This window comes from Triticum urartu, chromosome 2A (genome assembly GCF_056163025.1).
Source record: "Triticum urartu cultivar PI428250 chromosome 2A, HENAU_Tu73, whole genome shotgun sequence".
NCBI classification, from domain to species: Eukaryota; Viridiplantae; Streptophyta; class Magnoliopsida; order Poales; family Poaceae; genus Triticum; species Triticum urartu.
Genome location: NC_141874.1, coordinates 97,335,056 through 97,407,144, shown reverse-complemented (window position 1 = coordinate 97,407,144; position 72,089 = coordinate 97,335,056). Strand labels below are relative to the sequence as shown.

Here is a 72,089-nt window from a genome sequence, read left to right as displayed (position 1 = left end):
TTGTCATCATAAGTTGAAGTGGATCTCCACAAGTACAACCTGCCATGTGCATTTGCATTCAAAAGGCAAATTACTTATATGCACATCTTCAGGGGGAGCCCTTGCAACTTATGAAGACAAATTCCTTTACTATTTCACAAATTATGTTCCCCGTTGAAAACTTCAACTAGTTTTTCATCAATCACCAAAAAGGGGGAGATTGTAAGTGCATCTAGTGCCACCCCTAGTTGGTTTTGGAGTATTGACGACAAACCTAGTTGAGGGACTAATGTGTTGTGAGAATTGCAGGAAAACACAGGTAGAAGTCCCTCATTGATTCGGTTTTACTACCAGAGATGACCCCTAAAAATGTACGAAGACATTGAAGACAATGGTGGTTTATGAAGATATTCATATTGAAGACAATGACATGAGAAGACTCCCTATGAAGCTTTTGAAACTCGAAGACCTAGATCCTTCGTAGTTTTATTTCATTCATGTTGCGTCATAGGAACCACCGTACTGTTAAGTGGGGTCGAAGAGAACCAGTCAGAATGACTGAAGTGATGCCTAATTCAAATCCTATGTCTTCGAGCGAAGCCTATGAGAGAAAATCTTGTCCAGAGTCAGACAAGTCAGCTTTACTTGTAGCCCAAGTAAAGTTGCCGTGTGAGTTCGAAATCCGACCGTTGGTACACGTGTCAATTCCTTAGTGACCTAGGGTCATTTCAGACAGATCAGGTCGGGTTGCCAAGTGGCTATAAATAGTCCACCCCCCCACAACCTTAAATGGTTGGCTGCTCAAATTTCAGTGCACGGCTTTTGTCGTTTGAGAGCAACCCACCTCGAAGCCTTTGAAAGAAAAATTCCCAGTGAGGAGAAAAGCCCTAACCACCCAGAGCCAGAGTAAATTGGGCATCACTTAAGTCTTCGTGTCTGTGTGATTTGAAGACTTATTACACTTGAGGACTGTGCATCCTCCAGACGGTTAGGCGTCGCGTTCTGAGCATCCAAGAGAAATTGTGGATTGCCGGTGAACGAAATCTGTGAAGGTTTGGGAGTCTACCTTGAAGACTTACCTGAGTGATTGGGCAAGGTCTGTGTGACCTTAGCTCAAGGAGAAAATGGTGAGGACTGGGTGTCTTGGACTAAGTGTCCCTGACTGGGTGTCCGGGACTGTGTGTCCTTTGGTTTAAATACCTAGCCGCTCCATCCAGACGTACAGTTGTCACAGCAACTGGAACTGGTCCAACAAATCATTGTCTTCAACGTGTCACTGGTTTCATCTTCACTTCCTTTCACTTACAGTTATTCATTGTGAAGCCATTGCATGCTTGCTTTATCTTTTGTCTTCACAACATGGATGTATGATCTGTTTGACTTCATAACTTCTTCCTACCTGATCCTTATTACACTGAAGCTGTTTGTCACTGCACTTTCACTCTATTGAATACATGACCATGGCTGGACTAGTGTAATCTAACTTCCGCTGCATAGTAATAGGCATAATCTTCACTATTTGTCTTCATAACTCTCACGTTTTGAAGACTTTCATAAAAATCGCCTATTCACCCCCCCTCTAGTCGATATAACGCACTTTCAGATATCATGCTCTGCTTGTCCTTGGGAAGGGTATACCCCCGAAATATGTGTTTAAACACATTTTCCTTTCCATTGTTCTGTTTAATCTGATAATTACATCTTCCTTTCCATTGTCTTGTTTAACCTTTGTTGTGATCTATATGATCTAAGTAGAAATAATTCTCTGCTTATGTAGACACCTCGGTGTATAACTCTATCAGTAAGAGACCCTATTACTACCGTTAAAAACATTCTGGTAACCACCGATGGATGAGAACTTTGCCTATTGGTCCGCCTCATTTTTACGAGCAGGAATATGGTTCTCTTCGTCCCTCGCCCTTGGTACCGACGTTGTTGCCAACATAAGCGACATGCTATCCTCTGACATGCCTTGCTACCATGACCGTATGAGATGTCACCACTCTTCCTACTCTTAACCCGCATGGTGGGCCCATAACCCACAGTTCCACAGGATCGAAATCTGACTCTCCTGTACACCCTTGTTTCTAAAAGTTATTCCTCATGCTTGGCTTCATATGTAATTCACAATCCACCTTCCAAGAGATCATCAAATCTGGTATCAGACGCAATACTCAATCTCGTTGCTCTAGACCTCTTTCGCCGCACGTTGCTTCAGACATCGAACGATCGCCTAACCGCTTGAAACTTCTCATGGTACCTTCTTACTTTGCTCTCGATATCTTCTTAAGTTTCAATTCGAGAGATACTTATGCTTCTTCCCATGAGTTAACCATCCGATGCTCAATCCTGTTACAACCCGTCCTTATAGAGTTTTTCCCCAATTATCCTTTCGTAAGTTCGGCAAAGATCCTGAAGGAAGAACGACAACATCAACATGATACATCGATGCAGAGAAATGAAGACATCAATGAAAGGTATCAACTTCTTCGAGAAGAGCAAATAGGAATGAGAAGATCCATTAGATTTTTGTAATTTTTTTCCTTACTCCACCTCTTAAATCTCGGGACGAGATTTCTTATAGTGGAGGAGATTTGTAACATCCCAAGAATCATGCTACAATAATCTCCCCTGTAATCTTGCCAAGTCATCATGTTCCTCAAGCTTAAGTGCCACATGCTCAAAATCAAACTCAAATTCAAATTTAAATTGAGAGTCAATTTTCTATTTCTTCATACTGTCCAACAAAATTGTTCTTTGGGTTGCAAATAATCTCTAAGTATTTCTCATGTCGAAACCAATATTATTTGAAGTATTATTTTACCCTAACCTATCTAAATAAGTGCCCAAAACAACCACTTTAATCCATTTGTATTATTCAAAAATCAAATGACTTCAAATATTACTCCTACCATTTTATAGCAGTGCCAAATATTGCATGGTATTTGTTGAGCTAAATACCATATTTTACAAAAGTCATTTTGTACCAAAACAATTAGCAACTGAGAGAGTTTTTTTAAAGGAGAAAGCAAACCTGAAATACATGCACTAGGCCCATGTGGCTAGGAGGCCCCGTCAGCCCAACCGCACTATCTCCTTCCTCTGTTCACAGAGGGCACGGTGGACGCCGTGCAGCCGCTCGTGGCCGCGGATGGCCACGTGCCGGCCATCCTCCGCACCCCGGCGACCTACAAGACTTACCCACGACCCCGTGGACAACCCTAGCTCCTCCCTCCCTTCTCCCTCGCGCCGCTTTCATCCCAACAGCTCATGCCAGAGACATGGTCGCCGCCGCCTCGTCGTTTTTGTGGCCGTTGGCCGCATCTCGCCAAGACGGCGTGTCCATAAGCTCTATAGGCGTCCTCTCCGTCCTCGGTGCCACAAGATCGAGGCTGAAACCCCCTGCATCGCCGCCCATGCCCGTCCCCCTCGCCGGAATCTACAGCTGCCTCATCGTCGATTTGCACAACTGCGCCACCCTGGCAGTCCCGAGCACGTCTCCGTCCCTCCTCTCGGTGAGCCACGCCAAATCCCCTACCCATCCTTTTATTCGTTGTCATTTGCCGTCGTCCCCGAGATCGGTTGTCCTCTTCCATGGCCGCGTTCGAGCCCCTGTGTATGAGTACGTGCTTGCTCCTACACGTGGTCGCGCCCCGGCTGCGACCCGCGCGCAACCGCGTCGCTACTCCCCTGGGCCGACCTGCGCTCGCCGCCGTGCCCCGCTCTTGTACTACTGCTGCCGCTTGAAGCCTGTTGCCCGCTGCCCTGCTGATGCTGTTATCACTCCTCTGTTGATGCTGCTGCCTGCTACCACTGGTACTTGCTACGCTCCTTCTGCCATGCTACTGCTACCGCGCCGCTGCCGCCCGCACCCGCCGCCGTACCCGCCCGCATGCACCCCAGCCGCGCCGCGCACGCGCGTCCACACCCACTCCAACATGAGCCGGCGCCCTCCCCTGGTAGCGCCTGCGCTCGCCTGGGCAGTGGCCGACTGGCCGTAGCCATGGCCCGTGGCTCCCGTGCTGTGCGTGTGTGCACACATGGGGTTGGCCCTGTCTATTATACTGTACTAAGTTAGATTAGTCTAATTGCCTAGCTAGTTCAACTAGTAGAGTATGACGTGAGGGCCACTTTGCTTAAATAACCGAATTAAATGAATCTAATTCAGGTTCTGTCTATGAAAGCAGGACCCACTCCCTAACTAAATTAGTTAATTCTTTTAAGTTGCCCATGTGACTATGACAGCTGGGTCCCACTGACCTTGTTGACCAGTCAGTTTGACTGTGTTGACTTTGACCCAGGCCCCACTTGTCTTTAACTCTTGCTACTCTGGCTAGCACAGTCTAGGTATAAAAAGAATCAGCACTTTTATTTTCGAATTTAAGATAATTCCGGTAATTGCAGAAATCTTTTAAAACTTTGGATAATCATAGAAAATAAACCGTAGCTCCGATGAAAAAGTTTTCTACATGAAAGTTGACCAGAAAAATGAGACGAACCCGGATACGCTATCCAAATACCTGTCAGATGTCTCCATCATTGCAAACATGGAACCTTTCCCTCCGGTTCATCTGTCTGACAGATGTCCGAAACCGGTAAAACGTTCCAGTTATTTTCTCACTTCGTCTGCAACGTGTAGCATCTCGTTAGGTCACCCCCAATGCAACATTTTTCTTTTTCATGCTTTGTTGCTTTGTTATTTATTATGTTCCCCCTCCTTTACTTCTTTTCGGTTGATCCCGAGACCACTGTCGATGCCCCTGTGATCGACTACGTCTCCGACGACCCTTCTTCCTTTACAGCAGAGCTTCCAGGCAAGCAAACCCCCTTGAGCATTCCGATATCGCCTATTTCATTCCCTCTCATGCTTGCATTAGAACTGCTACGCTTTCTGTATGATCCTACTCTCATGCATAGCCTGTTGTTGTTACCTGCTTTCATACCTTACCTGCTTATCCTAAACTGCTTAGTATAGGTTGGTTAGAGATCCATCAGTGACCCCACCTTGTCCCAGTTGCCTCGCTTTATGTTCAATGACTCGATCAACGTGATCGATGTCCAGGCCCCGACACCGCACATCACCCCCCCTAGTTGTACGACTCTGCAGAGTTACCATCAAGTGTCGAGGGTGGAACCTCTTACATCACTCCTGATGAGATCTCTGTAGTGTAGCTATACGATTCTGGTCATTGAGGGTGATTTCCTCCTTAACCACTTCCGTTACGGCTCTGTCGTGCAACCCCTCAAGTGTGAACCTCGAGGGTGGATCCTCTTACATTCACCTTGATGATAACATCGAGTGGATTTCATCGGGGGTGATTCCTCAGGTTTTCCCCTTGGTGTTAGACACACAGTTACTATGGTTACTACGACTTTCCACTGAGCCATGTTACTAAAGACGGGTCGGCCCTGAGGGGTACCCGCGCAAGCTGAATAGCGAGTGATGTGGAGTCGGGTTGATCTTGAAGGTGCCTGCGAGGCGTGGCCGGGCATTCTTAGCCCTTGCCGCAAGTACTCGAGACGGGGCGACAGGGTCACATCGATCGTGAGTCTCTACTCGTTACCGCGCGTTCCTAATCCACTACGATTTGGATATTTGATCCGAGGGGCCTCTGGCCTGATAGCACTAACTGTCACGTGGGCATAGTATGGGCGTTCTGCGTCGTATGCATCAGCCGAAGCTTAATAGACGTCAGCGACTGAGCGGCGCACGCCGGGTTGGACTGCGTAAGCTCCTGCCTTGTTGAAGGAGGTAGCTAGGTCTGCTCACCGGCCGTGTACGCAACGTGCAGGAGTTCCCGGAGAGATGGCCCATGACCCCTGGGGGCATAGGTTTAGTCCGGCGTGCTGGCCTCTCTATTAATCCTAGGTCGGGTTGCGGCGTATTGTTTGGCCGAGGCCGGGCATGACCCAGGAAAGTGTGTCCGTCCGGAGTTAATCGAGCGTGGTGGGTAAGTTGGTGCACCCTTGCAGGGAAGAAAACATCTATCGATAGCCTGTCCTACGGTAACGGACACTTGGAGTTGTATCCCGATCGATACAACTAGAACTGGATCCTTGTGATGAGAACTAGATGGTGATGAGAATTGTATTGTGACAATAACTGGATAGTATGGCTCTGGAATTGCTTTCTCGCAGGGAGTCGAGAAAGGATCTCTGGCCGAGGTTGATAACACTACTGCTACTTTACTTTATGCTACTCTACTCCCTCCTGTTGCTGCAAGATGGTGGGTTCCAGAAGATGCTAGTCTTTGATAGGCTAGGCTTTCCCCTTCCCTTCTGGCATTCTGCAGTTTAGTCCACAGATACAACCCATTCCTTTGATACAGATGCATACTTAGTTTAGATCTGATGTAAGTCTTGCGAGTACTTTGGATGAGTACTCACGGTTGCTTTGCTACTTCTTTTCCCCCCATACCCGATTGTTGCGACCAGATGACGGATCCCAGGAGCCAGACGACGCCACCGATGACTACTACTACCCAGAGGATGCCTACTACTACGTGAAGACCGCCGACGACTAGGAGTAGTTAGGAGGCTCCCAGGCAGGAGGCCTTGCCTTTTCGATCGATGTTGATTTTGTGCTAGCTTTCTTAAGGCAGACTTGTCTAACTGATGTCTGTACTCAGATATTGTTGCTTCCGCTGACTCTTGTGTTTTCGAGCTTATGTAATCAAGCCCTCGAGGCCCCTGGCTTGTAATATACAGCTTGTATTATTTTATTTTGTGTCTAGAGTTGTGTTGTGATATCTTCCCGTGAGTCCTTGATCTTGATCGTACACATTTGCGTGTATGATTTGTGTAGATTGAATCGAGGGTGTCACAAGTCGTCACACATGTGACCAACACCCAAAGGGTTTACTAGAGTCAATAATCTAGTTCACATCGTTATGTGATTAACACCCAAAGAGTACTAAGGTGTGATCGTGTTTTGCTTGTGAGAGAAGTTTAGTCTACGGGTCTGCCACAATTAGATCCGTATGTATTTTGCAAATTTCTATGTCAACAATGCTCCGCACGGAGCTACTCTAGCTAATTGCTCCCACTTTCAAAAATTATCCAGATTAAACTTTAGAGTCATCTGGATCAGTGTTAAAATTTGCATCAACGTCACCCTTTACGACGAACCTTTTGTCACCTCCATAATCAAGAAACATATCCTTATTCCACCAAGGATAATTTTGACCGCTGTCTAGTGATCTACTCCTAGATCACTATTGTACTCCCTTGCTAAACTCAGTGTAGGGTATACAATAGATCTGGTACACAGCATGGCATACTTTATAGAAACTATGGCTGAGGCATAGGGAATGACTTCCATTCTCTTTCTATCTTCTGTCGTGGTCGGGCTTTGAGTCTTACTCAATTTCACACCTTGTAACACAGGTAAGAACTCTTTCTTTGAATGTTCCATTTTGAACTACTTCAAAATCTTGTCAAGGTATGTACTCATTGAAAAAACTTATCAAGCGTCTTGATCTATCTCTATAGATTTTCATGCTCAATATGTAAGTAGCTTCACCAAGGTCTTTATTGAAAAAACTCCTTTAAAATACTCCTTTATGCTTTCCAGAAAATTCTACATTATTTCCGATCAACAATATGTCATTCACATATATTTATCAGAAATATTGTAGTGCTCCCACTCACTTTCTTATATATACAAGCTTCACCACAAGTCTGTATAAAATTATATGCTTTGATCAACTCATCAAAGTATATATTCCAACTTCGAGATGCTTGCACCAGTCCATAGATGGATCGCTGGAGCTTGCTCACTTTGTTAGCATCTTTAGGATTGACAAAACCTTCCCGTTGCATCATATACAACTCTTCTTTAATAAATCCATTAAGGAATGTAGTTTGATATCCATTTGCCAGATTTCATAAAATGCGGCAACTGCTAACATGATTGGGACAGACTTTTAAGCATCGATACGAGTGAGAAATTCTCATCGTGGTCAACACCTTGAACTTGTCGAGAACATTTTTGCGACAATTCGAGCTTTGTAGATAGTAACACTACTATCAGCGTTTGTCTTCCTCTTGAAGATCCATTTATTCTTAATGACTCAACGATCATCGGGCAAGTCAATCAAAGTCCATACTTTGTTCTCATACAAGGATCCCATCTCAGATTTCGTAGCCTCAAGCCATTTCGCGGAATCTGGGCTCATCATCGCTTCCTCATAGTTTGTAGGTTCGTCATGGTCAATTAACAAGACCTCTAGAACAGGATTACCGTACCACTCTGGTGCGGATCTCACTCTGGTTGACCTACGAGGTTCGGTAGTAACTTGATCTGAAGTTACATGATCATCATCATTAGCTTCCTCACTAATTGGTGTAGGAGTCACAGAAACAGATTTCTGTGATGAACTACTTTCCAATAAGGGAGCAGGTACAGTTACCTCATCAAGTTCTACTTTCCTCCCACCCACTTCTTTCGAGAGAAACTCCTTCTCTAGAAAGGATCCATTCTCAGCAACAAATATCTTGTCTTCGGATCTGTGATAGAAGGTGTACCCAACAATTACTTTTGGGTATCCTATGAAGACACATTTCTCCGATTTGGGTTTGAACTTATCAGGATGAAACTTTTTCTTATAAGCATCATAACCCCAAACTTTAAGAAACGACAACTTTGGTTTCTTGCCAAACCACAGTTCATACGGTGTCGTCTCAACGGATTTAGATGGTTCCCTTTTTAACGTGAATGCAGCTGTCTCTAATGCATAACCCCAAAATACAGTGGTTAATCGGTAAGAAACATCATAGGTTGCACTATATCCAATAAGAGTACGGTTATGACGTTCAGACACACCATTATGCTGTGGTGTTCCAGGTGGCGTGAGTAGTGAAACTATTTCACATTGTTTTAACTGAAGGCCAAACTCGTAACTCAAATATTTTACTTCTGCGATCATATCGTAGAAACTTTTATTTTTGTTACGATGTTTCTCCGCTTCACTCTGAAATTCTTTGAACTTTTCAAATGTTTCAGACTTGTGTTTCATCAAGTAGATATACCCATATCTGCTCAAATCATCTGTGAATGTCAGAAAATAACGATACCCGCCGCGAGCCTCAACACTCATCGGACTGCATACATCAGTATGTATTATTTCCAATAAGTCAGTTGATCGCTCCATTGTTCCGGAGAACGGAGTCTTAGTCATCTTGTCCATAAGGCATGGTTCGCAAGCATCAATTGATTCATAATCAAGTGATTCCAAAAGCCCATCAGCATGGAGTTTCTTCATGCGCTTTACACCAATATAACCTAAACGGCAGTGCCACAAATAAGTTGCACTATCATTATTAACTTTGTATCTTTTGGCTTCAATATTATGAATATGTGTATCACTACGATCGAGATCCAATGAACCATTTTCATTGGGTGTATGACCATAGAAGGTTTTATTCATGTAAATAGAACAACAATTATTCTCTAACTTCAATGAATAACCGTTTTGTAATTAACATGATCAAATCATATTCATGCTCAATGCAAACACCAAATAACATTTATTTTGGTTTAACACTAATCCTGAATGTATAGGGAGTGTGCGATGATGATCATATCAATCTTGGAACCACTTCCAACACACATCTTCACTTCACCCTTAACTAGTCTCTGTTCATTCTGCAACTCCCATTTTGAGTTACTACTCTTAGCAACTGAACTAGTATCAAATACTGAGGGGTTTCTATGAACACTAGTAAAGTACACATCAATAACATGTATATCAAATATACCTATGTTCACTTTGCCATCCTTCTTATCCGCCAATTACTTGGGTAGTTCCGCTTCCAGTGACCAGTTCCTTTGCAGTAGAAGCACTCAGTTTCAGGCTTAGGTCCAGACTTGGGTTTTTTCACTTGAGCAGCAACTTGCTTGCCGTTCTTCTTAAAGTTCCCCTTTCTTCCCTTTGTCCCTTTATTTGAAACTAGTGGTTTTGTTTACCATCAACACTTGATGTTTTTCTTGATTTCTACCTTCGTCGATTTCAGCATCACGAAGAGCTTGGGAATTGTTTCTGCTATCCCTTGCATATTATATTTCATCACGAAGCTCTACTAACTTGGTGATGGTGACTAGAGAATTCTGTCAATCACTATTTTATCTGGAAGATTAACTCCCACTTGATTCAAGCGATTGTAGTACCCAGACAATCTGAGAACATGCTCATTGCTTGAGCTATTCTCCTCCATCTTTTAGCTATATAACTTGTTGGAGACTTCATATCTCTCAACTCGGGTATTTGCTTGAAATGTTAACTTCAACTCCTGAAACATCTCATATGGTCCATGACGTTCAAAACGTCTTTGAAGTCCCGATTCTAAGCCGTTTAAGCATGGTGCACTAAACTATCAAGTAGTCATCATATTGAGCTAGCCAAACGTTCATAACATCTGCATCTGCTCCTGCAATAGGTTTGTTACCTAGTGGTGCATCAAGGACATAATTTTTCTGTGCAGCAATGAGGATAAACCTCAGATCACGAATCCAATCCGCATCATTGCTACTAACATCTTTCAACTTAGTTTTCTCTAGGAACATATCAAAAATAAAATAGAGGAGCTAAACGCGAGCTATTGATCTACAACATAGATATGCTAATACTACCAGGACTAAGTTCATGATAAATTAAAGTTCAATTAATCATATTACTTAAGAACTCCCACTTAGATAGACATCCCTCTAATCATCTAAGTGATCACGTGATCCATATCAACAAAACCATAACCGATCATCACGTGAAATGGAGTAGCTTTCAATGGTGAACATCACTATGTTGATCATATCTACTATATGATTCACGCTCGACCTTTCGGTCTCACTGTTCCGAGGCCATATCTGCATATGCTTGGCTCGTCAAGTTTAACCTGAGTATTCTGCATGTGCAAAACTGGCTTGCACATGTTGTATATGGACGTAGAGCTTATCACACCCGAACATCACGTGGTGTCTGGGCACGACGAACTTTGGCAACAGTGCATACTCAGGGAGAACACTTTTATCTTGAAATTTAGTGAGAGATCATCTTATAATGCTACCGTCAATTAAAGCAAGATAAGATGCATAAAAGATAAACATCACATGCAATCAAGATAAGTGATATGATATTGCCATCATCATCTTGTGCTTGTGATCTCCATCTCAGAAGCACCGTCATGATCACCATCGTCACCAGCGTGACACCTTGATCTCCATCGTAGCATCATTGTCGTCTCTCCAATCTTATGCTTCTAGGACTATCACTACCGCTTAGTGACAAAGTAAAGCATTATAGGGCGATCGCATTGCATACAATAAAGCGACAACCCTATGGCTCCTGCCAGTTGCCGATAACTCGGTTACAAAACATGATCATCTCATACAATAAAATTTAGCATCATGTCTTGACCATATCACATCACAAAATGCCCTACAAAAACAAGTTAGACGTCTACTTTGTTGTTGCAAGTTTTACGTGGCTGCTACTGGGCTTAGCAAGAACCGTTCCTACCTACGCATCAAAACCACAACGATGGTTTGTCAAGTTGGTGATGTTTTAACCTTCGCAAGGACCGGGCGTAGCCACACTCGGTTCAACTAAAGTTGGAGAAACTGACACCCGCCAGCCACCTGTGTGCAAAGCACGTTGGTAAAACCAGTCTCGCGTAAGCGTACGCGTAATGTCGGTCCGGCCGATTCATCCAACAATACCGCCGAACCAAAGTATGACATGCTGGTAAACAGTATGACTTATATCGCCCACAACTCACTTGTGTTCTACTCGTGCATATGACATCTATGCATAAAACCTGGCTCCGGTGCCACTGTTGGGGAACGTAGTAATTTCAAAAAAATTCCTACGCACACACAGGATCATGGTGATGCATAGCAACGAGAGGGGAGAGTATGTCTACGTACCCTCGTAGACCGAAATCGGAAGCGTTATATCAACGCGGTTGATGTAGTCGTACGTCTTCACGATCCGACCGATCCAAGTACCGAAGGCACGGCACCTCCGAGTTCTGCACACGTTCGGCTTGGTGACGTCCTCGCCTTCTCGATCCAGCAAGAGGGGTGAAGTAGTAGATGAGTTCCGGCAGCACGACGGCGTGGTGACGGTGTTGGTGAAGAACAATCTTCGCAGGGCTTCGCCTAAGCACTACGAAAACTATGATGGAGGATAAACTACAGGGGACGGGGTAGCCAGCACACGGCTTGGTGTTTCTTGATGTCTCCTGGGTGCTAGCCCTGCCCCTCTATTTATATGTTGAGCCTTGGGGTCGAAACTTGGAGTAAAAGCCTCCACAAAGTCGGTTTCAACCGAAAGGCAAGAGTCCTTCTCGGACTCCAGGGCCAGACGCCAGGGTTCCCGGCGTCCGAACCCAGACGCCAGGGACCCTGGCGTCTGGCCCCTGCACTCCGCAAAACTTCCTTTTGCGCTTTCCAAAAACCTCGTGGGCTTTCCCCTTTGGCCCAGATAAAGTGTTCTCGTGCCCAAACATTTCGGGAAACATCCGGAACCCCTTCCGGCGAATTCCGGAACCCTTCCAGAGATCAAACACTACTATCCACATATCAATATTTACTTTTGGACCATTCCATAGTTCCTCGTCATATCCGTGATCTCATCTGAAACTACGAACAACATTCGGTCACCGACATACATAACTCATAGTACTATATCGTCAATGAACGTTAAGCGTGCGGACCCTACGGGTTCGAGAACTATGTAGACATGACCGAGACACCTCTCTGGTCAATAACCAATAGCGGGACCTGGATGCCCATATTGGCTCCTACATATTCTACGAAGATCTTTATCGGTCAGACCGCATAACAACATACGTTGTTCCCTTTGTCATCGGTATGTTACTTGCCCGAGATTCGATCGTCGGTATCTCAATACCTAGTTCAATCTCGTTACCGGCAAGTCTCTTTACTTGTTCCGTAATACATCATCCCGCAACTAACTCATTAGTTGCAATGCTTGCAAGGCTTATAGTGATGTGCATTACCGAGTGGGCCCAGCGATACCTCTCCGACAATCGGAGTGACAAATCCTAATCTCGAAATACGCCAACCCAACAAGTACCTTCGGAGACACCTGTAGAGCACCTTTATAATCATCCAGTTACGTTGTGACGTTTGGTAGCACACAAAGTGTTCTTCGGTAAACGGGAGTTGCATAATCTCATAGTCATAGGAACATGTATAAGTCATGAAGAAAGCAATAACAACATACTAAATGATTAAATGCTAAGCTAACGGAATGGGTCAAGTCAATCACATCATTCTCCTAATGATGTGATCCCGTTAATCAAATGACAACTCATGTCTATGGTTAGGAAACATAACCATCTTTGATCAACGAGCTAGTCAAGTAGAGGCATACTAGTGACACTATGTTTGTCTATGTATTGACACATGTATCATGTTTCCGGTTAATACAATTCTAGCATGAATAATAAACATTTATCATGATATAAGGAAATAAACAATAACTTTATTATTTCCTCTAGCAACTGAGAGAGTTTTTTTTTAAAGGAGAAAGCAAACCTAAACTACATGCACTAGGCCCATGTGGCTAGGAGGCCCCGTCAGCCCAACCGCACTATCTCCTTCCTCTGTTCACAGAGGGCACAGTGGACGCCGTGCAGCCGCTCGTGGCCGCGGATGGCCACGTGCCGGCCATCCGCCGCACCCCGGTGACCTACAAGAACTGCCCTCGACCCCGCGGACAACCCTAGCTCCTCCCTTCCTTCTCCCTCGCGCCGCTTTCATCCCAACAGCTCGCGCCAGAGACGTGGTCGCCGCCGCCTCGTCGCTTTTGTGGCCGTTGGCCGCATCTCGCCAAGACGGCGTGTCCATAAGCTCTGTAGGCGTCCTCTCCGTCCTCGACGCCACGAGATCGAGGCCGAAACACCCTGCATCGCCGCCCATGCCCGTCCCCCTCGCCGGAATCTACAGCTGCCTCATCGTCGATTTGCACAACTGCGCCACCCTGGCAGTCTCGAGCACGTCTCCGCCCCTCCTCTCGGTGAGCCACGCCAAATCCCCTACCCATCCTTTTATTCGTTGTTGTTTGCCATCGTACCCAAGATTGGTTGTCCTCTTCCATGGCCACGTTCGAGCCCCAGTGTACGCGTACGTGCCTGTTCCTACGCGTGGCCGCGCCCCGGTTGCGACCCGCGCGCAACCGCGTCGCTACTCCCTTGGGCCGACCTGCACTCGCCGCCGTGCCCCGCTCTTGTACTGCTGCTGCCGCTTGAAGCCTGTTGCCCGCTGCCCTGCTGATGCTCTTATCGCTCCTCTGTTGATGCTGCTGCCTGCTACCACTGGTACTTGCTACGCTCCTTCTGCCGTGCTACTGCTGTTGCGCCGCTGCTGCCCGCACCCGCCGCCGTACCCGCCTGCGTGCACCCCAGCCGCGCAGCGCACGCGCATCCACACCCACACCCACATGAGCCGGCGCCCCCTGGTAGCACCCGCGCTCGCCTGGGCAGTGGCCGACTGGCCGTAGCCATGGCCCGCGGCTCCCGTGCTGTGCGTGTGTGCACACATGGGGTTGGCCCTGTCTATTATACTGTACTAAGTTAGATTAGTCTAATTGCTTAGCTAGTTCAACTAGTAGAGTATGACGTGAGGGCCACTTCGCTTAAATAATCGAATTAAATGAATCTAATTCAGGTTCTGTCTATGACAGCAGGACCCACCCCCCTAACTAAATTAGTTAATTCTTTTAAGTTGCTCATGTGACTATGACAGCTGGGTACCACTGACCTTGTTGACCAGTCAGTTTGACTGTGTTGACTTTGACCCAGGCCCCACTTGTCTATGGCTCTTGCTACTCTGGCTAGCGCAGTCTAGGTATAAAAAGAATCAGCACTTTTATTTTCGAATTTAAGATAATTCCAGTAATTGCAGAAATCTTTTAAAACTTTAGATAATCATAGAAAATAAACCGTAGCTCCGATGAAAAAGTTTTCTACATGAAAGTTGACCAGAAAAATGAGACGAACCCGAATACGCTATCCAAATACCTGTCAGATGTCTCCATCACTGCAAACATGGAACCTTTCCCTCTGGTTCATCTGTCTAACAGATGTCCGAAACCGGGAAAACATTCCAGTTATTTTCTCACTTCGTCTGCAACATGTAGCATCGCGTTAGGTCACCCCCAACGCAATGTTTTGCTTTGTCATGCTTTGTTGCTTTGTTATTTATTATGTTCCCCCTCCTTTACTTCTTTTCGGTAGATCCCGAGACCGTTGCCGATGCCCCTGTGATCGACTACGTCTCCGACGACCCTTCTTCATTTACAGCAGAGCTTCCACGCAAGCAAACCCCCCTTGAGCATTCTGATATCGCCTATTTCTTTCCCTCTCATGCTTGCATTAGAACTGCTACTGCTTTCTGTATGATTCTACTCTGATGCATAGCCTGTTGTTGTTACCTGCTTACATACCTTACCTGCTTATCCTAAACTGCTTAGTATAGGTTGGTTAGAGATCCATCAGTAACCCCACCTTGTCCCAGTTGCCTCGCTTTATGTTCGATGACTCGATCAACGTGATCGATGTCCAGGCCCCGAGACCGCACATCACCCCACCAAGTTGTACGACTCTGCAGAGTTACCATCGAGTGCCGAGGGTGGAACCTCTTACATCACTCCTGATGAGATCTCTGTAGTGTAGCTATACGATTGTGGTCATCGAGGGTGATTTCCTCCTTAACCACTTCCGTTATGGCTCTGTCGTGCAACCCCTCAAGTGTGAACCTCGAGGGTCGATCCTCTTATGTTCACCTTGATGATAACATCAAGTGGATTTCATCGAGGGTGATTCCTCAGGTTTTCCCCTTGGTGTTAGACACACAGTTACTATGGTTACTACGACTTTGCACTGAGCCATGTTACTAAAGACGGGTCAGCCCTGAGGGGTACCCGCGCGAGCTTAATAGCGAGTGATGTGGAGTCGAGTTGACCTGGAAGGTGCCCGCGAGATACTTACGAGGCGTGGCCGGGCATTCTTAGCCCTTGCCGCAAGTACTCGAGACGGGGCGACGGGGTCACATCAATCATGAGTCTCTGCTCGTTACCGCGCGTTCCTAATCCACTACGATTTGGATATTAGATCCGAGGGGCCTCTGGCCTGATAGCACTAACCATCACGTGGGCATAGTATGGGCGTTCTGCGTCGTATGCATCAGCCGAAGCTTAATAGACGTCAGCGACTGAGCGGCGCGCGCCGGGTTGGACTGCGTAAGCTTCTGCCTTGTTAAAGGAGGTAGCTAGGTCTGCTCACCCGCCGCGTACGCAACGTGCAGGAGTTCCCGGGGAGATGGCCCATGACCCCTGGGGGCATAGGTTTAGTCCGGCGTGCTGGCCTCTCTATTAAGCCTAGGTCGGGCTGCGGCGTATTGTTTGGCCGAGGCCGGGCATGACCCAGGAAAGTGTGTCCAGCCGGAGTTAATCGAGCGTGGTGGGTAAGTTGGTGCACCCCTGCAGGGAAGAAAACATCTATCGGTAGCCTGTCCTACGGTAACGGACACTTGGAGTTGTATCCCGATCGATACAACTAGAACTGGATCCTTGTGATGAGAACTGGATGGTGGTGAGAATTGGATTGTGATGATAACTGGATAGTATGGCTCTGGAATTGCTTTCTCGCGGGGAGTCGAGAAAGGATCTCTGGCCGAGGTTGATAACACTACTGCTACTTTACTTTATGCTACTCTACTCCCTCCTGTTGCTGCAAGATGGTGGGTTCCAGAAGATGCTAGTCTTCGATAGGCTAGGCTTTCCCCTTCCCTTCTAGCATTCTGCAGTTTAGCCACAGATACTGAAGGAAATATGCCCTAGAGGCAATAATAAAGTTATTATTTATTTCCTTATAATCATGATAAATGTTTATTATTCATGCTAGAATTGTATTAACCGGAAACATAATACATGTGTGAATACATCGACAAACAAAGTGTCACTAGTATGCCTCTACTTGACTAGCTCGTTAATCAAAGATGGTTATGTTTCCTAACCATGAACAATGAGTTGTTATTTGATTAACGGGATCACATCATTAAGAGAATGATCTGATTGACATGACCCATTCCATTAGCTTAGCACCCGATCATTTAGTATGTTGCTATTGCTTTCTTCATGACTTATACATGTTCCTATAACTATGAGATTATGCAACTCCCGTTTACCGGAGGAACACTTTGGGTACTACCAAACGTCACAACGTAACTGGGTGATTATAAAGGAGTACTACAGGTGTCTCCAAAGGTACATGTTGGGTTGGCGTATCTCGAGATTAGGTTTTGTCACTCCGATTGTCGGAGAGGTATCTCTGGGCCCTCTCGGTAATGCACATCACTTAAGCCTTGCAAGCATTGCAACTAAATGAGTTAGTTGCGGGATGATGTATTACAGAACGAGTAAAGAGACTTGCCGGTAACGAGATTGAACTAGGTATGGGAATACCGACGATCGAATCTCGGGCAAGTAACATACCGATGACAAAGGGAACAACGTATGTTGTTATGCGGTCTGACCGATAAAGATCTTCGTAGAATATGTAGGAGCCAATATGGGCATCCAGGTCCCGCTATTGGTTATTGACAGGAGACGTGTCTCGGTCATGTCTACATTGTTCTCGAACCCGTAGGGTCCGCACGCTTAAGGTTACGATGACAGTTATATTATGAGTTTATGCATTTTGATGTACCGAAGGTTGTTCGGAGTCCCGGATGTGATCACGGACATGACGAGGAGTCTCGAAATGGTCGAGACATAAAGATTGATATATTGGAAGCCTATGTTTGGATATCGGAAGTGTTCCGGGTGAAATCGGGATTTTACCGGAGTACCGGGAGGTTACCGGAACCCCCCCCCCCCCGGGAGCTATATGGGCCTTAGTGGGCCTTAGTGGAAAAGAGAAGGGGCTGCCCAAGATGGGCTGCGCGCCTCCCTCCCTCCCCTAGTCCTATTAGGACAAGGAGAGGTGGCCGGCCCCCCCTCTCTCTTTTCCCCCTCCGCGAATCCTATTCCAACTAGGATTGGGGGGGGGAATCCTACTCCCAGAGGGAGTAGGACTCTCCTGGCGCGCCCTATGTGGCCGGCCAGCCTTCCCCCCTTTGGTCCTTTATATACTGAGGCAGAGGCACCCCAGAAACACACAAGTTGATCCACGTGATCTATTCCTTAGCCGTGTGCGGCGCCCCCAGCCACCATAGTCCTCGATAATACTGTAGCGGAGTTTAGGCGAAGCCCTGCTGCTATAGTGCATCAAGATCGTCACCACGCGGTCGTGCTGACGGAACTCTTCCCCGACACTTTGCTGGATCGGAGTCCGGGGATCGTCATCGACCTGAACGTGTGCTCGACCTCGGAGGTGCCGTAGTTTCGGTACTTGATCGGTTGGATCGTGAAGACGTACGACTACATCAACCAAACGCTTCCGTTGTTGATCTACTAGGTATGTAGATCACACTCTCCCCTTGTTGCTATGCATCACATGATCTTGCGTGTGCGTAGGAAATTTTTTGAAATTACTACGAAACCCAACAGTGGCATCCGAGCCTAGGTTATTTATGTTGATGTTATATGCACGAGTAGAACACAAGTGAGTTGTGGGCGATATAAGTCATACTGCCTACCAGCATGTCATACTTTGGTTCGGCGGCATTGTTGGACGAGACGACCCGGACCAACATTACGCGTACGCTGACGCGAGACCGGTTCCCCCGACGTGCTTTGCACATAGGTGGCTTGCGGGCGACTGTCTCTCCAACTTTAGTTGAACCGAGTATGGCTACGCCCGGTCCTTGCGAAGGTTAAAACGGAGTCAAATTTACAAACTATCGTTGTGGTTTTGATGCGTAGGTAAGATTGGTTCTTGCTTAAGCCCGTAGCAGCCACGTAAAACTTGCAACAACAAAGTAGAGGACGTCTAACTTGTTTTTGCAGGGCATGTTGTGATGTGATATGGTCAAGACATGATGCTGAATTTTACTGTATGAGATGATCATGTTTTGTAACCGAGTTATCGGCAACTGGCAGGAGCCTTATGGTTATCGTTTTATTGTATGCAATGCAATCGCGATGTAATGCTTTACTTTTATCACTAAGCGGTAGCGATAGTCGTAGAAGCACAAGCTTGGTGAGACGACAATGATGCTACGATGGAGATCAAGGTGTCACGCCGGTGACGATGGTGATCACGACGGTGCGTCGGAGATGGAGATCACAAGCACAAGATGATGATGGCCATATCATATCACTTATATTGATTGCATGTGATGTTTATCCTTTTATGCATCTTATCTTGCTTTGATTGACGGTAGCATTATAAGATGATCTCTCACTAAATTATCAAGAAGTGTTCTCCCTAAGTATGCACCGTTGCGAAAGTTCTTCGTGCTGAGACACCACGTGATGATCGGGTGTGATAGGTTCTACGTTCAAATACAACTGGTGCAAAACAGTTGCACACGCGGAATACTCAGGTTATACTTGACGAGCCAAGCATATACAGATATGGCCTCGGAACACGGAGACCGAAAGGTCGAGCGTGAATCATATAGTAGATATGATCAACATAACGATGTTCACCATTGAAAACTACTCCATCTCACGTGATGATCGGTTATGGTTTAGTTGATTTGGATCACGTAATCACTTAGAGGATTAGAGGGATGTCTATCTAAGTGGGAGTTCTTTAATTAATTTGATTAACTGAAATTAAATTTATCATGAAACTTAGTACCTGATTAGTATCTTGCTTGTTTATGTTTGATTGTAGATAGATGGCTCGTGCTGTTGTTCCGTTGAATTTTAATGCGTTCCTTGAGAAAGCAAAATTGAAAGATGATGGTAGCAATTACACGGACTGGGTTCGTAACTTGAGGATTATCCTCATTGCTGCACAGAAGAATTACGTCCTGGAAGCACCGCTGGGTGCCAGGCCTGCTGCAGGAGCAACGCCGGATGTTATGAACGTCTGGCAGAGCAAAGCTGATGACTACTCGATAGTTCAGTGTGCCATGCTTTACAGCTTAGAATCGGGACTTCAACGACGTTTTGAACGTCATGGAGCATATGAGATGTTCCAGGAGTTGAAGTTAATATTTCAAGCAAATGCCCGGATTGAGAGATATGAAGTCTCCAATAAGTTCTATAGCTGCAAGATGGAGGAGAACAGTTCTGTCAGTGAGCATATACTCAAAATGTCTGGGTATAATAATCACTTGATTCAATTGGGAGTTAATCTTCCAGATGATTGCGTCATTGACAGAATTCTTCAATCACTGCCACCAAGCTACAAGAGCTTCGTGATGAACTATAATATGCAAGGGATGAACAAGACTATTCCCGAGCTCTTCGCGATGCTGAAAGCTGCGGAGGTAGAAATCAAGAAGGAGCATCAAGTGTTTATGGTCAACAAGACCACTAGTTTCAAGAAAAAGGGCAAAGGGAACAAGGGGAACTTCAAAAAGGAACGGCAAGCAAGTTGCTACTCAAGAGAAGAAACCCAAACCTGGACCTAAGCCTGAAACTGAGTGCTTCTATTGCAAGCAGACTGGTCACTGGAAGCGGAACTGCCCCAAGTATTTGGCGGATAAGAAGGATGGCAAGGTGAACAAAGGTATATGTGATATACATGTTATTGATGTGTACCTTACTAATGCTCGCAGTAGCACCTGGGTATTTGATACTGGTTCTGTTGCTAATATTTGCAACTCGAAACAGGGACTACGGATCAAGCGAAGATTGGTTAAGGACGAGGTGACGATGCGCGTGGGAAACGGTTCCAAAGTCGATGTGATCGCAGTCGGCACGCTACCTCTACATCTACCTTCGGGATTAGTATTAGACCTAAATAATTGTTATTTGGCGCCAGCGTTAAGCATGAACATTATATCTGGATCTTGTTTGATGCGAGACGGTTATTCATTTAAATCAGAGAATAATGGTTGTTCTATTTATATGAGTAATATCTTTTATGGTCATGCACCCTTGAAGAGTGGTCTATTCTTGTTGAATCTCGATAGTAGTAACACACATATTCATAATGTTGAAGCCAAAAGATGCAGAGTTGATAATGAGAGTGCAACTTATTTGTGGCACTGCCGTTTAGGTCATATCGGTGTAAAGCGCATGAAGAAACTCCATTCTGATGGACTTTTGGAACCACTTGATTATGAATCACTTGGTACTTGCGAACCGTGCCTCATGGGCAAGATGACCAAAACGCCGTTCTCCGGTACTATGGAGAGAGCAACAGATTTGTTGGAAATCATACATACAGATGTATGTGGTCCGATGAATATTGAGGCTCGTGGCGGATATCGTTATTTTCTCACCTTCACAGATGATTTAAGCAGATATGGGTATATCTACTTAATGAAACATAAGTCTGAAACATTTGAAAAGTTCAAGGAATTTCAGAGTGAAGTTGAAAATCATCGTAACAAGAAAATAAAGTTTCTACGATCTGATCGTGGAGGAGAATATTTGAGTTACGAGTTTGGTGTACATTTGAAAAAATTTGGAATAGTTTCGCAACTCACGCCACCCGGAACACCTCAGCGTAATGGTGTGTCCGAACGTCGTAATCGTACTTTACTGGATATGGTGCGATCTATGATGTCTCTTACTGATTTACCGCTATCGTTTTGGGGATACGCTCTAGAGACGGCCACATTCACGTTAAATAGGGCACCATCAAAATCCGTTGAGACGACGCCTTATGAACTGTGGTTTGGCAAGAAACCAAAGTTGTCATTTCTAAAAGTTTGGGGCTGCGATGCTTATGTGAAAAAACTTCAACCTGATAAGCTCGAACCCAAATCGGAGAAATGTGTCTTCATAGGATATCCAAAGGAAACTATTGGATACACCTTCTATCACAGATCCGAAGGCAAGACTTTTGTTGCTAAATTCGGAAACTTTCTGGAGAAGGAGTTTCTCTCGAAAGAAGTGAGTGGGAGGAAAGTAGAACTTGACGAGGTAACTGTACCTGCTCCCTTATTGGAAAGTAGTACATCACAGAAAACTGTTTCTGTGACACCTACACCAGTTAGTGAGGAAGTCAATAATAATGATCATGAAACTTCAGAACAAGATACTACTGAACCTCGTAGATCAACCAGAGTAAGATCCGCGCCAGAGTGGTACGGTAATCCCGTTCTGGAAGTCATGATGCTAGATCATGATGAACCTACGAACTATGAAGAAGCAATGGTGAGCCCAGATTCCGCAAAGTGGCTTGAAGCCATGAAATCTGAGATGGGATCCATTTATGAGAACAAAGTATGGACTTTGGTTGACTTGCCCGATGATCGGCAAGCAATTGAGAATAAATGCATCTTCAAGAAGAAGACTGACGCTGACGGTAATATTACTGTCTACAAAGCTCGACTTGTCGCAAAAGGTTTTCGGCAAGTTCAAGGGATTGACTACGATGAGACCTTCTCACCCGTAGCGATGCTTAAGTCTGTCCGAATCATGTTAGCAATTGCCGCATTTTATGATTATGAAATTTGGCAGATGGATGACAAAACTGCATTCCTGAATGGATTTCTGGAAGAAGAGTTGTATATGATGCAACCAGAAGGTTTTGTCGATCCAAAGGGAGCTAACAAAGTGTGCAAGCTCCAGCGATCCATTTATGGACTGGTGCAAGCCTCTCGGAGTTGGAATAAACGTTTTGATAGTGTGATCAAAGCATTTGGTTTTATACAGACTTTTGGAGAAGCCTGTATTTACAAGAAAGTGAGTGGGAGCTCTGTAGCATTTCTGATATTATATGTGGATGACATATTATTAATTGGAAATGATATAGAATTTCTGGATAGCATAAAGGGATACTTGAATAAGAGTTTTTCAATGAAAGACCTCGGTGAAGCTGCTTACATATTAGGCATTAAGATCTGTAGAGATAGGTCAAAACGCTTAATTGGACTTTCACAAACAACATACCTTGACAAAATTTTGAAGAAGTTCAAAATGGATCAAGCAAAGAAAGGATTCTTGCCTGTGTTACAAGGTGTGAAATTGAGTAAGACTCAATGCCCGACCACTGCAGAAGATAGAGAGAATATGAAAGATGTTCCCTATGCATCAGCGATAGGATCTATCATGTATGCAATGCTGTGTACCAGACCTGATGTGTGCCTTGCTATAAGTCGAGCAGGGAGGTACCAAAGTAATCCAGGAGTGGATCACTGGACAGCGGTCAAGAACATCCTGAAATACCTGAAAAAGGACTAAGGATATGCTTCTCGTATATGGAGGTGACAAAGAGCTCGTCGTAAATGGTTACGTTGATGCAAGCTTTGACACTGATCCGGACGATTCTAAATCGCAAACCGGATACGTCTTTACATTAAACGGTGGAGCTGTCAGTTGGTGCAGTTCTAAACAAAGCGTTGTAGCGGGATCTACATGTGAAGCGGAGTACATAGCTGCTTCGGAAGAAGCAAATGAAGGAGTCTGGATGAAGGAGTTCATATCTGATCTAGGTGTCATACCTAGTGCATCGGGTCCAATGAAAATCTTTTGTGACAATACTGGTGCAATTGCCTTGGCAAAGGAATCCAGATTTCACAAGAGAACCAAGCACATCAAGAGACGCTTCAATTCCATCCGGGATCTAGTCCAGGTGGGAGACATAGAGATTTGCAAGATACATACGGATCTGAATGTTGCAGACCCATTGACTAAGTCTCTTCCACGAGCAAAACATGACCAGCACCAAGGCTCCATGGGTGTTAGAATCATTACGGTGTAATCTAGATTATTGACTCTAGTGCAAGTAGGAGACTGAAGGAAATATGCCCTAGAGGCAATAATAAAGTTATTATTTATTTCCTTATAATCATGATAAATGTTTATTATTCATGCTAGAATTGTATTAACCGGAAACATAATACATGTGTGAATACATCGACAAACAAAGTGTCACTAGTATGCCTCTACTTGACTAGCTCGTTAATCAAAGATGGTTATGTTTCCTAACCATGAACAATGAGTTGTTATTTGATTAACGGGATCACATCATTAAGAGAATGATCTGATTAACTTGACCCATTCCATTAGCTTAGCACCCGATCATTTAGTATGTTGCTATTGCTTTCTTCATGACTTATACATGTTCCTATAACTATGAGATTATGCAACTCCCGTTTACCGGAGGAACACTTTGGGTACTACCAAACGTCACAAGGTAACTGGGTGATTATAAAGGAGTACTACAGGTGTCTCCAAAGGTACATGTTGGGTTGGCGTATTTCGAGATTAGGTTTTGTCACTCCGATTGTCGGAGAGGTATCTCTGGGCCCTCTCGGTAATGCACATCACTTAAGCCTTGCAAGCATTGCAACTAAATGAGTTAGTTGCGGGATGATGTATTACAGAACGAGTAAAGAGACTTTCCGGTAACGAGATTGAACTAGGTATTGGAATACCGACGATCGAATCTCGGGCAAGTAACATACCGATGACAAAGGGAACAACGTATGTTGTTATGCGGTCTGACCGATAAAGATCTTCGTAGAATATGTAGGAGCCAATATGGGCATCCAGGTCCCGCTATTGGTTATTGACAGGAGACGTGTCTCGGTCATGTCTACATTGTTCTCGAACCCATAGGGTCCGCACGCTTAAGGTTACGATGACAGTTATATTATGAGTTTATGCATTTTGATGTACCGAAGGTTGTTCGGAGTCCCGGATGTGATCACGGACATGACGAGGAGTCTCGAAATGGTCGAGACATAAAGATTGATATATTGGAAGCCTATGTTTGGATATCGGAAGTGTTCCGGGTGAAATCGGGATTTTACCGGAGTACCGGGAGGTTACCGGAACCCCCCCGGGAGCTATATGGGCCTTAGTGGGCCTTAGTGGAAAAGAGAAGGGGCTGCCCAAGATGGGCTGCGCGCCTCCCTCCCTCCCCTAGTCCTATTAGGACAAGGAGAGGTGCCCCCCCCCTCTCTCTTTTCCCCCTCCGCGAATCCTATTCCAACTAGGATTGGGGGGGAATCCTACTCCTAGAGGGAGTAGGACTCTCCTGGCGCGCCCTATGTGGCCGGCCAGCCTTCCCCACTTTGGTCCTTTATATACTGAGGCAGAGGCACCCCAGAAACACACAAGTTGATCCACGTGATCTATTCCTTAGCCGTGTGCGGCGCCCCCAGCCACCATAGTCCTCGATAATACTGTAGCGGAGTTTAGGCAAAGCCCTGCTGTTGTAGTGCATCAAGATCTTCACCATGCCGTCGTGCTGACGGAACTCTTCCCCGACACTTTGCTGGATCGGAGTCCGGGGATCGTCATCGAGATGAACGTGTGCTCGAACTCGGAGGTGCCGTAGTTTCGGTACTTGATCGGTTGGATCGTGAAGACGTACGACTACATCAACCAAACGCTTCCGTTGTCGATCTACTAGGTATGTAGATCACACTCTCCCCTCGTTGCTATGCATCACATGATCTTGCGTGTGCGTAGAAATTTTTTTGAAATTACTACGAAACCCAACAGATACAACCCATTCCTTTGATACATATGCATACTTAGTTTAGATCTGATGTAAGTCTTGCGAGTACTTTGGATGAGTACTCACGGTTGCTTTGCTACTTCTTTTCCCCCATACCCGATTGTTGCGACCAGATGACGGATCCCAGGATCCATACGACGCCACCGATGACTACTACTACCCAGAGGATGCCTACTACTACGTGAAGACCGCCGACAACTAGGAGTAGTTAGGAGGCTCCCAGGCAGGGGGCCTTGCCTTTTCGATCGATGTTGCTTTTGTGCTAGCTTTCTTAAGGCAGACTTGTCTAACTGATGTCTGTACTCAGATATTGTTGCTTCCGCTGACTCTTGTGTTTTCGAGCTTATGTAATCGAGCCCTCGAGGCCCGTGGCTTGTAATATAAAGCTTGTATTATTTTATTTTGGGTCTAGAGTTGTGTTGTGATATCTTCCCGTGAGTCCTTGATCTTGATCGTACACATTTGCGTGTATGATTAGTGTAGATTGAATCGAGGGCGTCCACAAGTCGTCACACATGTGACCAACACCCAAAGGGTTTACTAGAGTCAATAATCTAGTTCACATCGCTATGTGATTAACACCCAAAGAGTACTAAGGTGTGATCATGTTTTGCTTGTGAGAGAAGTTTAGCCTACGGGTCTGCCACGTTCAGATCCATATGTATTTCGCAAATTTCTATGTCAACAATGCTCTGCACGGAGCTACTCTAGCTAATTGCTCCCACTTTCAAAAAGTATCCACATTAAGACTTTAGAGTCATCTGGATCAGTGTTAAAATTTGCGTCGACGTAACCCTTTACGATGAACCTTTTGTCACCTCCATAATCAAGAAACATATCCTTATTCCACTAAGGATAATTTTGACCGCTGTCTAGTGATCTACTCCTAGATCACTATTGTACTCCCTTGCTAAACTCAGTGTAGGGTATACAATAAATCTGGTACACAGCATGCCATACTTTATAGAAACTATGGCTGAGGCATAGGGAATGACTTCCATTCTCTTTCTATCTTCTGCCGTGGTCGGGCTTTGAGTCTTACTCAATTTCACACCTTGTAACACAGGTAAGAACTCTTTCTTTGACTGTTCCATTTTGAACTAGTTCAAAATCTTGTCAAGGTATGTACTCATTGAAAAAACTTATCAAGCGTCTTGATCTATCTCTATAGATCTTCATGCTCAATATGTAAGTAGCTTCACCGAGGTCTTTATTGAAAAAACTCCTTTAAAATACTCCTTTATGCTTTCCAGAAAATTCTACATTATTTCCGATCAACAATATGTCATTCACATATATTTATCAGAAATATTGTAGTGCTCCCACTCACTTTCTTATATATACAGTCTTCACCACAAGTCTGTATAAAATTATATGCCTTGATCAACTCATCAAAGTATATATTCAAACTCTGAGATGCTTGCACCAGTACATAGATGGATCGCTGGACCTTGCTCACTTTGTTAGCATCTTTAGGATTGACAAAACCTTCTGGTTGCATCATATACAACTCTTCTTTAATAAATCCATTAAGGAATGTAGTTTGATATCCATTTGCCAGATTTCGTAAAATGCGGCAACTGCTAACATGATTGGGACAGACTTTTAAGCATCGATACGAGTGAGAAATTCTCATCGTGGTCAACACCTTGAACTTGTCGAAAACATTTTTGCGACAATTCGAGCTTTGTAGATAGAAACACTACTATCAGTGTATGTCTTCCTCTTGAAGATCCATTTATTCTTAATGACTCACCGATCATCGGGCAAGTCAATCAAAGTCCATACTATGTTCTCATACATGAATCCCATCTCAGATTTCATGGCCTCAAGCCATTTCACGGAATCTGGGCTCATCATCGCTTCCTCATAGTTCGTAGGTTCGTCATGGTCAATTAACATGACCTCCAGAACAGGATTACCGTACCACTCTGGTGCGGATCTCACTCTGGTTGACCTACGAGGTTCGGTAGTAACTTGATCTGAAGTTACATGATCATCATCATTAGCTTCCTCACTAATTGGTGTAGGAGTCACAGAAATAGATTTCTGTGATGAACTACTTTCCAATAAGGGAGCAGGTACAGTTACCTCATCAAGTTCTACTTTCGTCCCGCTCACTTCTTTCAAGAGAAACTCCTTCTCTAGAAAGGGTCCATTCTCAGCAACAAATATCTTGTCTTCGGATCTGTGATAGAAGGTGTACCCAACAGTTACTTTTGGGTATCCTATGAAGACACATTTCTCCGATTTGGGTTTGAACTTATCAGGATGAAACTTTTTCTTATAAGCATCGTAACCCCAAACTTTAAGAAACGACAACTTTGGTTTCTTGCCAAACCACAATTCATACGGTGTCGTCTCAACGGATTTAGATGGTGCCCTTTTTAACGTGAATGCAACTGTCTCTAATGCATAACCCCAAAAATACAGTGGTTAATCGGTAAGAAACATCATAGATTGCACTATATCCAATAATATTACGGTTATGACGTTCAGACACACCATTATGTTGTGGTGTTCCAGGTGGCGTGAGTAGTGAAACTATTTCACATTGTTTTAACTAAAGGCCAAACTCGTAACTCAAATATTTTACTTCTGCGATCATATCGTAGAAACTTTTATTTTTGTTACGATGATTCTCCACTTCACTCTGAAATTCTTTGAACTTTTCAAATGTTTCAGACTTGTGTTTCATCAAGTAGATATACCCATATCTGCTCAAATCATCTGTGAAGGTCAGAAAATAACGATACCCACTGCGAGCCTCAACACTCATCGGACTGCATACATCAGTATGTATTATTTCCAATAAGTCAGTTGCTCGCTCCATTGTTCCGGAGAACGGAGTCTTAGTCATCTTGTCCATAAGGCATGGTTCGCAAGCATCAATTGATTCATAATCAAGTGATTCCAAAAGCCCATCAGCATGGAGTTTCTTCATGCGCTTTACACCAATATAACCTAAACGGCAGTGCCACAAATAAGTTGCACTATCATTATTAACTTTGCATCTTTTGGCTTCAATATTATGAATATGTGTATCACTACGATCGAGATCCAATGAACCATTTTCATTGGGTGTATGACCATAGAAGGTTTTATTCATGTAAATAGAACAACAATTATTCTCTAACTTAAATGAATAACCGTTTTGCAATAAACATGATCAAATCATATTCATGCTCAACGCAAACACCAAATAACATTTATTTTGGTTTAACACTAATCCCGAATGTATAGGGAGTGTGCGATGATGATCATATCAATCTTGGAACCACTTCCAACACACATCGTCACTTCACCCTTAACTAGTCTCTGTTCATTCTGCAACTCCCGTTTCGAGTTACTACTCTTAGCAACTGAACTAGTATCAAATACTGAGGGTTGCTATGAACACTAGTAAAGTACACATCAATAACATGTATATCAAATATACCTATGTTCACTTTGCCATCCTTCTTATACGCCAATTACTTGGGTAGTTCCGCTTCTAGTGACCAGTTCCTTTGCAGTAGAAGCACTCAGTTTCGGGCTTAGGTCCGGACTTGGGTTTTTTCACTTGAGCAGCAACTTGCTTGCCGTTCTTCTTGAAGTTCCCCTTTCTTCCCTTTGTCCCTTTATTTGAAACTAGTGGTTTTGTTTACCATCAACACTTGATGTTTTTCTTGATTTCTACCTTCGTCGATTTCAGCATCACGAAGAGCTTGGGAATTGTTTCCGTTATCCCTTGCATAGTATAGTTCATCACGAAGTTCTACTAACTTGGTGATGGTGACTAGAGAATTCTGTCAATCACTATTTTATCTGGAAGATTAACTCCCACTTGATTCAAGCGATTGTAGTGCCCAGACAATCTGAGCACATGCTCATTGCTTGAGCTATTCTCCTCCATCTTTTAGCTATAGAACTTGTTGGAGACTTCATATCTCTCAACTCGGGCATTTGCTTGAAATATTAACTTCAACTCCTGGAACATCTCATATGGTCCATGACGTTCAAAACGTCTTTGAAGTCCCGATTCTAAGCCGTTTAAGCATGGTGCACTAAACTATCAAGTAGTCATCATATTGAGCTAGCCAAACGTTCATAACATCTGCATCTGCTCCTGCAATAGGTTTCTTACCTAGCGATGCATCAAGGACATAATTTTTCTGTGCAACAATGAGGATAAACCTCAGATCACGGATCCAATCCGCATCATTGCTACTAACATCTTTAAACTTAGTTTTCTCTAGGAACATATCAAAAATAAAATAGAGGAGCTAAACGCGAGCTATTGATCTACAACATAGATACGCTAATACTACCAGGACTAAGTTCATGATAAATTAAAGTTCAATTAATCATATTACTTAAGAACTCCCACTTAGATAGACATCCCTCTAATCATGTAAGTGGTCACGTGATCCATATCAACAAAACCATAACCAATCATCACGTGAAATGGAGTAGCTTTCAATGGTGAACATCACTATGTTGATCATATCTACTATATGATTCACGCTCGATCTTTCGGTCTCAGTGTTCCGAGGCCATATCTGCATATGCTTGGCTCGTCAAGTTTAACCCGAGTATTCTGCGTGTGCAAAACTGGCTTGCACATGTTGTAGATGGACGTAGAGCTTATCACACCCGAACATCACGTGGTGTCTGGGCACGACGAACTTTGGCAACGGTGCATACTCAGGGAGAACACTTTTATCTTGAAATTTAGTGAGAGATCATCTTATAATGCTACCGTCAATTAAAGCAAGATAAGATGCATAAAAGATAAACATCACATGCAATCAATATAAGTGATATGATATGACCATCATCATCTTGTGCTTGTGATCTCCATCTCCGAAACACCGTCATGATCACCATCATCACCGGCGTGACACCTTGATCTCCATCGTAGCATCGTTGTCGTCTCTCCAATCTTATGCTTCTACGACTATCGCTACCGCTTAGTGACAAAGTAAAACATTATAGGGTGATCGCATTGCATACAATAAAGCGACAACCATATGGCTCCTGCCAGTTGCCGATAACTCGGTTACAAAACATGATCATCTCATACAATAAAATTTAGCATCATGTCTTGACCATATCACATCACAACATGCCCTGCAAAAACAAGTTAGACGTCTACTTTGTTGTTGCAAGTTTTACGTGGCTGCTACTGGGCTTAGCAAGAACCGTTCTTACCTACGCATCAAAACCACAACGATGGTTTGTCAAGTTGGTGTTGTTTTAACCTTCGCAAGGATTGGGTGTAGCCACACTCGGTTCAACTAAAGTTGGAGAAACTGACACCCGCCAGCCACCTGTGTGCAAAGCACGTTGGTAGAACCAGTCTCGCGTAAGCGTACGCGTAATGTCGGTCCGGGCCGCTTCATCCAACAATACCGCCGAACCAAAGTATGGCATGCTGGTAAGCAGTATGACTTATATCGCCCACAACTCACTTGTGTTCTACTCGTGCATATGACATCTACGCATAAAACCTAGCTCGGATGCCACTGTTGCGGAACGTAGTAATTTCAAAAAATATCCTACGCACACACAGGATCATGGTGATGCATAGCTACGAGAGGGGAGAGTATGTCTACGTACCCTCGTAGACCGAAAGCGGAGGCGTTATATCAACGCGGTTGATGTAGTCGTACGTCTTCACGATCCGACTGATCCAAGTACCGAAAGCACGGCACCTCCGAGTTCTGCACACGTTCGGCTCGGTGACGTCCTCGCCTTCTCGATCCAGCAAGAGGGGCGAAGTAGTAGATGAGTTCCGACAGCACGACAACGTGGTGACGGTGTTGGTGAAGAACAATCTTTGCAGGGCTTTGCCTAAGCACTACGAAAACTATGACGGAGGATAAACTAGAGGGGACGTGGTAGCCGGCACACGGCTTGGTGTTTCTTGATGTCTCTTGGGTGCTAGCCCTGCCCCTCTATTTATATGTTGAGCCTTGGGGTCGAAACTTGGAGTAAAAGCCTCCACAAAGTCGGTTTCACCCGAAAGGCAAGAGTCCTTCTCGGACTCCAGGGCCAAACGCCAGGGTTCCCGGCGTCTGGACCCAGACGCCAGGGACCCTGGCGTCTGGCCCCTGGACTCCGCCAAACTTCCTTTTGCGCTTTCCAAAAACCTTGTGGGCTTTCCCCTTTGGCCCAGATAAAGTGTTCTCGTGCCCAAACATTTCAGGAAACATCCGGAACCCCTCCCGGTGAATTCCGGAACCTTTCCGGAGATCAAACACTACTATCCACATATCAATCTTTACTTCCGGACCATTCCGGAGTTCCTCGTCATATCTGTGATCTCATCCGAAACTCCGAACAACATTCGGTCACCAACATACATAACTCATAGTACTATATCGTCAACGAACATTAAGCGTGCAGACCCTACGGGTTCGAGAACTATGTAGACATGACCGAGACACCTCTCTGGTCAATAACCAATAGCGGGACCTGGATGCCCATATTGGCTCCTACATATTCTACGAAGATCTTTATCGGTCAGACCGCATAACAACATACGTTGTTCCCTTTGTCATCGGTATGTTACTTGCCCGAATTCGATCGTCGGTATCTCAATACCTAGTTAAATCTCCTTACCAGCAAGTCTCTTTACTCGTTCCATAATATATCATCCCGCAACTAACTCGTTAGTTGTAATGCTTGCAAGGCTTATAGTGATGTGCATTACCAAGTGGGCCCAGAGATACCTCTCTGACAATCGGAGTGACAAATCCTAATCTCGAAATACGCCAACCCAACAAGTACCTTCGGAGACACCTGTAGAGCACCTTTATAATCACCCAGTTACGTTGTGACGTTTGGTAGCATACAAAGTGTTCCTCCGGTAAACGGGAGTTGCATAATCTCATAGTCATAGGAACATGTATAAGTCATGAAGAAAGCAATAGCAACATACTAAACGATCAAATGCTAATCTAACGGAATGGGTCAAGTCAATCACATCATTCTCCTAATGATGTGATCCCGTTAATCAAATGACAACTCATGTCTATGGTTAGGAAACATAACCATCTTTGATCAACGAGCTAGTCAAGTAGAGGTATACTAGTGACACTAAGTTTGTCTATGTATTCACACATGTATCATGTTTCTGGTTAATACAATTCTAGCATGAATAATAAACATTTATCATGATATAAGGAAATAAATAATAACTTTATTATTGTCTCTAGGGCATATTTCCTTCACTTCGTCCGCGGACGCCATGGTGATTCGTGGAATGAGGTGATTTGTGTAGAATTGAAGTAGTGTTGAATTCGATTTTAGTGATGTAGAATCCAATGTTTGTTCATTTGAATTTGATTGTAGTCATGTAGAATTAGGTTTTATACTTGGTACAATCCGATTTAGTAGTGTAGAATTAGATTTTATACTTAGAGAATCCGATCTAGTGGCGTAGAATACATGGATTGCTTTGTGTAGAAATTTTAGTAGTGTAGAATCTTATTACTTTTGTATATAATCCAATTTTAATAGAGTATTTAGTGTAGAAATTTTTGAGTGTAGAATAGTTTTTAGTTTAGAAAAGATCAGATTATATATAGTCTTTTAGTGTTGAATCATCAAAAGATATAGCCATTAAGTATGTTCAATAATAGGAAAAATGATGCCACTACCATATGACAACCATGCAAGTCAAGGTGCAGCAGGAGCATTGCAACTGGCACGTTGTTCAACATCTATTTCCAACCGAGTTTTGTTCCTGCAGCAGTAAAAAATTATATAAACCTTCCAACAGTTATTTCTTTTGTTTTTATTGCTATTACCATTAATGCATTGTATGTGTGTCTTTTGTTACAAAGATCGACAATGAGCTGAACAAAGATAATGTAATCTTTGAGGCTCCTGGGGGCACCTACACTGTGATATTTGAGAGGGATTTCTTATACTATAGGCGAGGAGGACCTCAAAGAATGACAAACTGGGCTTGAAACACACCAAATGCCGTCTCATTATCCTTTTGGCAATGCTTCTTGTGCTTGAGTAAAATAAGTTTGTTTCTTACCTTTCTGCTTATTGGTGGTCTTCACAAATGTTGACCATGGATGATAGATACCGTCAGCAAGACCCCATGGTCGAGTCATGTCCATTGACGGTGTAGTTGCAAGCTGGAGCATCTGCACTAGCAAGCTGAGCAAAAAGATGTGATATCTGTAATACATTGATTTTGAGTGAACCTGGCAAGCCAAAGAAGCATGCCAAACCCACAAGTCGTGTGAAGCCACGGCTTCGACCACAATAATGGAATCACGATGATGGCCGGTGTATTACCCGTGCCGAGCTGTAGGGCAGTTTTTCCACCTTCAATGCGTGAAATCCACACTCCGAAGCATGCTCATCCATCCTCTCTCTTCATTTATCACCATCAAATTCTTTGCATCCTCCTCATTGGAAGCTCGGAGATACTCGGGACCAAAAACCCAGGTCAAACTTTGGCAAACTCCACAAACATTTGAGCATGGTATCTTCTTCTATACGAATTGGTGTAGTCAGGCGGAAGCCATATGCTCTCACACTCATTGCCCTCGATATCTTTTGGTATGACCTAAACCCAAGCAAACCGGCGACATTCCTTCAGTGAGTGAAAAAATGACAAGTTTGCTCGCAAGCTTCCACATTACGAACAAAAAGAGATATGTGCATTCGATAACACTTACGGAAGAGGTGAGCCGAATAGGTTAGTACCTCCGCGAAGTAATCTTTCATGAGCAAGGAATGTCTAAGAGCCCGGTTTCACGGAATACAGAGATGGCCAACCGTCGATCCTTGACGCTTTCTCTTTTTGTCGGCCTCAAATTCTTGGACGAGTTGCAACAAGACAAGGTGCTCGACATTGTCGTCGAAAAGCAAATCCTCTATGTCGGAATCATTTGACTCCAAGGACGAGGACAAACTCCAATCAATATCCATCGTAAAATTAATAAATCCACAATTCAATCTTCATATCGCTCGAGTCCCGACGGTCGCAAGAAAAATTACCTTTGGCAGCAAGGGCGGCGCTGCTTCTTCCCCATCGACGGTCGGTAGCAAATCCGCAACCCCTACTCCCCACGGATGTGTGGCACCAAACCCGCGGCGTCGGCTGGTGCGGTGGCAGTGGCCACGAATCTGCGGTCATCACGCCTGGAGCACTCTCTGCCAGCCGCAACGGGGGCCTCGCGCAAAGCTCTGCGATGTGTCCATGGCGGCGGCGGCGGCCATGCACGCGGGTTATGGAATGGCCACCCGTGAGCTCCCAAGCGATGGAAAAGATGCGCCAGAAAACAAAGGAGCTACTCGATGTCGCGGTGTGGCCGGGGGCAGCAGGAATCGAAGGCGAGATGTGGCGGCGGAATGAAGGGCGCGTGCTGAAACTTTTACCCCGCCAAATTTTTCTAGCTATTTGGAAAATGGCTAAACAGGAGCTGAAAACTAAACATGCGGCGCTCGGGCCGAAATATACCACTCCCCCTGTTTTTTTCCAGGGCGGGCAATTTTCCAAAAGCTGCGCTGGATGATTTTTCGCTCCGATACCTAAAAATGGTGGTCATTATAGCGGCCCACGCGTTTTGCGGGATCTACTAGATATGCTAACCAAAGGGGACGTTCATCGTGTCGTTCTATTAGGGTTGAGTGCAGATTATAGAACCATCGCAAAAAAAAAGAGTGCAGATTATAGAAGAAATCTCATACCATTCTCATTCAGGTATGGTATGGGCCGTTCTTGAGCCCTCGAGAGGAAGAACTACTGGCTGAGGCGCACGTTATTGTCACGCTCGACGGGGAGTTGGGCGACTGTTTTAAGTTTTTTTTTTTTTTTTGCTAGTGGTGTCTGTTTTAAGTTGATGAGGACCGTATCTTAACAAATCAGCTAAAAAAAAGGCAAGCAAAACAAACCAATCCGCAAATCAGGGTTGACACTGCTACCCTATATAGAATCAGTTGGATGAGACTACGAGAGAGAAAAGAAACTGTAGCAAACATCCATCAGTCACCGTATATATCCGTCAGGCACAAAGTAGCTTGCCATGCCGTCGCCGGCATGGGCAACAGCCGCCGCCGCCGCCGCTGCCTCTGCCGCCGCCGCTGCTGCAACACCCAGCGAGTTCCACCTGTTCGAGGTCGTCGGCTACTCCCGCGTCAAAGATTTACCAACTGGCATGGCAATAGAGTCTTCCCCATTCATGCTGAGAGGTTATAGTTGGGTTGTCGAGATCTTCCCCAATGGTAGAGTCCCGGAGGACGCCGATTTCATGGCTCTCTCTTTCATTCTCACCCAGGATGTCCCGCGCCCTCTGAAAGTGCACGCCCTGTTCACTTTCGTCGACCAGGTTGCATATCATGATCCTAGAGTTGTTCGTACAAGTCCGATGACTCACGTGCCCAGCAGAGTCTGCATCGGCTCCCCCAGGTACATTGCGAGGGAGGCCTTCGAAAGGTCCGAGCATCTCAAGGACGATTGCTTCACCGTCCGGTGGGAACTCATCATCGGCGAAGATGGGCTTCAGCACTAGAGGTCTAGAGCTACATCAGATTGCGCAAGATGCAACCGATCGAGATGTCAGGGTTTAGGTTGAGTAATAATTTTATGTACATCAAGTTACAGTACAGTGTTTGTCGAATTCATGCATCAGGATTTGTACAAACCGCAACAATGAAAGTATTGTCGACTTGCAGCAGCAGTATTTGCTATCTCTGTTCTAACTCAGCAATTTGCTTGCTGTTACTGTGTCATGTCTCTGTTTTCATATCTATGATGCATATCTTGTCCACTTTTACAGAGAAACTCATCAGAACATCAGTTAGTGGATGCATTGCTTTTGATTCCTACAAGAGCACCTCTAACCGATCACTTATAAAATGAGTAAAAAAATCTGCTTTTCTGCTCTAAACCGCACCTAACCGATCCCTTATAAGTAATACCCTACACCTGGTAGGAATCGGGTTTTCTCTTTTTTTGGAGTTTTTTTTCCGGGTGCATGGCGATTAAGGTTTTGACGCGTGTAATTCTGTTATCTCAGTATCTAATTTTGTTACATGCAGACACATGGAGAAGAAGCGAGAAAATTCAAGTATCAGTATCTAATTTTGTTACACCTTGACCTTTTGCAGTTGAGAGTTATCTCAGTGCATGGCCAAGTCTAATATAGAGCACCTTGTCATGTTGTTGCCGTATTCAAAAGGATGGTGGCACCATATCCCCACTCCCCAAAATAACGTCAAATGGATCAATGCAATTAATTTGTTTGTCCAAACAATAAGAGAATAAGCTTGAGGGTGAAATGAACAGTATTGATGCTCCAACACCGACGCGTCAAAGAAGGGAACGACCGTCGCTGGATCCAACCACAGAGGACGTGGCACGATCAGGGCATGCGCATGGATGCGGTTGATGAGGTGATTCATAATTAACGGCAAATAGAAGTCGAACCACCTGGAGCACGCACAATCTCATGATTTTTAGATCGATGGCATCCGATGCGTTCGGATCTGTTACTCCCTCCGTCACAGTTTACAAATCCTACGCGTATACCTAGGTTGTCAATTTTATCATCTTAATATAAACTATATAAAATAAAAATTATACCTTTTAAAAATAGAACATCTGAAATTTATATTGATATATTTTTTATAATATATGATTTGTATTAGGTTGGTCAAATTGACGACCTAGGGGTACGCGCATGCCTTGTAAATTGAAAGAGAGGAAGTACAATATTTAGGGGGATTTTTAATTTTTCGCCACTAGTTACTTCGCCCTTTGACGATTAGCCACTCATTACTTTGTATTTGCTTATTTGCCACTGCTTAGTTTGGAATTAAGTGTTTTGCCCCTGTCATGTGGGACCCGCGTGGAAATCACCAGAGTGCCCCTGCCAGTTCAATTCACCCAGGAGACGAGCTCGTCTCCTCCCTCGTTCCCCATCTGTCTCCCGTCTATCGCTACTGGTGCTCCACGGAAGACGGCGGCGGTTCGTCCCAGGGATTCCCCGTGGTCCTCGACGACGACGGCTCTCTCTCTCTCTCTCTCTCTCTCTCTCTCTCTCTCTCTCTCTCTCAGCTCGCCGTCCGACATGACACAGGTGCTGCTGCTTGCCGCCGCCGGTCCCGCGTGCTCGTGCGCTGCCGTTGCTCTGTTTTTCCGCTGCTGCTGCTTCTTGCCGGCCCGTACTGCCGTGCCGCTGTTGTTTGTGGCCTTGTGTGTTGCTGCTGCTTAGTGCTTACTCGTGGTCAGTGGAAGACGCGGTGGAGGCGCTCGCTGCTGCCCGGCTCCACTTGGGCTCCGTCGTGTTTAGCCTTGGCATGGACCTAGGCGCCGCTGTCTTTGCTGCTGCTCCCCGTTGTTGCCCATCAGCTAGCTGGCGCCGGCCTTGTCCGCTGTCTACTGTCGTGCTTACAAGGGATGGGATTGAGTTCTTCGCGTGCGTCTGAGTTCATGCCAAATAGGCACATAAGGGTATACCTGTCCACTACATTGTGCAGGTAATATGTATATCATTTGGAATTATTGTTTTTGTGTTGAAAAGTGGTAAAAAATCAGATGGCAAACAAAAGAGTGGCAAAATATCAATTACAATCTAAGCAGTGGCAAATTGTCAAAGTCCAAAGTAAGTAGTGGCTGAAAATCAAATCGCCCATATTTAGGTGGTTCGCCATATACAAAATTTGTTTAACAATTAAGCACCAATTCATAATCTTTGTGCACTTCACTTTTTTTAACAAATTTGCACAACTGATAGATAGATAGTACAATGTCAGTTCAAAAGACATTGGAAGTTAGGAACAAAAAAACATCGGAGAGTTGATGTCCAGGCTGAGCTCCATGGCACACCTTATCTAACCCATCATTTTCTGCATCGCAGTTTGTGCAGGTGCTTTTGTATTTCTTGTTTATTTCAAATAAAACAACATATGCACTTTAAACTTTGCAAAACAACAACACATTCTTACTACAATGTGGGGAAAAGCTTTCGGATTTCTCCATGCATAAAAAATACTTGAAATAACTTTTTTACTCAAAAAGAAATTCTCGTTTTCTATATTTATGTCTGACCAAAAATTCTGAAAAAAAATCACACATTGTAGTTCTAAAGTAGCTTGACCTGCATAGTTTGAAGTCAATATGTTGTTTCGCTTGAGAGAAACAAAAAAGAGAAACTTTCATGTAGTAAGTTAGAGCATATCCGATAGATGATATATATTTTGGTGCTCCAAACCGGTGATGGTCCAAATTTGGAGCATCAAAATGTGCTTTTTTACATCTCAAAAAAGGCTCAACTCCAACAGATGATCCAAAATGGAGATGTGAATAAAAGAGAAACTACAACACATGGTTCAAAACGAACAATCTAATATTTGAAAAAGCACACACGAAGAGGAAATATTTATCAAGTCACCATCACCGCAACCACTTGGGTTCATGCGAGCAACCTTTGACAAGCAACCGACCCACTTTTGGCATTCGGCGTTGATGGTGGACCAATGTTGGCGAAGAGAGTCGCTCGAATGGAAGTGACCACTTGTGTTGCGCTCATCGAAGTAATCCTTGATGCATTGTCAATAGGTGTTTACCGTTTGGTCGCTTCCAACGCATGCATCTTGAGAGACTTTCTTCCATGCGGTGCATATCAACACATCCTCCACACTGGTACAATTTCCACTTCTTCCCTTTGCAACAAAGCCCTCATCGTCCATGTCAAGATTATCATCACCATATTGGTTTCATATTCTTGTGACACATACTCGTGCAACACATAATCATCATTTGCCACATTTGTCGCGTGCAAAAAAGCTTCATCATCAAGACTACAATTGAAGGTACAAACATTCAACATCACATTCTATTTGAAACAACAAACGAGAGCACAACATATATATTTTTTACCTTTGCGACGTATCATCAAACATGTTGGAGGCGGTGGCCGTCGGCGTGGCCACATCTTCCTCCATGGCCAGCGGTGACGGCGACGCAGGTGGAGGAACGACTCCTTTTGGCTGCTCGAGGACGCCTTCGGCCGTGGCTGCGAGTTGGCGGCCCGAGCCGCCGCGGCTGCCTTCAAGATTTTGGTCGGCCGAGCCGCACTTTCGGCCGGGTTCCGACCGCGATTCGCCGGCCGTTTGCCTCCACCTCGTGCCTTCGTCGCCTTCGTAGGAACCGCCGGCGTGGTGGCGACCGGCCGGGGCGGCGGCAGCGAAAGGCGGGGGCGGGGGGGACGACGTACGAGCGGGTCACGGTCACGAGCGGGAAGACAAATGAACTGGCGGTTGATCATTTCACGGGTGGCCGCGGTTTTACATCACTTGTATCTCATGATGTAAATTTGCATCACGAAGTTTTCAATTTTACATCTCCGGGAGGTGGTGATGTATTTTTGTACATATGGACCATCTGTTGGAGCAGCGCATTTTATTCTCGCATCTTCAAAAGTTGGTTATTTTTACATATGGACCAGTCTATTGGAGATGATCTTAGATGGCTAACATAGATCTTGAAGCAATGTTGGAGGGGTAAGGATAAGGGGTGGCATGGAGCCCGACCTACAAAAAACCACTCTAAGAAAACATTGCATACCATTTTTTTTGTGTAGCTCATACCGGTTTTGTTCAGTTATGCACCCGTGCTTGAGCCAACGAGAGGTAGAACCATCTGGACATCAGGGTGGGTCTTTTTTTTTTAACATCATCAGGGTGAGTCTTGGGAGCGCGCGCTCCACGGGGCTTGCCTGCTCCCCCAGAATACTCCCATCCGTGCTCCGCCCTCATCCAACGGCCCCCTGCTTCTGCCCTCCTTTTCCTTAAAATACCCAGCAATTAAACAAAACCGGCCGCCCCGTCTCTTAATTAAAACCGGCCGCTCCGGACTTTCTCTAGGCAACGCAATTAACGTAACAGAACAGAGATTTGGAGGGAAATATATATGGCTTGCCCGCCAAAAGCATTGGCGGTGAACTTTTCCCGTACAAGAGTACGAAACAAACCAAACTATACGCTTCTTCATCAAATCTATCTACGAACACAGATCCAAGAAAGGGACTTGCTGGAGGAGCTTGATGGCTTCTTCACCAATTCTTGCCGGAACCAATGAGGAATCAGATCCCCCAAATGTAAGCCATCTTGTTTCCATTGCGTTCTTCCTTTTTCTCTGACCCAACTGTTTTCTCCCAATCCTGCAATGAAACAGATCTATGACTTTCAGGTTTTTGCGATTGCTGTCACTAGGACCACATAGCAAAATGAAACTAGATAGCAGATGTGTATATTTCTTACTCCTAGTGTGTAATATCCGGCTAACATGTCTTGCACATATCGCACAATACAAAGTTGTATTACTGATGGGTACATATAAATGAAAAACTGACACTGATGTTGTACATATAAGAGAAATGTAATGGTTCGAGGGGCAAAGACATACCTCTGATTAGTTGATAATGCGTACTCAGAAGATTGAAATTATTAACCACCTTGTTCGCAATGGGAAAACAACATAGATTCCACTCCTTTCCGTTCCACTGTGACATCGAAATAAATAGTCATAGCGAGGTTATTGCTGATTTACAACACATATATGTTTCTTCTCCTTTCCCTTGTATTTGAACCAATTGCTAAAGTGAGTACTAATTTAAACAGGGGTTTGAAGAAACTACAGCTAGCAATGCAACAGAGCAGATTGAAAAAAGGGTGCCAAAGATTGGCATGTAGTTTTTATCTGAAGAAGAAGCATATTCCTTCTATAACAAGTATGCTTATTCCTTGGGTTTTAGCATCCGAAGAGGCAATCATCATAAAGTAAAAAATTCCAGTACAATACAACAACGGACATTCACATGTTCTCGTCAAGGTATGGACTAGTGGTAACTTGTTCTAGTCATATAGATTTTTAGATGGGACTAATAAAATAATTTTAACTAATAGGAGTCCATGCTGAAGATAAAAGAGAGGAGGAATTCAGTTATAGTAGGCCCAAGACACGATGTGGTTGTGATGCACGTATGAAGATAAGTCTTACAAACGGGATTTATAATGTATACGAATTTAAAGAAGCCCATAACCATAGCCTTGCTACTGGAAACATGTCGCAATACTTAAGATCACACAGAAAAGTAACTGAAGCTCAACTAGCCAATGCCGAGGTCGCCAAGTCAGTGGGCATTTCAAATAAAGCAACTATTGATCTAATGACGAAAGAAGCATGTGGACCTGAAAACCTTGGCTTTATAAGCACGGACATGAAAAACCGTTTGTACTCAAAGAGAACACTAAAAGCAAAGGTGGGTGACACGGGAGGAGTGTTAGAATATATGGTAAAGAAGGTTTCAGAAGATGTCAAGTTTTTTTTATTCAATTCAAGTTGATGAGGATGATTTGATAACTAATATATTTTGGACAGACTCCAAAATGGTGTCAGACTATGCATTATTTGGTGATGTCATATGCTTTGACACCACATACAGGAAACTAGACGATGGGCGTCCGTTTGGCTTAATTGTTGGTGTGAATAATCACAAGAAAACAATTGTGTTTGGTGCTGCACTACTCTATGATGAAACAGCGGAAAGTTTTGCTTGGCTTTTTAGAACTTTTCTAACAGTAATGTCCGGAAAACATCCACATACAATTCTGACTGACGAAGATGCAGCAATGGCTAAAGCGATCCGTTCAGTCCTACCTCACTCTGACCATAGACTTTGTGTGTGGCATATGAATCAAAATGCTTGCAAACATCTTGGTGGAGTTGTTACAGATTACAAGAAGTTCAATGCCGATTTTCAGCATTGTATCTATGATATTGAGGACGAAGATGAATTTATAAGTGCATGGAATGAAATGCTTGACAAGTATGAACTCCGGGACAATGCATGGCTCCAAAGGTTATTTGAGAAAAGGGAGCACTGGGCACTAGTGTATGGCAGGAATACTTTCTCCGCACACATGAGCAGTACCCAAAGGAGTGAAAGCATGAACAACGAACTAAAACGTTACATTAGTTCTAAGTATGACATGCTTACTTTTTTTGAGCATTTTGAACGTCTAGTTGCAGATAAAAGATTTGAAGAGGTGAGATGTGATTTCAAAGCAACACAAAGTAGTCCTAAGCTGAAGGCAGAAAGCTATATATTAAGGCAAGCATCAACTACATATACTCCACCAATATTCAAGATGTTTCAGGAACAAGTGCTTCGGACCTTGAACTATGACACATACCTTTGTGATGACAGTGACAATGAGAAGGTTTACAAAGTAAAATTTCATGGTACAGAGCATGATCATGTTGTTAGATTTTTTCCGAAAGAAGAAAGGGTCAATTGCAGTTGCAAGAAGTTTGAATTTGCTGGAATTCTTTGCTCTCATTCCTTGAAGGTACTTGATATTAATAATATCAAGCACATCCCTCAACAGTATATCATGAAAAGATGGACAATTGATGCAAAAGTTTTGGATATAACAAGCAACTGCAGCATGCATGAAGGCCGCAAAGCAATACTGACGAAACGCTATAAGGAATTGTGTAGAATGTTTATCCAAATAGCTGCTCGAGCCGCAGAGGCTGACGAATCATATTTCATGGTTGCTAATTATGCTGAGAAGTTAGCACAAGATGTGGAGAAATGTCTAAAACATAGATCTGATCCAGATATAGGTAACTTCCTTTGTTCAGAAGGTATCTACATATAAGTTTTATACTCTCGTCAGGTTTAAACATATATTTATTTTTATAGTTGCAGACCCATACAATGTCGCTACTACAAGTTCAGAACTAAATGTGAGGCCCGCCAAGCCAAAAGGAATGAAGGTCAAGGAGAAGACAGCTCGAGGATCAAACAGACATCCAGATATAGGTAACTCCCTTGGCTCACAAAGTCTGTAAGTATAGCTTTATGATCTTATCAAACTAACCTATGTTTCATTGTATAGTTGCAGACCCAAACATTAACTCATCTACAAGTTCAGAACAAAATGTGGAGTTTGCCAGTCCAAAAGGTGTCAAGTTTAAAAAGAAGACTGTTGGAGGATCAAGTAGACCCGTTGATATGGGTGTGTAGTTTTATAATGTTATGAAACTTGAATTTGATTTACTTATATATTTGCAGACCCAAACATGAACTCATCTACAAGTTCAAAACAAAATGAGGGGCTTCCTAAGCCAAAAGGGGTGAAGTTGAAGGAGAAGACTATTCAAGGAGCAAGTAGACCTGTTGGTGGCTTAGAGAAAGCAAAATCATGGCACCTCAACGGTATGGGCAAAATCAAGGAGCAAGGAAAAGGAAAGTAGATAATCATGTAGCACTACAACCTCATGGCACCTCAACGGTATAAATAAATTCACACTTTATCTGTTATAAAACTGAAGTTATACAACATTTATCTCGTCATTTTTTATAGGGTCATTTGGAGGTTTTCACAAACGAAATGCCTGCATATCTACCACTGTACAACCCAATCCTAAATCCTATGGCGATGTATGGGCAAGACCAAAGATTGTCGGCTGGACAAGGTCATTTTTTTGGAGGAGATGAGGCGCTCCGCTCCCACGCGCTCCTAGCCCAGCCCCCGCAAACCTTGCCGCCGACGAATCCCCGCCGGTAGCCCTCCTCCCCAGCCCCTCCCCCCCTCCGCGCATGGCATCCCCCTGCGGCAGCTCCGGCGACCTCGACCTCAGCTCCGCCGGTTCGCAGCGCTGGCTGGAGTCCGACGCCGGGTCTTCGACGCGGTCCTACAGCGAGGTCGCCAGGACCCCACCGCGCTCGGCCCCGGCGGCCACCCCACCTCCGGCGATGCGCGGCCCCGCCGCACCCAACGCACGCGCCTCGGCAGCCACTCGCCTCGGTCCCCGCAGCGAGGTCCACCGGGTCAACGGCGGCGTGGAAATCGACGCCGATGGCTTCCAGACCCCCCGCCACAGGAACCGCCGCCGTGGTGCGCGGCGCTCGGCTTCTGCACCCCCCCCCCCCCCCCCCGCCCGCCCGCAGCGACGTTGCAGCCTGTCCCCAGAGGAGTCCGTCGGGCTGTGCTTTCGCTGCCTCGAGCCCGGCCACCCCGTGCGGGAGTGCACCAACGACGTCCGGTGCCGCCGTTGTCTCTACCCTGGACACAGCTCGCGTGACTGCTAGTACTGCCGCGGCGTGCTGCGCGCCCCCTGCTGCCGCGGCCACCCCGGTCGTTGCAGCCCAGGCGGCGCCGCGCCACCGCACTCCGTCACCACCGGCTCCGACCCCCCTGCCTGCAGACCAGGCCCCTGCACGCGTCATTCTCTCACGCTCTGTTGAGATGGAAGAGGCAGAGTTGGTGCTGCGTCGGGGCATGGTGGTGTCCATCACCGGTGATAGGCCGGCCGTGGCTGCCCGTGACGTTGAGGACGTCCTGTACTCCTCCCTCGACCTCCACCCCGGAGACTTCACCGTCCACGCCTACCACCCGGAGGATTTCCTCCTTATCTTAACCACCCGCGAGCTCATGGACCGCCTTGCCGGCGACCACTTCATCAGCGGACCCGGGTTCTCCCTCGCGCTGCGCCCCTGGAGCAAGCTCGCCCGCGCCGATGTTGGTTCGCTCGAGCACTCCATGCAGCTGGAGCTTCGCGGCATCCCGGCACAGGCCTGGCACCTGTCCACGGCCGAGCACCTTCTGGGCGGCAGCTACTGGGTAGAGCGGCTCCACCCGAGCACGCGCTCCCGCGCTGACCTCGCCACCTTCCGGGTGACCGCGCGCACCCGCGACCCAGCTAGCATCCGCCGGGCGGCCATCCTCGAGATCATGGAATCCATCCCAGCTCGCATCCGCCCCTCACCGCCGACCATCCGCACCCTCCAGTACCCGGTGTCTATCACGGTCGCTGTCGCGGCCGGGCAGCCTGCTCCGGCCGCCAACGGAGATCGAGGCCCGGGGGGCGGTGCACCAGGCGCTGGCGGCAGAGGCGCCGATCGCCGCACTGAGGGCGGCCGAGGCCGTCGACGCGGGCGCAAGCGCCGCCGCACCTCCGACGCCCCTGACGGCCGCGCGGATGGCATGGCCGTCGACACCGTAGGCTGGCGCTTGTCCAACCTCCGTGGCCGCGCCGATGGCATTGTCGTCGATGCTGGCTGGCCCGGCTCCCGTACCCGTACGGTTGCAGCGGCGCCGCCGCCGACGAGGCAAACCACCGGCCGCACGATGGACCCTTGGCCCGCCGCTGGTGGCCCCCACAGTTCCCGCGGCTTTGCCAAATGGGGAAAGTGTGGTGGAAAGAAAAGAAGGATGGCAGAGGAGGCCCGACGTGCAAAAGCTGCCCCCCCTGCGGCTGCTTTGCCCCCTCGCCCTGCCACTCGTGGCCCAAGTGCGGAGGGCCCGCGTGACCTGGCAACGGTCGCCACCCGCCCTTTGGCTGGCACCCTTCGCGACCAGTCTGAGAGCGCTGGCACCCACCCCTCGCCAGCACAACACGACATCCCCGCCTGCCCCCAAGGGCCCACCCACGACACAGTCATGCCAGGCATAGATCACCCTGACACGCATGGGGATCAGGATTGCAACCCAGCCAGCCAATCCCTGGCAGGCGAGGTCCCCGACTCCCAGCCTTTGGAGGTCACGCCGGACCCGCTGTCGGGACGCTTTGCTGCTCCCTCGCTGCCATTGGCTGCTGAGGCCGCGCCCATCGCGGACCGGTCCACGGAGACACCGCAGGAGATGGAGCCCACCACGACACACCCAACGGCCAATCCCACGAGGCCAGCCGAGGCCATCCAGGAACCTCCCAAAGCGCACGGCATCCACCTTGGACGCCGCTCCAGCCCAGCAAGGCCCCGAGGCCCATCGCCACGCCCAGCCTGAAGCCCAGCATGAGGCCCAACATGGGATCCCGAGCGACGAGACAAGATCCGCCCGCTCACCTTGCCCTCCTGCGCGATTTGCAACCCCCCTGATCACCATGCGCCATTCCCGACCGCGCGTCACGGCGCCTACGGCCTGGACCCTGGGTGACTTCCTCGCCGCCGCAACCAGGTAGATTGACGCAGCCCTTCCAATCCCTGGCCGGCGCCAGCGACGGACCCCGCCCAACTTCACCTCAAGGCGCGGGAGATCGGTCACGTCCACCGCCCGCAAGACGACCGCGCCGCCGATAGCTGAGAGGCGCGCCCAGATCCACATTCTGCGCACCCTCGGCATTGTCGGAATTGATCAGAGGATCACCGCAGCGGAGATGCAGGCGTATGAGGGTCTGTTCGCGGCGACCATTTCCCTGTCCGTCCTGTCGGCCATCGCCGCTCTAGCTGATCGCGAGCTCCCCGCGGATCCCACCATCGCGCCGATCACCATGATGGTCGCGGGCAGCCCCATCGAGGCATAGCCGCGCCGCGCGCCACGTCGTCGACCTCCTCAATGGATCACAACCCCAAGATGCTCATTTGGAACGTGCGCGGCCTCAACGCGCGCGCTCGCCGCACCGCCGTCCGTTCGCTCGTTGTCACCGCAAATGTCTCTATTGTCTGCCTCCAGGAAACGAAGATGACTTTGATTTGCTCGTCGACTGTCCTTGAGACCCTTGGCTCGGAATTCGACGACTACGTATACCTTCCCGCGCTTGGCACTCGCGACGGTATCATGCTTGCGTGGAAGAGCCGTGAGGTGTCCATCACCGATCCTCTTTTCACGGCAAATGCCATTACAGCCAAGGTTTCTCATCCTTCGAGCGCTCACACGCCCTGGTGGCTCACCATGGTCTACGGACCCCAACTGGACGCCGACAAAATAGCATTCCTGCAAGAGTTGCGCGACATTCGCGTAGACTGTCCTGGACCATGGATGGCGTGTGGCGACTTCAATCTCATACTCCGAGATGAAGACAAGAACACTAGCCACCTGAACCGCCGCATGATGGGTCGCTTCTGGCGCATCCTCGACGACCTCGCGCTCAAGGAGATCTACCTCAACGGACGCTGATACATGTGGTCCAACGAGCAGTCGCCCCCGACCCTCGTTCACCTAGACCGTGTCCTTTGCACGGCTGACTGGGAAGAGCCCCATGGGGAGTGCCATCTTCGCTGCCTCGCCTCCGTCATGTCGGATCACAGTCCCTTGCTTCTCGACTACGCCCCGATGCCACCCACCCGCCGGCGATTCCACTTTGAGGAATTCTAGATCCGGTTGGATGGCTTCCAGGACATCGTCACAGCTGCCTGGCACTCCGTCCATGACCCGGACCCATTCAGGCGGCTCATGCTTCGCATGAAGGCCACGGCGCGCATGCTCATAGGCTGGAGTTCGAAGACGGTTGGCAACATACGGCTCAAGCTGGCGATCTCCAGGGAGCTCCTCCTCCGGCTTGATGCAGCACAGGACCACCGCGCCCTATCCCCACACGAGGATTGGCTGCGCCGGCAAATCAAGGCGTCATATCTTGGCCTCGCCTCCCTCGAGCGCACCATTGCCCGGCAACGTGCCCGCCTCGCCACTCTCAAGGACGGTGATGCCAACACTTCGGTCTTCCATCGGCAATGCACGTATAGGCGCCAAAAGAACAGGATCCATAGCCTCCCCGCGGAGATGGTTGCGGCTGCCTACGCCCACTTCGACGCGCTTTTGGGCACGGAGGCGCCCCGACACTGCGCGCTCGACCTCACGGACCTCATCACCCCCGCCAATCTGGAGGACCTGGATGCCCCGTTCGACGCCGAGGAGATCTGGCAGGCGGTCAAAGGGCTCCCCGCGCGCAAAGCCCCAGGCCCCGACGGCTTCACAGCTGAATTCTTACGCGCATGCTGGCCCACCGTTCGGCAAGACTTCGTCGACGTCTTCTGTCAGCTCCACGCGCTGCAAGGCCGCGGCTTCAGCTGCCTCAACCAGGCGCTTCTCACCTTGCTGCCCAAGCGCGCCGACGCCCACGCCCTCGGCAACTTCAGGCCCATTAGCCTAATTCACTTGGTCGCCAAGATTTTCGCCAAAGTCCTGTCGTTGCGCCTCGCGCCCAGGCTCAACGCTCTTGTCAGCACAAGCCAGAACGCCTTCATCCCCGGACGCAGTCTGCACGACAATTTCACCCTCGTCCGGCAGTCGGCTCGTCTGCTGCACCAGCTCGGCGCCCCACGCGTGCTCCTGAAGCTAGACCTGGCGCGCGCCTTCGACTCGTTCAGATGGCCATTCCTGTTCGATACCCTTCGTCGATACGGCTTCGGCTCCAGGTTCCTCGACTGGCTTGCCATCCTCTTCTCTTCGGCAAGCACCAGAGTGCTTATTAACGGGGAGCCAGGCCCTTCTATCTGGCACCGATGTGGGTTCCGCCAGGGCGACCCCCTTTCGCCCCAGCTCTTCGTACTCGCCGTCGACACGCTTGGACGCCTTCTCCACCGCGCAACCGAGCTGGGTATCCTACAGCGCCTTCACCCTCGGCGACCGATGCCATCCGTCTCCCTCTACGCGGATGACATGATCCTCTTCTGCCACCCCACCCTAAGCGATGTCACTGCCGTCAAGAGCATCCTGCGACTTTTTGGGCGCGCCTCAGGACTACGGGTCAACTTCGCCAAGAGCACGGCCACGCTGATCCGCGCCGGCGTGGACGAGGCTGCGCCTGTGGTCGATTCGCTCGGCTGCCCCATCGTCGAGCTGCCCATCACCTACCTGGGCATCCCCCTCACGCTACGCCGACCATCCGCAGCCCAGCTTCAGCCTGTCGTCGACAAAACAGCCGGCATGCTCCCATGCTGGAAGGCACACCTCATGAACAAGGCTGGGCGCCTCGCGTTTGTGAAAGCCATCCTCAGCGCGATCCCCATTCACCAGCTGCTGGCTCTGCCCCCCCCCCCCCAAGAAGACCATCAAGGCGCTCGAGAAGATCCAACGTGGATTCCTCTGGGCCGGGCACACGGAGGCAAACGGCGGGCACTGCCACGTCAACTGGCAGCGAGTTGCCCGCCCGATCCCTCTTGGTGGCCTTGGCGTCCGCGACCTCGCGCGCACCAGCCTCGCGCTGCGCACGCGGTGGCTATGGTTCAGCCGCACGGACACTACCAAGGCATGGGCAGGCCTCGACCTCCAATTTGATGCCGAGAAGCGCGCGTTCTTCTTCGCCTCCACTACCATGCAGCTCGAAAGCGGCACAGACGCCCTCTTCTGGGAGGACCGATGGATCGGCGGGCGGTCCGTCTGCGAGATCGCCCCACTCCTATACGCGTGCATCCCCAAACGCCGTCGGAAACTCCGGACTGTTGCGGATGGGTTGGCGGACAATCGTTGGGCGCGAGATATCCAGGGCACGGTTGGCATCCACGAGATCGGGCAATACCTCCAGCTTTGGCACAGGATCGCGAGCACGACCCTCTCTGCCGAGCCCAATCGCCTCATCTAGAGATGAAGCGCGAACGGCGTCTACTCGGCCAAGTCGGCCTACATGGCCACTTTCGCCGGCTCCACGACCTGCGCCGCCTGGAAACTCACCTGGAAACACTAGGCACCGCCGCGCGTCCGCTTCTTCCACTGGCTCGCCCACCTCGACAGATGTTGGACCGCCGACAGGCTCGCTCGCCGTGGGCTGCAACACCCCGCACGGTGCCCCCTATGCGACCAGGCGCCTGAAACCATGCACCATCTCATCCTCGCATGCCCCTTGGCCCGGCAAACCTGGCACGAGACGCTAAGCTGGCTACGGATCCCGTGCCCCCCGCCCGGCGACGAGCCTTCGCTTCTAGACTGGTGGCATTCGGCGCGACACTCCACCCCTGCGCCCATGTGCAAAGGCCTCGGTACCGTGACCCTCCTCGTCCCATGGATGATATGGAAACACCGCAATGACTGCATCTTCAACGGAGCGCGCCCATCTGTGAACACCCTCGTAGCGAAGATCAAGGAAGAAGCTGCCCTTTGGGCAAATGCGGGCGCGCTAGGGCTCAAAGCCATTACCCCCCCAGACTTGGGATGTCCATTAGTCCGGTCTCTGTAATCAGCCTCCTAGGAGGAATGTAACCAAACTCTCCCTCTTTACAATGCAATGAAACGCACGCTCCCATGCGTTTTCTCAAAAAAAAAAAGATTGTCGGCTGAATTGCAACATTACAATAGCTTAATAGTATAAGCTACCTACACTCATATTTTAGTCTTATCATTTTAAAGGTTTATGTACGCTGACCTTTACCACTACTACACACAGGGTCATTTGGGAATTCCGACAAATCACATGTATACCTATTCAGAACAATGCAACTCACCTCCAGATGCCTTACTATTGCCATCTGCTCGTACGATGAGGGGACACCCAGCTCCGAATGCCTCAGTGCAGCCATCCATTGGCACGATGATAGGACACCCAGCCTCAATGCAGTCATCCGTTGGTATGATGACTTGGACACCCAGCCCCCAATGTCTTAGTACAACCACCCATTGGCACGATGACAGGACACCCAACCTCAAATGCCTCACTGCAATCACCCATTGGTATGATGATAGGGCGCCCAGCCTCAAATGCATCACTGCAGCCATCCGTTGGCACACTGACAGGCCAAAATCAAGTCTTCTTCCAACAACAGAAGCCAACTTAATCTGCCGTCGTTGTTAGAGATGCTCATGTTTTCCTTTTTTTGCTACTTTACTAAAAACTTGTAGTCTGTGCATATCGATCGAATGCACAACTTAATTAAGTGAGAGCGATGCATTTGCTTTTAAAAAAAGCATAGATTTCAGAATTTTGCTATGTCAGCAATCTCATAGTTGTCATTGGTGATATGAGACCCAATTGATAATTAAGTCAGGATTTTGTACCATTAGCAGGGTAACGGCGTCTCCTAGTTTAATCACATACTTGTGAGTTTATAAGACGTGTAAGTATATTAGTTGATTGACGGGAAGCTCAAATGCACAACTTAAACAAGTCAGACCAAAAGCACGGTTCTTATCCAAAAACATAGATACTTGCATCTCATTCTCACCTACCTCACACGGACAGAAGTAGCATTTGGTTGAGAAATTAGAAGAACAGCAGCCATCTACTCGGGTAATTGGATGACGTACCTTGTACCACAGCAAGCCTTGCCAGCCGTGCTATTGTACGTGTGGGACGAAGCTCAGGGAGGCGACGAACGCGGCAAACATGGCCACGAAGGTGACCGCCGAGGAGGGAGGGCCCGCAGCTCGCCCACGAGCGCCTCGCCGGGCGACGAAAGCTGCGGCCTTAGGGACGGCGCGCAGCTGGCCTACGAGCGCCGCGCTGGGCGAGGGACGCCATGGCCGCAGGGATGGTGAGCAGTTTGCTGACGAGCGCCGCGCGCGGAGGACCACGGAGATGACGCGCTCGCCGAGGAAGACAACCAGCCGGATGAGCCAGCTTGCGGGGATGTCCAGGACCCTCCTGCGCGGACATGGTAGCAAATCGAGGTCGCGGCGTTCGCCGTCGAGATGTCTCCCGGCCGTGGAGAAGCTACTGATTTGGCTGTGGGGAAAGTGAGAGGATAAGAGAGGATACGAAATGAGCGGTTGGTCTTTTCCTGCGTTTGGTTAAGAGACGGGGCGGCCGGTTTTGTTTAATTGCTGGATATTTTAGGGAAAAGGAGGGCAGAAGCAGGGGGCCGTTGGATGAGGGCGGATCACGGATGAGAGTATTCTGTGGGAGCAGGCAAGCCCCGGCTTTTAGACGATCACCGTATATTAACAGATTAGATTTTTTTTGCGAGAATATAAACAGATGAGCTAAACAGAAGGCAGAACAAACCAACTCTATAGATCAGTTGGACGAGAGAGAGAGAAAAGAAATTACTACTGGCGATCATCCGTTAGTCACCGCATTCGCCAGGGAAGAAGCTTTTTGCCATGCCAATGCCATCGCCGAGATGGGCATCTGTGCCCAGCGGGTTCCACCTGTTAGAGATCGTCGGCTACTCCCGCGCCAAAGACATGCCCACTAGCGCGGCCCTGGAGTCTGGACCGTTCATGGTTGGAGGCTATCGATGGTGTATCCAGGTCTACCCGAACGATAGATTGCCGGAGGATGCCGATTGCATAGCTGTTTCTTTCGCTCTCATCCAGGATGTTGAGCACCCTGTGAAAGTGCACGCTGCGTTCAGTTTCATCGACGAGGTTGAAAAGCAAGATCCTAGGCATGTTCGTACAATTCAGATAACTGATGTGCCTGGCAATTGCTGCATGGGTTTCCCCAGATACATCACAAGGGAAGCCTTCGAAAAGTCCGAGCATCTCAAGAACGACTGTTTCACCATCCGGTGTGATCTCATCATCGTTCAGGAAGGGCTACAGGGCGTCAACGCTAGAGCAAACGCCGACTGATATTATCGGCAGACTGCACAAAATGTAACCGATCATCCATGCCGGAGTTGATGTCAGTGTTGAGGTATAATAGTGGATTATGTCCATCATGTTTACACTATTTGTGGAATTCATGCCGGAATAGTATTGTTGACTAACCACTGTATTTCTTGTCTCTGCTCTAACTCAGCAAATTGCTTGCTGTTTTTCTTTTCTTTTCAACAAGAGCATAGAATCCTAAAACGCACTTTCAGTGCATGGCGGCAGTGGTGCACTTTATCGTAGCCGTTGTTATTTGCATGAAGATGGCAACTACATGTACCAGGCTGTTACGTGCTATATTTTACAACGCTTAGAGCATCTTCAGCAGGCGCGCGGCGCACTAAAAAAGCGTTTATGGCATCTCCGTAGCCAGTTTTTGCGCGTCGTGAAGCGCTGGCTCCAGCGGCCGCAGCAACAAAAAGCGTGCGTGCACCTCCAACAGACGTGCTATATTTGTTTCCGACTCGGTACACATTCGGCTCGGCATAGATAGATAAACGATAGATAGATAGTACATAGATAGATAAGACCGATACATAGATAGTTTATAGCTTCCTTCTACGATAGATAATAAAAAACTACTCCTCCTCGTCCTCTGACTCCGCCCCCAACTCCGACTCCAACTCCTCGGTGATGTCCTCCTCCGATGTAATGAAGGAATCAAGGTACCGATCGTCGTTGGAGTCTCAGGACGACGTTGCTCCTAGGTCGATGTTGAATTGAGCGGCCGCCTTCCGCGTACGCCTTGTCATTGCGAAGGGAGGCTCGCTCCGCCCTCCTCTCCTTCCTCTCTGCCCTCCTTTGCTCGAAGAACTGGCGCTCGTTGATGACGTCCTGCAAGAAACATTGGCGCCACTGCTCCATAGCTTCCTCCTCCATCTCGACGATGTTAAGACGGCGCTGACACCTCCGGTTGTCGCGGCGATCCTCATCGATGATAAGCCGCGGGGGAGGCGCCAGCTCCCGCGTCGGCACGTTCGGGAAATTCATGTCCTTACGAGGCCGCTGGAGGCGCCACGCCGCCGCGTCGTATGCACGGACGGCCTCGTGGGCGGTGTCAAAGGTGCCGAGGCCGAGGCGCATGTCGCCAGACTGGATCTCGGCGAAGAAGGCGCCGGAGGGGCGCGCGCGGACACCGCGGTAGCCCGAAATTCCTCGACAGCGTGGCGGCGAAGCAAGAAAGCGGCAGAGGGAGCAGGGAGAGAGCGGCAGAGGAGCGCGTGGCGAGGTGGAGTGCGGCGGGAGGGCGCGTGGCGGCCGCTGTATTTATAAAGCACGTCGGACGATCGTGCGCCAAAACTAGCACGCGCCCGGCCGCTTTATCGTGCGTGTGATCTTTTCCCACGCGTCTGATTTTCCTGCCACCACTAGAGCGTGCGAACCTACCCTGCGTGCGTTAAAATTGTCTTTTACCGCGCGCTCGTTTTTTACAACCGCCGTTGGAGATGCTCTTATACTAGAAGCAGTGGCGGCGCCACGGTAGGGGCGACTACGGTCGGCCGCCCCGGGTCGCCGAAATCCCCGTATACGAAAAATACGATTCGTTTGCTACATAGGCTGATACATGTGGGGACTTGCACTGGACTGCACGGTCAAACACAAGCCCAATAGCAGCCCATAGCCCCAATCTGTTAGCGGCCACGCCCCAATCCACCGAGCAATAGGTAATCCCAGTAAATTCCCAAATCGAGCCATGCAGCCAGCGCCCAGCGAGGCCAACCTAGCCGCCGCCGGCTCACCGCCACAGAGCTCCGCCTCGCCGGACCGTCAGCCACCGTCCGCCAGCCGCCGGGCACCTGATCCAGATCTGCGTCCGCGGATGGGGCGAACCAAAAGAAGATGTCCCAGGTCTGGGAGGAGGCAGCGGCGGCAGAGCATCTAACTCGTGCAAACGCGCAGCTACAGTTTGCAAAATCAGCAAGCGCAATCAGCAGGTAGTCCAACTCCAATCCATTTCCTTCTGATGTTGATCTTCAATGTGTACCCAACTACAAATTGCTGCTTATTTTGGAACCAATTGGTGCAATCCAGTGCTATACATGGTTATGTTGTAATGTAGGATTTTGTAAGAAAATGAAACCAATTGCTACTTATTTTGGAAATCACCTAACTACTGAATCTCAAGCTCCTGTTCCTGTTCATGAAACTGATGCAAACATTTCATCCAATGAAACCTCGGATGCAAACATTGTAGAAGATCTTGTTCATGAACCTGAAGTATCTAACCAGGGTTCTCATGATAACACTTTGCAAACTTCTATCTATTCTAATTCAACCTGATCCGGGACTCCGAAAACAAATTTGTGATTATTCTGCTACAGAATTCAAAGATGCAGCGAGGAGGGAATATTTGAAGAAAGGCCCATATCAACACTATGGTCATGATTTCTCTCGCAGCATGTTCATGTTAAATTTTGTGATTTTTGGTGGTTACACCACCTAGTTGTCGTGAATCTTGAACTGTTCTACATCATTGGTTATGTTAATTTTACGGTGCATCTAGCTTCATATTTGAACTTTATGAGATTTGGTTCAACAGACTTGCATTTGTCAATGAAAAATTTGCATCTCAAATATTTCGCCCCGGCTAAGTTCAATTCCTGGATCCGCCACTGACTAGAAGGATTGCTTCATGTGTGTATATGAGTTTGGTCCAAGACGCGTTGGGGTTGAAGCTGAGCATACAGGACCGGCACATGTCGGGGCCACATTGCGTCCAAATCAGGCTAGACCGACGCCGACGGTGGCCTCCGCCCGGAGTTCGTCACCGTCTTCGACGTTGGATCCGGGGCCAGCGAGGGCTACCACTACCTAGAGGCAACACGGAGGGGAGGATGTCAAATCCGGTCTCGAGCACCAATCTAGCAAGCTCTTCCCCGCTGAGATCTGCATCGCCGATTGGCCCTGGTCCACGCCGCGACACGGAGTGGATCAAGTTGCAAAAAGAGTGTCCAATTACATTGCAAACTGACAACAAAATATGTGCTGATAAATTTTGAAAAAAAAACGCTAATTAATTACTTGTCATTTTTGTATCTCGAGCAATGTTTCGAATTTTGATTTGAAATTTTGTAACAAGAGACATCAATGTTCCGTCGATGTGCTGCATTTTTTTCAGAATTTTTTAAACATTTTAAAAATGTTTTTCGGACATTTGGAGCACCGAGAGCACCCCAAGCCTGAGAGCACTAGATACTTTTCCGGACCAGTACCAACCTTGGTACAAGAAGCAACAAGGTAGAACACTACATAGAGGATGTTGTGCCAATACATCGAGAGAATGGCTGGAATACTAGTTCTGTACACAAGCGGCTATTTAGCTATATTGCGAGCAATGAATGCATACTAGTAGTTGGGGGTCGTCATTGCGGACCGCTTGAGGGGAATCTGTGCGTACCCCATCTTTATCTCGAAATTACAAAAAACATTCTCACGTCACATGAACATCACAATCATCTCAAAAAGAAAAGAAAAAGAAGCCTAGAAAAACTTATCTTGAGAAAAAAAAGCGAAAAGTCTCACAACCATTTAGAAAAAACCAACAAGAATCAAAAACTTTCCCACCATGACCAACTAGCATGCGTCACGTGGCGTGGCTGGTTGGCCACCATTCTAGCGCTCCTTAATGGGTTTAATCTCTGATCTCAAGGCACGAACACGGTCCAGATAAAGAGGTGAGTGGATGCCGAGGTTAGAAGCAAGTTTTCAATAGAATCCAGGCTTCTTCATCGACAGATTCACACAAGCATACATTTATTGACTACTCCCTCTGTTCCATAATGTAAGACGTTTTTTAGCATTACGAAGAAAGTACATTATTAAATAATGCCAATAACCAGACATTAATGATGAATAGGAGAAAGTAAAGAAAACCCCGAGGCCATTTGTCTTGCAACAGAACCTTCATAATCATATCGCAGACCACATGACGTATGACCGAATAACATAATACACTGCTCTTAGAGCAAACTTTCAAGAAGGGGTGTGGCACGGGCGCAGAAGCAGGCGAGTTCAGTAAAAGGTCGAATATTCAATTTTCATTTCCAAAGCAAAGCTTCGAGTCAACGCATTCAGTACGGCCACGAGGAAGCTCTATGACATTCCCTCCGTTTTTATTTAGTTCGCATATTAGGTTTGGTCAAAATCAAGCTTTACAAACTTTGACCAATTTTATATACAAAAATATTAAGATATACAATAACAAATCAACACATTAGATTTATTATTAAATGTGCTTTCACATTGTATAGATTTATTATGATAAATGTCTATATTGTTTTCTATAAACTTGGTCAAACTTTACGAAGTTTGACTTCAGTCAACTCTAATACGCAGAGTAAATAAAAACGAAGGGAGTATAACAAGTCCTCTTTTTTTATGGGTACTATGGTGCAACAAGTCAACAATTGACACAAGCTCTCTCTCTCTCTCTCGTATGCGTGCACTCGTACAAGGACACAAAGAAATTTATCATAGCGTAGCGCTGCAAGCCAACATGAACCTACCAATACCTAGAAACAACAAAATTACTCAAACATGACCTGCATTATGCATGGGAATCAGACACACATGTACAAGCAGATTACAAAGTTACTCAAGAACATGCCCATGGCGGTGATCGGGGTCGTTGTGGAGATGGCGTTGGCCCTCGAACCGCGCCGGGACACGCGGTCCACTTCTTCTTCCTTGCAGTCTCCTTTTAGTCGACTGCTTGACAGCATGGTGGAAGGGATCGGTGGTTTTTGTAATCTAATACTAACCATAGTGGGAGTAACATAAATGATAACATCATACATATCTAGGTAAAATAGATGATACGAGAGTTAATTAATGAAGAAAGAGCGACATATGGTAACATAGTGTGAGATCTAAGATGTATATTCGGCCATCGCCATGGAACTGTTCTACAAGAGGAGGATTATAGGGACGAAGCTCTCGCAGGAGCACACACCACACACCAACACTAGCCGTTATCCAATCGCCACCGTCTTCTATCTGGAAGCAGTGTATTTGTAGGTCGGCACTCTAGGCCCATTATGGCCCAGCTAGCCGAGCCGGAAGGCGAGGCTGTCTCTTGGGCCTGCTCTTCTCTTCTGTCGACTCCTGGCCTGTCTCGGGATCGCTGACAATCCCACCCTCCTTAGAAACGGCTTGCCCCCAAGCCGGCGCCCGGGGAAACTTTTGCTGCAGCGTCACCTTATCTTCCCAGGCGGCCATCTCGACAGGCGTAGCACTCAACTTGATCAATACTTGAACAAGAGACCCAGAACCCCGACGAACCACTTTTTGATCCAAAATCTGTTCAGGGATTTGAAACTGAGTATCAGGGCTAGGCAGCTGAGGCAATACCTGATGCTTGGGTTGTAACACTTTCCGCAGGAGAGACACATGAAACACTGGATGAACTTTACTGTCCGCCGGCAATTGGAGCCGATAGGCCACTGCCCCAATGCGTTCCAATATCTCAAACGGCCCATAAAATTTGAATGTCAGCTTATGGTTGGCCCTAGGAGCAACTGACGATTGCAAGTAAGGTTGCAGTTTCAGAAGAAAAAAAACCCGCTCCCCTACTGCAAATTCACAACCACTTCGATATTTGTCTGCCTGTATCTTCATGCGCTGCTGTGCCCGCAACAGGTGTTGACGCACCGACTCCGAAACGACCTATCTATCTGCAAGCCACTGATGCAAGTCCTCCGACTGAATTGCATCTTCTGCAGTCAATCCAAAGTGACGCGGAGCATGGCCATATATGATTTCAAATGGAGTTTTCCCAGTAGCTGAGTGCCAGTTAGTGTTATACCAGAACTCACATAATGGAATCCATTTGGCCCATCGAGAAGGATGAGCACTTACAAAACATCTGAGAAAGCATTCGACTTGCTGATTAACTCTTTTCGTCTGCCCGTCAGATTGTGGGTGGCGAGCCGTGCTCATTCTGAGTAGAACACCACACCTCTAAAATAACTCCTTCCAAAACTTGGTAGTAAATACTCGGTCGCGATCAGAAACAATAGAAAGAGGCATGCCATGTAACCGATAAACTGTATTCAGAAACGCTTCAGCCACAGTCTCTGCAGTAAACGGATGATGCAAAGGAACAAAATGCACATACTTTGATAGCTTATCGATGACCACCAACAGACAATTGTAGCGGCCAGATGCAGGTAATCCCTCGACAAAATCCATAGTAACCATTTCCCAGGGTGTATTTGGAACTGGCAGAGGCTGCAGTAAACCTGGATAAGGCACTCGTTCAGGTTTCGCCTGCTGACACACCAAGCATTGTTGCACATAGGTTTTCACAAATTCCCTCATATATTTCGAGCGAAATAACTGACGAACTCTCCTGTAAGTTACCAGAAATCCAGAATGCCCTCCGATAGGACTGTCATGGAATGCAGCCACAATTTTTGTTTGCAGCTCAGGACATTGCCCCACCCACACACATTTCCCTACTTTGAGGATTCCAGCCCTAAGAGAAAACTTGTTGTCAGAATTGGGAGCAGTAGCTAGCTTTTGTAGCAATGCAGAAGCAAATTGATCCTCTTGATAACTTTGCTCAATCTCTTGCAACCACGCAGGTTGAACATAAGTGACATTATGCAGTTCAGGCAACACATCAGCAACAGTATGTGGTCTGTGAGAAAGAGAGTCAGCAGCACTATTGTTAGATCCTTTCTTATAAGTGATAGTATACTGCATCCCCAACAGTTTTGTAAGTGCTTTCTACTGCCACTTAGTGTGTAAACGTTGCTTAGTCAAACTTGCTAAGCTGCGCTGATCAGTTCTGCTAACAAATTCAGAAACTTGAAGATACTGACGCCACTGCTCCACTGCCAACAAAATAGCCAGATATTCCTTCTCATACACTAACAGAGTCTGGTTCCTGGGTCCAAGTGCTTTACTGACATAAGCTAGCGGATGACCATCTTGCATGAGCACAGCACCCACCCCAACATCACAAGCATCTGTTTCCACAACAAAAGTTTTAGAGAAATCAGGAAGAGCCAGAACTGGAGCTGAGACTAGAGCTTGTTTCAATAGGACAAAAGCTTGGTTTTCTACATCTGTCCAATGATATGGATCACCTTTCTTCAAGAGATTTGACAGTGGTTTGCTCAGCATCCCATAATGTGAAATAAACTTTCTATAATAGCCAGCTAACCCCAAAAATCCCCTGACTTCCTTAGCAGAAACTGGAACTGGCCATTCTCGAATAGTAGAGATCTTAGCAGGATCTGCAGCTACTCCTTCTCCACTGATGACATGCCCCAGATAACTAATTTTTGTCTGAGCAAAAGCACACTTGGAGAGTTTCACATGCCACTTGTGTTTTTCCAACAAAGCTAACACTTGAGCCAGGTGTTCCAAATGCTGAGCATAAGTTTTACTAAAGATGAGGATATCATCAAAGAAGACCACTGCACAAACTCTCAACACAGGTGATAGAGTGTCACACATTGCAAAATTGAAAGTGTTGGGTCCACCAGTCAGGCCCATTGAGATCACCAAAAACTCATAATTCCCAGTATGAGTCTGAAAAGCAGTTTTATACTCTTCTCCAGGGGGCAGCCTTATCTGGTGATATCCAGCTCTCAAATCCAGTTTAGAAAACCAACAAGATCCTGCCAACTCATCCAATAACTCATCAATGACTTGAATAGGGAATTTACTTTTAGCTGTCAAAGCATTTAGATGTCTAAAATCAATGACAGGCCTCCATGTCTTGTCCTTCTTTTGCACCAAAATCATGGCTGAAGAAAAGAACTGTTGCTGTGCCTAATAATTCCAGAAGTCAACATCTCCTGAACTTGTTTTTCCAACTCATCTTTTAACACAGGAGCCAGTCTATAAGGTCTGATTGAAAAGGGCTGAGCTCCAGGAATTAATGGAATATTATGTGTTGGGGAACGTAGTAATTTCAAAAATTTCCTACACACACGCAAGATCATGGTGATGCATAGCAACGAGAGGGGAGAGTGTTGTCTACGTACCCTCGTAGACCGGCAACGGAAGCGCTGACACAACGTAGAGGAAGTAGTCGTACGTCTTCCCGATCTGACCGATCCAAGTACCGAACGTATGGCACCTCCGAGTTCTGCACACGTTCAACTCAGTGACGTCCCTCAAGCTCCGATCCAGCAAAGTGTCGAGGGAGAGTTTCATCAGCACGACGGCGTGATGACGGTGATGATGTTCTACCGATGCAGGGCTTCGCCTAAGCACCGCTACGATATGACCGAGGTGGAATATGGTGGAAGGGGGCACCGCACACGGCTAAGGAACGATCACGAAGATCAACTTGTGTGTCATGGGGTGCCCCCTTGCCCCGTATATAAAGGAGGGAGAGGGGGAGGTGCGGCCGGCCCAAGGGGTGTGCCTGGAGGAGTCCTACTCAGGACTCCCCCCTCTTGCCTTGTTGGAAAAGGAAGGGGGAAGGGAGAAAGAGGAAAGGGGGGCGCCGCCCCCCCCTTCCTTGTCCTATTCAGACTAGGGGGGAGGGGGCGCGCGGCCTGCCCTGGCCGGCCCTCCTCTTCTCCCTTAGGGCCCATGTAGGCCCAATAACCCCCGGGGGGTTCCGGTAACCCCCCGGTACTCCGGTAAAATCCCGATTTCACCCGGAACGTTTCCGATATCCAAATATAGGCTTCCAATATATCAATCTTTATGTATCGACCATTTTGAGACTCCTCGTCATGTCCGTGATCACATCCGGGACACCGAAAAACCTTCGGTACATCAAAACACAAAAACCCTAATTACGATCGTCACCGAACTTTAAGCGTGCGGACCCTACGGGTTCGAGAACTATGTAGACATGACCGAGACACGTCTCTGATCAATAACCAATAGCGGAACTTGGATGCTCATATTGGCTCCTACATATTCTATGAAGATCTTTATCGGTCAGACCGCATAACAATATACGTTGTTCCCTTTGTCATCGGTATGTTACTTGCCCGAGATTCGATCGTCGGTATCTCAATACCTTGTTCAATCTCGTTACCGTCAAGTCTCTTTACTCGTTCCATAATACATCATCTCACAACTAACTCATTAGTTGCAATGCTTGCAAGGCTTAGGTGATGTGCATTACCGAGAGGGCCCAGAGATACCTCTCCGACAATCGGAGTGACGAATCCTAATCTCGAAATACGCCAACCCAACAAATACCTTCAGAGACACCTGTAGAGCACCTTTATAATCACCCAGTTACGTTGTGACGTTTGGTAGCACACAAAGTGTTCCTCCGGTAAACGGGAGTTGCATAATCTCATAGTCATAGGAACATATGTAAGTTATGAAGAAAGCAATAGCAACAAACTAAACGATCAAGTGCTAAGCTAATGGAATGGGTCAAGTCAATCACATCATTCTCCTAATGATGTGATCCCGTTAACCAAATGACAACTCATGTCTATGGTTAGGAAACATAACCATCTTTGATCAACGAGCTAGTCAAGTAGATGCATACTAGTGACATTCTGTTTGTCTATGTATTCACACATGTATTATGTTTCCGGTTAATACAATTCTAGCATGAATAATAAACATTTATCATGATATAAGGAAATAAATAATAACTTTATTATTGCCTCTAGGGCATATTTCCTTCAGTCTCTCACTTGCACTAGAGTCAATAATCTAGTTCACATCGCCATGTGATTTAATACCAACAATTCACATCACCATGTGATTAACACCCATAGTTCACATCGACATGTGACCAACACCCAAAGGGTTTACTAGAGTCAATAATCTAGTTCACACCCAAATGGTACTAAGGTGTGATCATGTCTTGCTTGTGAGAGAACTTTAGTCAACGGGTCTGCCACATTCAGATCCGTAAGTATTTTGCAAATTTCTATGTCAACAATGCTCTGCACGGAGCTACTCTAGCTAATTGCTCCCACTTTCAATATGTATCCAGATTGAGATTTAGAGTCATCTAGATCAGTGTCAAAATTTGCATCAACGTAACCCTTTACGACGAACCTTTTTGTCACCTCCATAATCGAGAAACATATCCTTATTCCACTAAGGATAATTTTGACCGCTGTCCAGTGATCTACTCCTAGATCACTATTTTACTCCCTTGCCAAAAACAGTGTAGGGTATACAATAGATCTGGTACACAGCATGGCATATTTTATAGAACCTATGGCCAAGGCATAGGGAATGAGTTTCATTCTCTTTCTATCTCTCTGCCGTGGTCGGGCTTTGAGTCTTACTCAGTTTCACACCTTGTAACACAGGCAAGAACCCTTTCTTTGATTGTTCCATTTTGAACTACTTCAAAATCTTGTCAAGGTATGTACTCATTGAAAAACTTATCAAGCGTCTTGATCTATCTCTATAGATCTTGATGCTCAATATGTATGTAGCTTCACCGAGGTCTTTCTTTGAAAAACTCCTTTCAAACACTCATTTATGCTTTGCAGAATAATTCTACATTATCTCCGATCAACAATATGTCATTCACATATACTTATCATAAATGATGTAGTGCTCCCACTCACTTTCTTGTAAATACAGGCTTCACTGCAAGTCTGCATAAAACTATATGCTTTGATCAACTTATCAAAGCGTATATTCCAACTCCGAGATGCTTGCACCAGTCCATAGATGGATCGCTGGAGCTTGCATATTTTATTAGCACCTTTAGGATTGACAAAACCTTCTGGTTGCATCATATAAACTCTTCTTTAATAAATCCATTAAGGAATGCAGTTTTGTTTATCCATTTGCCAGATTTCATAAAATGTGGCAATTGCTAACATGATTAGGACAGACTTAAGCATAGATACAAGTGAGAAACTCTCATTGTAGTCAACACCTTGAACTTGTCGAAAACCTTTTGCGACAATTCTAGCTTTGTAGATAGTAACACTACTATCAACGTCCGTACTTTGTTCAAGTCAATCAAAGTCCATACTTTGTTCTCATACATGGATCTCATCTCAGATTTCATGGCCTCAAGCCATTTCGCGGAATCTGGGCTCATCATCGCTTCCTCATAGTTCGTAGGCTTGTCATGGTCAAGTAACATGACCTCCAGAACAGGATTACCGTACCACTCTGGTGCGGATCTCACTCTGCTTTACCTACGAGGTTCGGTAGTAACTTGATCTGAAGTTACATGATCATCATCATTAGCTTCCTCACTAATTGGTGTAGTAGTCACAGGAACATATTTTTGTGATGAACTACTTTCCAATAAGGGAGCAGGTACAATTACCTCATCAAGTTCTACTTTCCTCCCACTCACTTCTTTCGAGAGAAACTCCTCTAGAAAGGATCCATTCAAAGCAACGAATATATTGCCTTTAGATCTGTGATAGAAGGTGTACCCAACATTTTCTTTTGGGTATCCTATGAAGATGCACTTCTCCGATTTGGGTTTGAGCTTATCAGGTTGAAACTTTTTCACATAAGCATTGCAACCTCAAACTTTAAGAAACGACAACTTAGGTTTCTTGCCAAACCATAGTTCATACGGTGTCATCTCAACGGATTTAGATGGTGCCCTATTTAACGTGAATGCAGTTGTCCCTAATGCATAACCCCAAAACGATAGTGGTAGATCGGTAAGAGACATCATGGATCGCACCATATCTAATAAAGTACGGTTATGACGTTCGGACACACCATTACACTGTGGTGTTCCAGGTGGCGTGAGTAGTGAAACTATTTCACATTGTTTTTAACTGAAGGCTAAACTCGTAACTCAAATATTTTACTTCTGTGATCATATCATAGAAACTTTTATTTTTGTTACGATGATTCTCCACTTCACTCTGAAATTCTTTGAACTTTTCAAATGTTTCAGACTTGTGTTTCATCAAGTAGATATACTCATATCTTCTCAAATCATCTGCGAAGGTCAGAAAATAATGATACCTGCCGCGAGCCTCAATATTCATCGAACCACATACATCAGTATGTATGATTTCCAACAAATCTGTTGCTCGCTCCATTGTTCCGGAGAACGGAGTCTTAGTCATCTTGCACATGAGGCATGGTTCGCAAACATCAACTGATTCATAATCAAGTGATTCCAAAAGCCCATCAACATGGATTTTCTTCATGCTCTTTACACCAATATGACCTAAACGGCAGTGCCACAAATAAGTTGCACTATCATTATTAACTTTGCATCTTTTGGTTTCAATATTATGAATATGTGTATCACTACGATCGAGATCCAATGAACCATTTTCATTGGGTGTGTAACCATATAAAGTTTTATTCATGTAAACAAAACAACAATTTATTCTCTTACTTACATGAATAACATGATCAAATCATATTCATGCTCAACGCAAACACCAAATAACACTTATTTAGGTTCAACACTAATCCCAAAAGTATAGGGAGTGTGTGATGATGATCATATCAATCTTGGAACCACTTCCAACACACATCGTCACTTCACCCTTAACTAGTCTATGTTCATTCTGCAACTCCCGTTTCGAGTTACTACTCTTAGCAACTGAACCAGTATCAAATACCGAGGGGTTGCTACGAACACTAGTAAAATACACATCAATAATCGGTATATCAAATATACCTTTGTTCACTTTGCCATCCTTCTTATCCGCCAAATACTTGGGGCAGTTCCGCTTCCAGTGACCAGTCCCTTTGCAGTAGAAGCACTTAGTCTCAGGCTTAGGACCAGACTTGGGCTTCTTCAACTGAGCAGCAACTTGCTTGCCGTTCTTCTTGAAGTTCCCCTTCTTCCCTTTGCCCTTTTCTTGAAACTAGTGGTCTTGTCTACCATCAACACTTGATATTTTTCTTGATTTCTACCTTCATTGATTTCAGCATTACGAAGAGCTTGGGAATCGTTTCCGTTATCCCTTGCATATCATAGTTCATCACGAAGTTCTACTAACTTGGTGATGGTGACTAGAGAATTCTATCAATCACTATTTTATCTGGAAGATTAACTTCCACTTGATTCAAGCGATTGTAGTACCCGGACAATTTGAGCACATGCTCACTTCTTGAGCTATTCTCCTCCATCTTTTAGCTATAGAACTTGTTGGAGACTTCATATCTCTCAACTCAGGTATTTGCTTGAAATATTAACTTCAACTCCTGGAACATCTCATATGGTCCATGACGTTCAAAACGTCTTTGAAGTCCCGATTCTAAGCCGTTTAAGCATGGTGCACTAAACTATCAAGTAGTCATCATATTGAGCTAGCCAAATATTCATAACATCTGCATCTGCTCCTGCAATAGGTTTGTCACCTAGCGGTGCATCAAAGACATAATTGTTCTGTGCAGCAATGAGGACAAACCTCAGATCACGGATCCAATCCGCATCATTGCTACTAACATCTTTCAACTTAGTTTTCTCTAGGAACATATCAAAAATAAAACAGGGGAGCTAAACGCGAGCTATTGATCTACAACATAGATATGCTAATACTACCAGGACTAAGTTCATGATAAATTAAGTTCAATTAATCATATTACTTAATAACTCCCACTTAGAAAGATATCCCTCTAATCTTCTAAGTGATCACGTGATCCAAATCAACTAAACCATGTCCGTTCATCACGTGAGATGGAGTAGTATCAATGGTGAACATCAATATGTTGATCATATCTACTATATGGTTCACGCTCGACCTTTCGGTCTCCGTGTTCCGAGGCCATATCTGTTATATGCTAGGCTCGTCAAGTTTAACCTGAGTATTCCGCGTGTGCAACTGTTTTGCACCCGTTGTATTTGAACGTAGAGCCTATCACACCCGATCATCACGTGGTGTCTCAGCACGAAGAACTTTCGCAAAGGTGCATACTTAGGGAGAACACTTATACTTTGATAGTTTAGTGAGGGATCATCTTATAATGCTACCGTCAATCAAAGCAAGATAAGATGCATAAAAGATAAACATCACATGCAATCAATATAAGTGACATGATATGGCCATCGTCATCTTGTACTTGTGATCTCCATCTCCGAAGTACCGTCATGATCACCATCGTCACCGACGCGACACCTTGATCTCCATCGTAGCATCGTTGTCGTCTCGCCAATCTTATGCTTCCACGACTATCACTACCGCTTAGTGATAAAGTAAAGCATTACAGCGTGATTGTATTGCATACAATAAAGCGACAACCATATGGCTCCTGCCAGTTGCCGATAACTCGGTTACAAAACATGATCATCTCATACAATAAAATTTAGCATCATGTCTTGACCATATCACATCACAACATGCCCTCCAAAAACAAGTTAGACGTCCTCTACTTTGTTGTTGCAAGTTTTACGTGGCTGCTACGGGCTTAGCAAGAATCGTTCTTACCTACGCATCAAAACCACAACGATAGTTTGTCAATTTGGTGATGTTTTAACCTTCGCAAGGACCGGGCGTAGCCACACTTGGTTCAACTAAAGTTGGAGAAACTGACACCCGCCAGCCACCTGTGTACAAAGCACGTCGGTAGAACCAGTCTCGCGTAAGTGTACGCGTAATGTCGGTCCGGGCCGCTTCATCCAACAATACCGCCGAACCAAAGTATGACATGCTGGTAAGCAGTATGACTTATATCGACCACAACTCACTTGTGTTCTACTCGTGCATAACATCAACGCATAAAACCTAGGCTCGGATGCCACTGTTGGGGAACGTAGTAATTTCAAAAATTTCCTACGCACACGCAAGATCATGGTGATGCATAGCAACAAGAGGGGAGAGTGTTGTCTACGTACCCTCGTAGACCGGCAACGGAAGCGCTGACACAAAGTAGAGGAAGTAGTCGTACGTCTTCCCGATCCGACCGATCCAAGTACCGAACGTACGGCACCTCCGAGTTCTGCACACGTTCAACTCGGTGACGTCCCTCGAGCTTGAAGGAAATATGCCCTAGAGGCAATAATAAAGTTATTATTTATTTCCTTATATCATGATAAATGTTTATTATTCATGCTAGAATTGTATTAACCGGAAACATAATACATGTGTGAATACATAGACAAACAGAGTGTCACTAGTATGCCTCTACTAGACTAGCTCATTAATCAAAGATGGTTATGTTTCCTAACCATGGACAAAGAGTTGTTATTTGATTAACGGGATCACATCATTAGGTGAATGATCTGATTGACTTGACCCATTCCATTAGCTTAGCACCCGATCGTTTAGTATGTTGCTATTGCTTTCTTCATGACTTATACATGTTCCTATGACTATGAGATTATGCAACTCCCATTTGCCGGAGGAACACTTTGTGTGCTACCAAATGTCACAACGTAACTGGGTGATTATAAAGGTTCTCTACAGGTGTCTCCAAAGGTACATGTTGGGTTGGCGTATTTCGAGATTAGGATTTGTCACTCCGATTGTCGGAGAGGTATCTCTGGGCCCTCTCGGTAATGCACATCACTCAAGCCTTGCAAGCATTGCAACTAATGAGTTAGTTGTGAGATGATGTATTACGGAACGAGTAAAGAGACTTGCCGGTAACGAGATTGAACTAGGTATTGAGATACCGACGATCGAATTTCGGGCAAGTAACATACCGATGACAAAAGGAACAACATATGTTGTTATGCGGTCTGACCGATAAAAGATCTTCGTAGAATATGTAGGAGCCAATATGAGCATCCAGGTTCCGCTATTGGTTATTGACTGGAGACATGTCTCGGTCATGTCTACATTGTTCTCGAACCCGTAGGGTCCGCACGCTTAAGGTTTTGATGACAGTTATATTATGAGTTTATGCATTTTGATGTACCGAAGTTTGTTCGGAGTCCCGGATGTGATCACGGGCATGACGAGGAGTCTCAAAATGGTCGAGACATAAAGATTGATATATTGGAAGCCTATATTTGAATATCGGAAGTGTTCCGGGTGAAATCGGGATTTTACCGGAGTACCGGGAGGTTACCGGAACCCCCCGGGACGTATATGGGCCTTAGTGGAAGAGAGGAGAGGTGACCAGGGCTGGGCCGCGCGCCCCTCCCCCCCCCCTAGTCCGAATAGGACAAGGAGAGGGGCCGGCGCCCCCCTTCCTTCTCTCTCTCCTCTTTCCCCCCTCTCGAATCCTATTCCAACTAGGAAAGGGGGGGAATCCTACTCCCGGAGGGAGTAGGACTCCTCCTGGCGTGCCCTCTCCTGGCCGGCCCCACTCCCCCTTTGATCCTTTATATACGGAGGCAGGGGCACCCCTAGACACACAAGTTGATCCACGTGATCATATTCTTAGCCGTGTGCGGTGCCCCCTTCCACCATAGTCCTCGATAATATTGTAGCGGTGCTTAGGCGAAGCCCTGCGACGGTAGTACATCAAGATCGTCACCACGCCGTCGTGCTGACGGAACTCTTCCCCGACACTTTGCTAGATCGGAGTCCGGGGATCATCATCGAGCTGAACGTGTGCTAGAACTCGGAGGTGCCGTAGTTTCGGTGCTTGATCGGTCGGGCCGTGAAGACGTACGACTACATCAACCACGTTGTGCTAACGCTTCCGTTGTCGATCTACAAGGGTACGTAGATCACACTCTCCCCTCTCGTTGCTATGCATCACCATGATCTTGCGTGTGCGTAGGAATTTTTTTTGAAATTACTACGTTCCCCAACAGTGGCATCCGAGCCTAGGTTTTATATGTTGATGTTATATGCATGAGTAGAACACAAGTGAGTTGTGGGCGATATAAGTCATACTGCTTACCAGCATGTCATACTTTGGTTCGGCGGTATTGTTGGACGAAGCGGCCCGGACCGACATTACGCGTACGCTTACGCGAGACCGGTTCTCCCGACGTGCTTTGCACAAAGGTGGCTAGCGGGTGACAGTTTCTCCAACTTTAGTTGAACCGAGTGTGGCTACGCCCGGTCCTTGCGAAGGTTAAAACAGCACCAACTTGACAAACTATCGTTGTGGTTTTGATGCGTAGGTAAGATTGGTTCTTGCTTAAGCCCGTAGCAGCCACGTAAAACTTGCAACAACAAAGTAGAGGACGTCTAACTTGTTTTTGGAGGGCATGTTGTGATGTGATATGGTCAAGACATGATGCTAAATTTTATTGTATGAGATGATCATGTTTTGTAACCGAGTTATCGGCAACTGGCAGGAGCCATATGGTTGTCGCTTTATTGTATGCAATGCAATCACGCTGTAATGCTTTACTTTATCACTAAGCGGTAGCGATAGTCGTTGAAGCATAAGATTGCCGAGACGACAACGATGCAACGATGGAGATCAAGGTGTCGCGCCGGTGACGATGGTAATCACGACGGTGCTTCGAAGATGGAGATCACAAGCACAAGATGATGATGGCAATATCATATCACTTATATTGATTGCATGTGATGTTTATCTTTTATGCATCTTATCTTGCTTTGATTGACGGTAGCATTATAAGATGATCTCTCACTAATTATCAAGAAGTGTTCTCCCTGAGTATGCACCGTTGCGAAAGTTCTTCGTGCTGAGACACCACGTGATGATCGGGTGTGATAGGCTCTACGTTCAAATACAACGGGTGCAAAACAGTTGCACACGCGGAATACTCAGGTTATACTTGACGAGCCAAGCATATACAGATATGGCCTCGGAACATGGAGACCGAAAGGTCGAGCGTGAATCATATAGTAGATATGATCAACATAGTGATGTTCACCAATGAAACTACTCCATCTCACGTGATGATCGGACATGGTTTAGTTGATTTGGATCACGTAATCACTTAGAGGATTAGAGGGATGTCTGTCTAAGTGGGAGTTCTTTAAGTAATATGATTAATTGAACCTAAATTTATCATGAACTTAGTACCTGATAGTATCTTGCTTATTCATGTTTGATTGTAGATAGATGGCCCGTGCTGTTGTTCCGTTGAATTTTAATGCGTTCCTTGAGAAAGCAAAGTTGAAAGATGATGGTAGCAATTACATGGACTGGGTCCGTAACTTGAGGATTATCCTCATTGCTGCATAGAAGAATTACGTCCTAGAAGCACCGCTGGGTGCCAGGCCTGCTGCTGGAGCAACACCAGATGTTATGAACGTCTGGCAGAGCAAAGCTGGTGACTACTCGATAGTTCAGTGTGCCATGCTTTACGGCTTAGAATTGGGACTTCAACGACGTTTTGAATGTCATGGAGCATAGGAGATGTTCCAGGAGTTGAAGTTAATATTTCAAGCAAATGCCCGGATTGAGAGATATGAAGTCTCCAATAAGGTCTATAGCTGCAAGATGGAGGAGAACAGTTCTGTCAGTGAGCATATACTCAAAATGTCTGGGTATAATAATCACTTGATTCAATTGGGAGTTAATCTTCCAGATGATTGCGTCATTGATAGAATTCTCCAATCACTGCCACCAAGCTACAAGAGCTTCGTGATGAACTATAATATGCAAGGGATGAATAAGACTATTCCCGAGCTCTTCGCAATGCTGAAAGCTGCGGAGGTAGAAATCAAGAAGGAGCATCAAGTGTTGATGGTCAACAAGACCACTAGTTTCAAGAAAAAGGGCAAAGGGAAGAAGAAGGGGAACTTCAAAAAGAACAGCAAGCAAGTTGCTGCTCAAGAGAAGAAACCTAAACCTGGACCTAAGCCTGAAACTGAGTGCTTCTACTGCAAGCAGACTGGTCACTGGAAGCGGAACTGCCTCAAGTATTTGGCGGATAAGAAGGATGGCAAGGTGAACAAAGGTATATGTGATATACATGTTATTGATGTGTACCTTACTAATGCTCGCAGTAGCACCTGGGTATTTGATACTGGTTCTGTTGCTAATATTTGCAACTCGAAACAGGGACTACGGATTAAGCGAAGATTGGCTAAGGACGAGGTGACGATGCGCGTGGGAAATGGTTCCAAAGTCGATGTGATCGCAGTCGGCACGCTACCTCTACATCTACCTTCGGGATTAATATTAGACCTAAATAATTGTTATTTGGTGCCAGGGTTGAGCATGAACATTATATCTGGATCTTGTTTGATGCGAGACGGTTATTCATTTAAATCAGAGAATAATGGTTGTTCTATTTACATGAGTAATATCTTTTATGGTCATGCACCCTTGAAGAGTGGTCTATTTTTATTAAATCTCGATAGTAGTGACACACATATTCATAGTGTTAAAACCAAAAGATGCAGAGTTGATAATGATAGTGCAACTTATTTGTGGCACTGCCGTTTAGGTCATATCAGTATAAAGCGCATGAAGAAACTCCATACTGATGGGCTTTTGGAACCACTTGATTATGAATCACTTGGTACTTGCGAACCGTGCCTTATGGGTAA

The 72,089-nt window shown here is 46.3% G+C and overlaps 5 protein-coding genes and 1 long non-coding RNA gene across 7 annotated transcripts; 4 read left to right on the top strand and 2 right to left on the bottom strand.

Moving 5' to 3' along the window:
* Positions 1-35,579: 35,579 nt before the first annotated feature.
* Positions 35,580-36,065, top strand: LOC147984058 (BTB/POZ and MATH domain-containing protein 1-like). Its single transcript, XM_087540968.1, has one exon. The coding sequence runs from the start codon at positions 35,580-35,582 to the stop codon at positions 36,063-36,065; it is 486 nt and encodes a 161-aa protein (XP_087397094.1).
* Positions 36,066-38,779: 2,714 nt separating this feature from the next.
* On the bottom strand, positions 38,780-52,058 carry LOC125536009 (uncharacterized). 2 transcript variants are annotated; one of them, XR_007294886.2, is made up of 4 exons: positions 51,526-52,058; positions 40,964-41,060; positions 39,437-40,718; positions 38,780-39,357 (listed from the first exon to the last, which is right to left on the bottom strand). XR_007294886.2 is itself a non-coding variant. In XM_048699090.2 (2 exons), the coding sequence occupies exon 1, from the start codon at positions 46,690-46,692 to the stop codon at positions 45,334-45,336; it is 1,359 nt and encodes a 452-aa protein (XP_048555047.2). In that variant the 5' UTR covers positions 46,693-52,041; the 3' UTR covers positions 40,311-40,718; positions 40,964-45,333. The 2 variants fall into 2 exon arrangements, 1 of the variants encoding a protein (XP_048555047.2); XM_048699090.2 differs by lacking the exon at positions 38,780-39,357 and having other exon boundaries at positions 40,311-40,718; positions 40,964-52,041.
* On the top strand, positions 41,947-43,822 carry LOC147984057 (protein FAR1-RELATED SEQUENCE 5-like). The gene is made up of 4 exons (XM_087540967.1): positions 41,947-43,189; positions 43,275-43,388; positions 43,465-43,530; positions 43,641-43,822. Exons 1-4 carry the CDS (start codon positions 41,947-41,949, stop codon positions 43,820-43,822), a joined length of 1,605 nt encoding a protein of 534 aa, XP_087397093.1.
* A 262-nt stretch (positions 52,059-52,320) lies between the features above and the next one.
* On the top strand, positions 52,321-52,794 carry LOC147984056 (BTB/POZ and MATH domain-containing protein 3-like). Its single transcript, XM_087540965.1, has one exon. It carries the CDS (start codon positions 52,321-52,323, stop codon positions 52,792-52,794), a length of 474 nt encoding a protein of 157 aa, XP_087397091.1.
* Positions 52,795-53,475: 681 nt separating this feature from the next.
* Positions 53,476-53,898, bottom strand: LOC147984055 (uncharacterized). The gene has a single exon (XM_087540964.1). The coding sequence runs from the start codon at positions 53,896-53,898 to the stop codon at positions 53,476-53,478; it is 423 nt and encodes a 140-aa protein (XP_087397090.1).
* Positions 53,899-54,424: 526 nt separating this feature from the next.
* On the top strand, positions 54,425-55,946 carry LOC125541129 (uncharacterized). Its single transcript, XR_007297443.2, has 2 exons — positions 54,425-54,749; positions 55,137-55,946. It is a non-coding gene; the product is annotated as an uncharacterized LOC125541129 (long non-coding RNA).
* The last annotated feature ends 16,143 nt before the right edge of the window (positions 55,947-72,089 follow it).

Excerpts from the sequence above, each read along its gene's own strand:
- LOC125536009 (XM_048699090.2), bottom strand. The coding sequence starts at position 46,692 with ATGCCGAGGGTGCGCAGAATGTGGATCTGGGCGCGCCTCTCAGCTATC.
- LOC147984056 (XM_087540965.1), top strand. The coding sequence starts at position 52,321 with ATGCCAATGCCATCGCCGAGATGGGCATCTGTGCCCAGCGGGTTCCAC.
- LOC147984058 (XM_087540968.1), top strand. The coding sequence starts at position 35,580 with ATGCCGTCGCCGGCATGGGCAACAGCCGCCGCCGCCGCCGCTGCCTCT.
- LOC147984055 (XM_087540964.1), bottom strand. The coding sequence starts at position 53,898 with ATGCGCCTCGGCCTCGGCACCTTTGACACCGCCCACGAGGCCGTCCGT.
- LOC147984057 (XM_087540967.1), top strand. The coding sequence starts at position 41,947 with ATGGTGTCAGACTATGCATTATTTGGTGATGTCATATGCTTTGACACC. Across the intron at positions 43,190-43,274 it reads TAGATCTGATCCAGATATAG|ACCCATACAATGTCGCTACT; the intron begins GTAACTTCCTTT and ends TTATAGTTGCAG. Across the intron at positions 43,531-43,640 it reads GGAGTTTGCCAGTCCAAAAG|ACCCAAACATGAACTCATCT; the intron begins GTGTCAAGTTTA and ends ATATATTTGCAG.